This window comes from Carya illinoinensis, chromosome 9 (genome assembly GCF_018687715.1).
Source record: "Carya illinoinensis cultivar Pawnee chromosome 9, C.illinoinensisPawnee_v1, whole genome shotgun sequence".
Taxonomy (NCBI): Eukaryota; Viridiplantae; Streptophyta; class Magnoliopsida; order Fagales; family Juglandaceae; genus Carya; species Carya illinoinensis.
Window position 1 is genome coordinate 34,920,950 of NC_056760.1, and position 72,089 is coordinate 34,993,038.

General features: G+C 35.7%; 4 protein-coding genes across 5 annotated transcripts in view; 2 read left to right on the forward strand and 2 right to left on the reverse strand.

Moving 5' to 3' along the window:
* Positions 1 to 17,933: 17,933 nt before the first annotated feature.
* Positions 17,934 to 18,874, forward strand: LOC122275706 (fasciclin-like arabinogalactan protein 11). The gene has a single exon (XM_043084897.1). It carries the CDS (start codon positions 18,029 to 18,031, stop codon positions 18,776 to 18,778), a length of 750 nt encoding a protein of 249 aa, XP_042940831.1. The 5' UTR covers positions 17,934 to 18,028; the 3' UTR covers positions 18,779 to 18,874.
* A 148-nt stretch (positions 18,875 to 19,022) lies between these two features.
* LOC122275707 (fasciclin-like arabinogalactan protein 11) lies at positions 19,023 to 21,193 on the forward strand. The gene has a single exon (XM_043084898.1). It carries the CDS (start codon positions 20,306 to 20,308, stop codon positions 21,044 to 21,046), a length of 741 nt encoding a protein of 246 aa, XP_042940832.1. The 5' UTR covers positions 19,023 to 20,305; the 3' UTR covers positions 21,047 to 21,193.
* Positions 21,194 to 21,657: 464 nt separating this feature from the next.
* On the reverse strand, positions 21,658 to 30,106 carry LOC122275705 (dnaJ protein P58IPK homolog). The gene is made up of 9 exons (XM_043084896.1): positions 29,885 to 30,106; positions 27,693 to 27,858; positions 24,383 to 24,584; positions 24,030 to 24,190; positions 23,860 to 23,953; positions 23,436 to 23,648; positions 23,139 to 23,219; positions 22,275 to 22,493; positions 21,658 to 22,128 (listed from the first exon to the last, which is right to left on the reverse strand). Exons 1-9 carry the CDS (start codon positions 30,012 to 30,014, stop codon positions 21,934 to 21,936), a joined length of 1,461 nt encoding a protein of 486 aa, XP_042940830.1. The 5' UTR covers positions 30,015 to 30,106; the 3' UTR covers positions 21,658 to 21,933.
* A 40,854-nt stretch (positions 30,107 to 70,960) lies between these two features.
* Positions 70,961 to 72,089, reverse strand: part of LOC122277238 (zinc finger protein JACKDAW-like) — a 3,005-nt gene continuing 1,876 nt past the window's right edge. For both annotated transcript variants that reach the window (XM_043087171.1, XM_043087172.1), the window contains exon 3: positions 70,961 to 72,089. This exon is cut by the window's right edge and continues 515 nt beyond it. In XM_043087171.1, coding sequence (XP_042943105.1) covers positions 71,482 to 72,089 — 608 coding nt within the window. In that variant the 3' untranslated portion in view covers positions 70,961 to 71,481.

Sequence of the window (72,089 nt, forward strand, 5' to 3'; positions counted from 1 at the left end):
AAGTCAAGATATCGCATCTTTTATTGAGGATCAAGAAGAATCCCAACAACCAACAATATATTCATATTATCCAAGTTGCCCCAATATTTGTTAAATTTTTTTTTCATATTTGTGGCCATCAATCCCATTACAGGGTTATGAGTTTGACACTCCAAATCAATCTCATCAGATATTGTAGCTAATTTCGAAAAAAATGAGTTGCAAGTTGCATATAGACCTCCCCAAAAAGCATAAAATTCCATCATGAAATAGTTTAATAAATCTTACAAACAACATTGCCTTCTCATAATCGATATTATTGGGAGGCTCCAACTTTTTTGACGTTTTCCTATTCACTACATGCATCGTCATCACCATCTCCAATACTAGTAAGGAACGCCGAATCTTCTTTTTTCAACCGTTCAAAAGCTTTTCAAAATTTTGAAACTCTCTCTAATATAAGATAGGTGGAGTTCCACCTAGTCAGTACATCTAAGCAAATGCCACTTTTGCTTGTAATTTATCTCAACCGTACACATTTCTTAAACGTACTTCACTTTTGAGATGAGAACTTCACATATTTCACAACACTCTAAATACCCTATTATTGGACTAAAATGCTAAAATATGAATAGAAATCATAAGAATTAATGTGTATTCTTAAATTGAGTTTCTATTTACGTTGGGATACTCCTAAGTAGTTTTTTATGTTTAATTTCAGAGTTTATAAAAGAGCAAGTCACGCCCAATCAAATTCAAAGGAGGAAATTCATGGGTTTTGAGAGCAATTTGGAAGAAAAGAAAAAAAAAATCACAAAATCAAACCACAAGAAGTCCAAGTCCGAAATTCGCTAGGAGATAATTTGAACATACTTTAGGTTTTTGACTGTATCTTTTTACTCACATATTGGATTGACGCAATTCTTGATTTATTAGAAAGTTATCTTAAAAGGATATAACTTTGTCTCTAATAAGAATTTTCAATTCGAACTCTTGAAGGGTGTATGTGGCTACCAAGATAAGTCCTAAAATTTAGGCGATTTTTTTATACGAAAATTAAGAGGACATTAGGATTTCCTTCCTACCATATATAAGCATATCATTAGCACGAAATAGAGAAGGATATGAGGCATAAGAGGCAAATCTGAAGAGAGGAGAAAATCACTTCTATGGACGCCTTTCGCTTTGGTTTTCTCTGAAAACTTTTGTCGTCCATTATGTTTATGAGTAATTAAATTCTCAAGTAGGGTTAGGGATGAATTTACACATTAGATGATATTTCTAATTTATTTTTAATTCATATATTTGATTTTTAATTACTAAAATTCTTTTGTTTTATCATTTTTAATTCATCGTTGTTGTTTTCTTTTTTGAATAATCATAGAATTTATTCTGTTTATGGATTCAGTCATGCTTTTTCTATTGAATGGATTAGTTCTTTGATTATATTTGGATCAATTATTTATCTATATTAATTTAATTTTTTGCTGCAATATTGCTCTCTGAGTATATTGTCGTCGCTGGATTTTCTCAATAGGGATAATAATTTACGTATTTTAAAAGTGGTAAATGATTTTTATAAAGGTTACATTTGGGTTAATTTTGGTTTATAAATCTATACTTTCCGATTGGGAATTTCGAGAATCAAGTTCTCAATTGAGTTATCCAATGAATTAAAAATAATTAAAATGCCAGATTTATGCAAGAGATTCCTAACACTCTACTATTTGTCAAATTTGAGCACTTTTTTTGTTAATTTTTTTGCTTCACTTTAATTTACATTTCAAATTAATTTTTGCTCTCCATTACTTATTTAATATTCTTTTTAGTTTCTTTGTTTGTTTTGCTATTCTTTTAATTTGTCTCCCTGTGGAATCGACACCTCAAAACTGTGCTACAACTACCGTGTTATTTTTTGAGCGTAATCACCTCTCATTTTCGAAATAGACTCATCAAATTCTTTCAACCCCTCACGAATGATTAAGTTTAAGATGTGGGCACAACATCAAACATCATGTTCCAAAATTTTCCTATACTTGATTTTTTTTTCAAATAAGAAACTGCACCATTATTAGAACTTGCATTATCAAGTATGATAGCAAGATATTTTAGTTGCCCCCAATTATATAAACACATCTCAATGGCCTTACCAAGTGTATCCCTCTTGTGATTCTCAACCAAATAAAAAGAAAGAATCATCTTGTGTAGATTCCAATCATCATCAATAAAGTATACAGTCAAACACATATAGTTAAGGTTTTGCACGGATGTCCATGTATCCGTAGTGAGGAAAATTCATTGCCCTTGAAGAGCACTTCTCAACTTATTTTTTTCCCTCGTATACACACTAAAGCAATCATTCGTAACCGTTACACACTTACGACAAACAGTAAGTATAAACTTCTTAAAACCCTCCCCTACAACAATTCAAGAATTATAATCTCTGCTAAGCCTTGTCTGCAAGCCTCAACACTAAAAGTTATGGATACAAGTTCCCCACTACCACTTTCTCCATCCGCCTTCCAAACTAGAGTAGTTTGGGACTTATCCGTCCTAGTAAAAGGACATTTCTTACATTATTTCTCAATGTGATACTTCATGGACTTTGTACTGTTGGTCTTCATATCACATGCATATGAAGCAGTACAATAATTACATTTAGCCCTAGATTTACTTAGATCATCGTTTGGTATTCTTGTAAAGTGATCTCAAACTATTAACCTAGGTCTACCACGGATACTCGATTTAGTACCACTACTTACATTGGGTGGGAGTGGAGTAATGCCTCCAATACCCTATGTAGGTATGGTTGACTTTACATCATTTGTAGTAGAGTCTTGTGGATTCATTTATTGAATATAGTCTATCTATAAAAATAATCAATCAGTGTATGAAGATTTGAGAGCATACTTTTTGTCATCATTTTATGAAAAATAAATAAAAAAATCAGTAAATGAACTTACATGCATGATCATGGATTAGTGTATTGATTTGCATGGTGTATGGAGATTGGAGCGCATACTTTTTTATGCATATTTTTATGCATAGTGTTGATTTGCATCAGTAAAGACCACATGCTATAAAGATTACGATACTAACCTTAAGTCTACAATATTAAATGTTATAAGACCAAAAACTATGTCTATCTCCTTCGAATTATATCACCTAATCAAGATAGAGAAGCACAAAAGAATATTCCAGAGAATCTAAATTATTCAAATAGAGCAATTATAAAAACTTGAGTTATTCCCCCTTTGGATGAATATTTTTATGAGATCTATCACCTCTAAAGGTAAGTACGTAGCTCGATTGTAGGTATTTTTTAAATTGCATATATTATTTTAATTAAATAATTTATATTTAGTAATCAAGCACACAACTAAGATACTATAATACAATTATACAATGATGAAATTAATGTAATTATTCTAGAAAAGATAGATGCTCGTTCGGTGCTACCATTAATTTCTAACCATGCCTCGAATCTTTTGTGATGGAACTTCATTCGCTAATGGACGCTTCTGGCACGTTTTGCCTTCAAATACTCGATGAATTGACAATGATATTTGAGGTCATTTGACTCAATTACTCAGTTTGGACACATGAGTCACATTGCATTGAAAGGGCATGAAATCATGGAACTCGAATCTTAATATTTTTTTATAATGATATTTGATTTTATTTCATCCAATTACAATTATTACTTTGATGCAAGCACTTCGTCATTATTAACTTATTATCGAACAACATTTCATCTTAATATCTAATGTTAAAAAAAAGGGCAAAAAAGAACCAAATAAAGTCTCAAAGAATTAAAGAAATCCTATATATTATATGTTCCCAAATTGAAATTAGCACAACATTTGCAAGCACAAACATTAAAATAAAAAAAAATACAGAGACGTGAACAATATAATTCAACCCTATCATTCTTTATTTCTATATCTTCTAGGTACTTCTAAACCCTCACCATATAGAAAGTAGAGCAAGATTGTTACAAAACTGTGTCTATTTTTTTTTATTTGAAATAGGAAAAAAAAAAAAGAACAGAAATAGGTAAAACTTACAATCCTTCATCCCATTGACATGAGAAAAAGATAGAAAAAACTTACAAGAGAATAAATTAAACATCCCTTTTAGTCTCTGATATAAACTAAATATTAAGTTTGAATTTGGATAAAATCTAAATAGAATTCTAAAGACTCAAAATCTTGAGTTTCAAATCATATTTATTCATTCTAGCAAATAGATTACAATAAATTTTAAAACCAAGTCATCTCAGATTCACGATCACCAATAATTCGAGCCATCTTAGATTCACCAATAATTCAAGCCATTTCAAATTCATCACAAAATCACACAAATAATAGATTCACCAACAAGAAACCCATATTCATGAATCATAAATTCACAAGAAAAAATCGAGATGACCAGATTCACAAAATCACGAAATAAAACTAGAAAAAATACATACCAACAAAAATAGAAGCCCTGCGAACTGCGAAGAAATCGAGGGTGGCCCAACGAGTCTACGATGGAATGGGGTGGGGAAGGCCTTGCGAGGTTGCGATGGTCACATACTCACCTTTTCACTTTTCATGCAATGAGAGAGAGAGTCTGAGAGTTGAGAGGGAATGTGAGGGAATCGAGGAAGGGGTGGGTTGTATAATAGAGAGAATTGTTGAAACGGTGTCGTTTGAATTGAAAACAATCCTAAACAGCACCGTTTCAATACACGGGAAATGAAAAAAATAAAATGCAACTCAGTTATCATTTTCCTTCTCCCTAGATCTAAACGGCGCTGTTTAGGTCTAATTTTGCACTAAACGGCGCCGTTTCTTCCCTTAGTAACTATTTACATTTTCATTTATTTTATGTTTTTAGCACATAAATTAATAAAAAAAATTATTTTAATTAATAAAATCAAAATTAAGTAAACTATTCAATATAATTATTTAATTAACTCATTCAAAAAACATATAATTTTAATTATATTGATGATGTTAATTGTTACTTTGTTACTAACTTAAAGTATATCAATGTATTATGATAGTTCTAACTTCTAAGTTAATGCATAATGAGGAATGAGCTATATATTTACATTTTATATATTTTGTATAGGAAGCAATAAGCATAAATAATTTAGTTATCCATACATGCTTTATATTTACTTGCAACTTAGGTCATAGATATAAGTGTTAGCAATTAGTTAATGTCTTAATGAGGAATTGGCCAATTAGGTCATACATGCTTTATATTACTTGCAACTTAGGTCATACATTTTGTTATGTGTATATGAAGCAAGAAGCATAAATAATTTAATTAAGAGCACATCCATAGGACCATACATGTTTAATATTTACTTGCAACTTAGGTCATATAAGTAGAATTGTAGATGTTATCATGTTACTAATTAGTTAATGGGGAATTGGTATTAGCCATTAGGTTAATTAATTTACAATTTACAAATTGCTTTATATTTACTTACAACTTAGGTAATTTACAAAAAATTAATCTATACTCTTTAATTAGATATAGATGTAGATGTTAGTAATTAGTTAGTAATTAGTTAATGGTGAATTGGTGATATGTTAATTGATAATAATATTATAATACACCTTAGTTAATTAATAGAATATTAATTTGTAATTATATATTTAAAATTTTATATTGTAAATGTTAATAACCAAATAGGTTAGATGAAAATGACATATTAATTATATAAAATAAATATATAAAAAAATTAAAAAAAATTATTTTTGAAATTTTGTCGGTCTAGTCTAATACGGTCCGAGGAAGCCTGGACCGTGGACCGGACCGAGGATCAGACCGAAGATCGAATTTCTCACTAATCTAGGACTGAAACCGAACCCCCTGCTTACTCGGTTTGGTCCGGTCATTTTCTCCGGTCCAAACTGACTCTCTAAAAAATGAGTAGCACTAAAACTATCCCAAGTGCAAGAGGATGTCGTGTAATAATTAAGAATAAATTCCTAGATCGTCTCCTTAGGGAAAGTTACTTAAAAATTAAACTTGTTGAAAAATGTGAAAAACTTCACAAAGAGAAAATAAAATGATAGTATGTGCAATGGATGGAAAAGGGTACTAGTCATGGACTAGATTCATGTCTTTAGATTTTGATTGTCGGATTGGAATGTAAAGGACTAATAGATTAAACTCAGAAATTAATAAAACTAAATTAAGAATTAAACTAAATTAGGAAGTAATTGACAAAACATACACTGAAAATTGAAAAGCCCCAAAATCAATGTTCTAGGGTTCATCATTATATTCAAATCACAAATTATCAAATTAAACCACCGTAATTGTAATCACTATTAAAATGAAAGCTTAGCGGAACGATAAAAATAAATAACATGAATTAAATGAATAACAAATAAATTACTCAAACGTCTAAATCAAAATTCTCCAAAATAATTCAGAAACTCAAAACTGAAATGAAATAGCAAGTAGGGAATTGAAAAGATCAAGCCAATTGAATGGAGATGAAAATTCGAAGCGGTGGAGGAGGCTGAGCTGCAGTGGCAATTGGACCCCTCAAGGAGTTCTTCAATCTGCTGCAGTGTGAGTGAATGATTCAGTGGAAATTGTGTAGCTGCGTGAATGATTGATTGTATGAATCCTCCTCTCCAAATCTGAATGAAAATCAATGGAAAATAATGAATTCTAAGTGTTTCTCTACTCAAAACCGAGTTTTCCCCCAGCCAAGGGTCGACTATAAGATGTAAAAAATCATTTATATACTCTGACGGCGGAATAAACCCTGATCTGTAAAATACAATATTCGCTCGAGCGGAGTGTCGAGCGAACATCGAGCGTTCGACTCTGCCTAACTTTGCTCGAGCGGCCTGTCGAGCGAACATCGAGCGTTCGACTCTGCCTGAATTCGCTCGAGCGGCCAAATGCCTCCGCTCGAGCGATCTCTTTTCCCGCAACTCGCTCGAGCCCACTGTCGAGCGGAAGTCGAGCGTTTGAATCTGCCTGACTGAAGCCGCCGCTCGAGCGATATGTACCATAAACCATATTAATCAACAGTTGATAAAATTAAAGCAGAAATTCATGTTTTTAATCAATTAAAATCACAACTTTGATTTATTCATTTTTCCATATAAAACCAATGATAAAGTAATGAAAGAATTAATATATATTAGTTCCAAAAGTACTAAAAATGCAATAATTCAGCTCAATCACAGACCGACCGCTGTATAGCCCTACCCAAGGGAGAAGGAGCATCTCACCCCCTCTCTCGCCTCCACACATTATCCTCTTCACTACTTAAAAGGCTCATTTGGATGTAAGATACTTTCATCTCATTTTATTTTATCTCATTTTTAGATAATATCTAAACACTACAAACACGAATATATTTCAATTGAAGAAAGATACTATGTCCCATCAATTTGACTACTCATGTATTTTATTTTATTTTTTAATATATTTTTTTATTTAATGGTTAAGGCAGTGACTATAGATATATTGGTTTTTTTAAAATGTTTGAAAAAAAAAGAAAAAAAATTAAAGAAAATAAAAGTGCAATTTGCACAAGGGGGCATAGTAGCACTATCATTTTCAATTCCAACAATTCAACTTTTTTATCTAATTATTACCTAATCATTATAATTTCTTCAAATTATCAAATAAAATATAAAGATAGACATGGAATCGCTCATCTCCCAAATGGAAGCACCATCATGGTAGGATCTTCACCTGCAGACAACACCAAAAGCAGCAAAATCAACATCAGATAAAGTTCTAATTGGAAGGTTTGTAGCTGATAGACCTTTAAACAAATTTGCCATGCACTCTTGTATCAAAGGCTCATGGAAATTCATTCAAAACTTTTTGATTGATGATATGGATGTGAATAAATTCATTTTTACATTTAGAACTTCACAAGATAAAATTAGAGTTCTAAACCAAGGCCCCTGGAACTTCAACTGTCATTTAATGATTTTAAAACAATGGTTCCCTGGTGCTACCATAGAAGAAATCAGTTTAAATCAAGCAACACTCAATGTTCAATTGCATGGTTTACCTTTGGACCATTTCAATATGGAGAATGCAGTGGATATCGGGAAAGTGATAGGTAATCTCATCAAAGTAGAAGTTGACCTGATGACCCGATTTATGGTCTAGCCTTTCAAAAGTTCATATGCATCAAGGTCAAAATAGATGTCACAAAGCCACTAAAAAAAGGCTTTCCATTGCCAAGATTGGGTAACAAGGTAGTTTGGATGTTTTCAAATATAAAAAATTGCAGATTTCTATTATGCTTGTGGTAGGTTTGACACTCCCAAATTTTTTGTGGATTCCCCCAATCATCTCCTACAAAAATTAGGTTTAGCCCATTCCTAAAAGCATAATACAATCCTCCTCCAGGCTTCTCTCAGTCTTTTCAACAAATAGAGGAAGAACTTGGAAAAGATTCATGGCAAGCAGAAAAACAACATGCTAAGAAATGGAAATTGAAGCATGGAAAAACAATGAAGACGCAAGCTACCAAACTGGAAAAAGCCAAGAAAGCTCATCATCAAAGAAGAACCTACAATCCTACAACTGTGAAGAAGAAAACCTTCAGTTCAAAATCACTCTAGAGCTGAGAAACTTCTTTCCATCTTCTTCAAATCACTTAAAAAATGATGCCATCAACAATATTTCAGCAACTGCATTTTCAAATGTACAGTTAAACTACAATAATTAAGCATCATTCATTATCCCACCAACTAGAGTTAAACCATTCACTGTAGTCTCCACCACCAAATCAAAGACTTATTGTCCTTACTATAGCAATATCCCCATTCTGACCTAAGGAGTAAAGATAAGGCCATTACATAAATCTCAATTGATGACAAATCTTTACTTTTTCACACCATCTCCGTCCGAATTGCTATCATCAAGAAAGAATGCTCATTGGAGAACACAGTGGAAGTGAATCTACTCTACCATGCAAGGGTATAAAGAGCAACAACTCAAGCAAAGTCCTGGGCCCCAGTCGACCCAAATAGGGGCATCTTCTCAGTCTCACTACACTTACATAGAAGCCCGTCAACTCTTTATCAGCAACCGAGATCTGCAGTCCAAGAATAAAGTCTACATAACCCTACTTCCATCTTATCCCCAAAACAAAAACCAAATGAAGACCTACCTCAAATCGAAGAAGACAACACCGTTTACTTTAAAGGAAAGTGTTGAACCCAATATTTTAAGTTTTATGTAATTATATATCTACATATAGATTTTGATGATAACAAATGAATACAAGCATAAACGAGTCTCAAGTTCAAGTTGGCTACACAATTAAGCCAAGCACATTAACGAACCAAGCATGAGTAAGAAAGGAAACAAGCTCACAAATAAAACTCTTAGAATAATTTTGTACATCTCTTGAAAAATTCAAAATTAGAATTAAGGCTTAAAATTAATTTTTTCTCATAAAGTATTAAATTGCATTTTCTACATGTGCATGTCATTTTCTGAAAATTAAATTTGAAAATTTTGAAAGATAATTGATTGTCATTCTTCACATGTGCATGACATGATTAAAATTTTGAATTTTAAAAATTTAAAATATGATTGATTGTCATCTCTCACATGTGTATTTTTTGTTTAAATATTTTTAAAAGTGATTAATGTTCTTTTTGACATATACAAAAGGTAGATGATTTTGTTTGAAAATTTTGAAAAGTAAGCAATGATCATTTTGTCATATGCAAAAAATAAAAATATTAGGCTTGAATATTTTAAAAAGTAAATGATGTTATCTTTGACATGTGAATATTTTCAAATTTGAATATGAAATCTCATATGCCTATAAATAGTTCAATTGAGATCTTCAAATTTATAACAACAAGAGCATATAACATACATTCAAAGCTTTTAATCTCTTTTTTCTAAGCATTGAGGCTTAACTCTTATTCATTTTGAGAAAAATATAGTTTACATTGTATCGTTCTTATTTCACTCATTGAATAGTATTGTTTGATAACCTGCCCACTATCAGTTTTTATATCAGTAAAAGGGTGTGTATAGCACTTGTGAGTATAGAAAGTGTTCTATACAGGGAATAGTTGAATCACCACATGTGAGGTGATTGCAAGTGTAAAGGGTGTTCTATACAGATTCTTTGTAGCAGTGTTGCTTAAAGGTATAATAAATTTCTATCTTCACATGAAGAAGGTTGAATAGAGCATTTGAAAATTCTCAAGAGGTAGCTTGAGGCAAGGACATATGTAGTGGGGCCGAACCTCATTAACATACTAAGTTTACTTCTCTCTTACCCTTACTCTTTATATTTATTGTTGCTTCGTATTTTATTCATATTTTATATTGTGTATTTAATTTATAATTATTAATTCTTAAATTCAATCCAATTCTCTCCCCTTCTTGTATTAGTCATCTGGGCAACAGAAAATAATCCATTAAGTCCAAACGAGCTTCAGAACTTCAAAAACATACATCAAAGCCAATTTGTTCAAGCCCAACCTAATGTCATATTACTACAAGAATTCTTTGAGAATGAGACTTCCTCCACAATCAACCTGCAAGTTTTCTTTGCCAGTCCTATTGGAAGCCAATCAAGCTAAAAAGGCCATTCTATACTCTGAGCCATTTCATACCATGATAGAAAATCCCTCAGTTCAAGTTGATAATTTTATACCTCTCCAAGAGACACAAGAGGTAACTACATTGAGCACAAAGAAGATTATAATCATTGAGCTTGATCCTTCACAAATTCCATCTTCATATAAATAGTATAAATGCAATCTCCCCACGAAAAGGCAATAGATTTTGGAAGATCATGATGTACCAAAATACAAATCTCAATGTCTGATCAAAATAGAGAAGGTAGAGTCAAACAGAAAGAAAACTCACACAGGCCAATCGGAAGAAGCAAAAAGGGCACCCACTCTGATAGCCATGCAATCAAGTTCAGGGGGTAAAGAAAAAAGGTCTAAAGGGAAAGAAAAAATGAACCTTTATTCCAAGCCAGCCATTCAATCCCTGAAAAAAAAATCCAAAACAGCTCATGAGCCAAGCTTCAACATGCCTCCAACAAATTCATGAGGACATTGGCATGGAATTGCCGAGGGTTAGCCCAACCCAAGGCAATTAGAAACTTAAGGGCTAATATTAGACTATATAACTCGAATGTCATCTTTCTATCAAAAACCTTGGTGTCGGAAGATCGCACCACTTCTATTGTAAATAGTCTAAGTTTCCAATATTTTGTTCATCATCTTGCCAGTTGTAAAAAAGAGGGTCTTTTGCTGCTGTGATGTCTGGGAGTAGACTTAGAACCTGTAAATATTAATATTAATGCTATTTCAGTTCTTGTTTACTCTGATCCTTTACATCACCCATGGTTGATTACATATGTTTATAGTCTGGCTCAAAAGAACCAAAAAGAAAATTTCTGGACTCATCTCGACTCTACTCATCAAGCTTTCCCAGGACCTTGGGTATGCATGGGTGATTTCAATGACTGAATAGATTAGTCGGAGAAACATGGGGGTAAACCATTCTATCAAAATCTAAATAGAGGTCTTAAAGCACTAATGGGTCAAAACGGGCTCATCAATATTGGTTATTCAAGACCAAAATTTACTTGGACTAACAAAAGCCATGGGGTTGCACTTATTAGAGAAAGGCTAGACCAAGTCATAGCTAATAAAGAATGGAGGTTCCTTTTCCCAAATGCCTCGCTTCAACACTTAACTTCCTCATCCTCGAATCATCATCCTATTCTTCTCAACACCACGGCTACACTTTGAAATGAGCCATCATTCAAGTTTGAGAAATTCTGGACTCGTGAGCCTTTAAGCCATCTTATAATAAAAGAAGTTTGGAGTAAAATTTTCAGGGAAACCCGACTTTCATTCTCTGCAAAAAAATTAGATCAACAAAAGAAGCACTCAAAGTTTGGAACAAAAATTACTTCAAGCGCATCCAAAATAATATCAAGCAGATTGAAAAGAAATTATTGGAAGTCCAAAGTAACCAAATGACATCGAGCAACTAGGAATTAGAAATAACTTTGCAAAACAAGTTTCATAAATTGAGAGAAAATGAGGAGATATTATGGAAGCAGAAATCCCGCATTACCTAGCTCACCTTAATGGATCTAAACACGAAGTTCTACCATTTAACAACCACAATTCGTTGATGGAGAAATGCAATCGACTAGATCAAGCTAGGGCCATGTAACTGGTCAATTAACCCTTTAGTAATTGAATCAATTTTCATTAATCATTTTAAAACTGTTTACTTATCTTCAAAGCCTCAAATTCCAGATCAATTGTGCCAATTGTTCAACAAACAAAATTACTAATGAAGAAAATGATATGCTGAACAAGATTCTGAATGAAATAGAAATACTTAGTACTTTCAGGCAAATTCCAAATAATAAAGCCTCAAGTTCGGATGGTATGATTGCCCTTTTCTTCAAGCATTATTGGATCATTATAAAAGTAGAGGTTATTCGCACAGTACAAAATTATTTCTTGAATGGAAAGCTCCTAAAGCAAATGAACCATACAAACATAGCACTCATCTCAAAGTCTCGGAACCCAAATTCTCCAAGCCATTACCATCCAATAAGTCTCACAAATGTCAGTTACAAGATAATCACAAAAATCATGGTGAACCATCTCAAAGGATTGCTTCCCAAAGTAATTTCTCCTTTACAAATAGCCTTTGTCCAAATGAGAAATGTAAAAGAAAATACAATGATTGCTCGTGAACTCTTCCATCTCCTAAAATAGAAATCTAGGAAAAAAAATGATTGATGGAAAAGGCTTTCGATCGAGTGGAATGAGACTTTCTTTTTCCAATAATGAATACTCTGGGCTTTAATTCAAACTGGATCAAGCTAACAAAAGAATGCATCACAACAACGACATTCTTAATAACTATAAATGGCTCACCAAGAGGTTTCTTCAAAGTAGAAATATAAATCAAACAAGGAGACCCGATATCACCATTCATGTTTATATTAGTCATAGAAGTACTATCAAGACTACTTTTAATAGAAGAAGCACAACACAAGATTGAAGGGATCAAATTAAGTAGAAGCAGCCATCCAGTATCCCATTTGCTCTTTGCTGATGACACAATCATTTTTACAAAAGCCACAAAGCACAATGTACAAGCCATTTTAGAATGTCTGGAAACATATCAAATTTGGTTGAACCAAAAATTAAATCTCTCAAAGTCATCAATCTTTATCACGAGGAATGCAAGCAATCAAGATAAAATTGTCATAATTGATTGGCTCCCATATAAAGCTTCTTCGACCAGAATGAAATACTTGGGGCTTCCAACATCTTTCAATGGAAGGGGGAAAAAAAAACTATGTTGATTTGTTAAACAAAGTGAAGAAAAGATTAGAGGATGGAAGGCGAAACTACTAGCACAAGTAGGGCGGACAATATTGATACGATCAATGGTAAGTACAATTCCTTATTATTACATGAACACATTTCAACTTCCAAAGACCAAAACTTTAAAAAAATTATGGGGCTTTTTGAAAGATAAAACCCACAATTTAACTCTGAAATCATGTAAGTCAATTTATCTGCAAAAAACAATAGGAGGTCTAGGTTTTAGATTGATGGAGAAAATGAATCAAGCCTCTTAGATAAGACTGGTTGGGAATTGAGTAGTCCTAGAAATGGATTATGGCATTCTATTCTATCTTCCAAATACCTCCATAACACCACCTTCCGGTCGACAACTCCAAAATCTTCAGACTCTCCTATATGGAAAGGCATTCTCAATACCAAAGACCTTCTATCCAAAGGTAGGCATTCTTAAATTTTCAATGGTCAATCGGTTAATATTTGGCTTGACCCATAGATCCCAACTCTTAAAGACTTCAAGCCAATACCGATCTTAAATATGGAATCCACCCACCCATCCATAAAAGTATCTGATATTATCCTAAACAATTCGAAATTCTAGGATACCCAAAAAATGCAATTTTTTTTTTATCAAACCAGCATACATAAATTCTCAAAATCTCACTAACTACACGAGGTCAAAACAGCTTACCAAAAATCTATAGGATTCCAAGATTCAATTCAGCAGAATCAAAAGCCCCTCTTCAAGCCATTGCTGAGTTTAAAAATACACGATCGGTATAACCTTTTGTTATGGAAGATACTTTAGAATATTTTACCAACAAGAGGAAAAATTAGTGAAAGAATTCAGCAGCAAGCCTCAATAGAATGTACTCTTTGCAACCAAGAAAAAGAGACGCTATTTCGTTTATTTGTGGAATGTCCCATTGTCAGAATTCTTTGGCAACAAAGTAGTTGGCCGCTAAACATAGCAAGACTGCCTATCTATTCAATCTCAGATTGGATAAAAATGATCATCTTCCTTGTAGGTAAATTCTTAGGATTACAAGGGAATGAGAGTCACCACTTCTAACTCTTCGCAGTCATTTTGCTAGATCTATTATGGAAGAAACGAAATGACATTATACAAAACCAACCTATTTTCTCATATTAAAAAATAGCTATCCATAATATACGCAAGCTACAAGGAAGCATGGGTAGGGAGCACCTTTTACAACACCCCAGTGTTAAATTGGATCTCCCTTCCTCTTGGAACTCAAAAGTGTTTGTTTCAATTCTGAATGCTGTGGTAAGAGATAATTTTTCAGTTGCATTAGTTATTCGAAGAAATCACTTAGGCAAAATTCTGGAAATATTAACTAAGAAGACCAATACATCAACCCTGCTGGTAGCAAAAGCAACAGTTGCGTTGCTAGCAGTCCATATGGCAATTATTTTTGAAAACATACAATAGAAGGCAACGCCCAATCCGTCTTCTCAGCAATTGAGTGTAAAAACTCAACTCTATTCTGGTCGGTCTCCCCAATTCTTAAAGAAATTCGTCTGATTTCAAAAGATCATCATGATTGGACTTTTACCAAATTCCATTGATCTCAAAATTGATGTGTGCACTCTGTGGTGCAATGGGTAGCAATCAACCTAGTGTTTGAAAATGTACCCCTAAATTCAATTCCTCAATTCTTTTTGTATCTGGATAGTGGAAAGGATCCACCTTAAACGTTGTATTCATCCTCTATTAATATATTTCCTAAGCTTGATTAGAAAAAAAAAAAACCTTCACTACCCCCGCCATCGCCAATGCATATTTCTCACATGCCGGTACAATATCGTGAGTCATAGATGAGCCATTAACCATCCTATCATTTCGACTTTAAATATCTTGCTTTATTTATGCTTTCTATGTATGAAGACATAGAGTTACTAGAAGTGAGAATCTCTAACAAAAGTGTTAGAATTATCCGCCTCCCGCCACCCCACCCCTACTTGGGCAACGTGGGCAACCCTGTCTACCCGGCCCCTGCAAGGGAAAAAAGGGCAGCAGCAGGGGGAGGGGCTCGTCCGCACCCTACCCTCGGGCTAGGCCTAAGTCAAGCCAAATCCTATATATATATATATATATATATAATCATTACCAAAATGATGTGCACCATTTTGTTCCACTTCCTCCTCCCCGCATATCACTTCTTCTTCTTCTTCTTATCCTCTGTGCGTCTGTGTGCACTATTTTGAGCTCCTCTTTGCTGTGTGCCATTGCCCTATCTCCCTCTCGCGGTCGTTGGGGCAGCGTGACCCATGTCTATATTTTCTCTTCCCCCATCTCTTTCTCTTTCCTCTCTGGCGGCATGGACCTATGAATGACATTTAGTTTTTTCTTTTCTTTTTTTCTTTCCTCAAATCCTCAAATTTCTGGCTATCTTTGGTCTAATCTAGTTGCTAGTTTTGGTTTTTGATGTGTATTGTTGTGGATTTGATATAGTTTTATAAATTTGTTGTGGATTTAAATTTTTTTATATATTATTTGTTTTCGGTTGGGACAACTTACAGCCGTGAGTGGAGGTGGGAAGGGGCGGACCCTCCAACACACGGATAGGGGGCTTGCTCCTACATCAAAGGGGCAGATTGCATGGGTGTAAACCCCTCCCCCACCCATGCATGGGCAGGGGGCCGGGGCCGGGGGGCGGGATGGGGGAAACCCTGCCCAGTAGGGTGTGAATAGCACTCCTAGTTAGAATGGTTGCTTGGAGTGCCCCAAGTATGACCTTTAATCACAATTGTTTAGGTCACTCATTAGACAACAACAAAACTGACAAAATGACCTTCTTGTTAATAGAAAATGTATTCTAAGCAACTCTAAATATAACAATGAACATTTGAGATACAAATACAATGACATCTAAAATATGAAGAAAAAATTTAAATTAAAGTATAAATAAAGTCCAAATTTATGGACTATCATAGATTTTATTCGTATTTAATAAATTAATATCTTATCCATTTTTTATTAAAAAAATTAAAAAAAAAGTACTTAGACCAATTGGATAAATTGGTATGAAAATGAAAAAGTTTAAATTGAAGGATAACATTAATCCTCTAGAAAATATTTAGATAAAAGAATTATAAAGAATCCTCTAAAACCAAACCAAAGGCAAGACAGGATATTTTGTGTAGGGTTGTAATAAGGAAAACCACTCAATAGTCACTCTTGTTCAACTCAATTATCTTATTAAATGAGTCAATTTATATATGACTATAAAGAATCTTTGAAACCAAACAAACCAAAAGGAAAGAGATGATATTTTGTGTAAGGTTGCTTAATTAAATTGCAAGTTGCAATTCAACTAAATCTCAAAGCCCATTTGTGATTCAAGGGCTTGGTTGGTGTTATTGGGTTATATCACACAGTTTTGGAGATGACTTGTCACCAAAATCCGTACCCTTCTCTCATGTTATTTTGTTTTTTTGGGGAAAAGTACCCCTTTCATTTCAATTAACATGGTTTTTCTATTTTACGATAATTAAAAAAACATGGTTTTTTATTTTCCATCTTAACTATCAACAATAATATATTGCACCCTTTAATTAATTAAAAAAATTAAAAAATAGACAGCCATATCTAATTGTAATGGTTAAAATAGATAAAAAAAATTACTGACAGAATACGATCTTGACTGTTAAATATTTGTATTGTAGGACGTATATTATAATTTTTTTTAGTTTGATAGTTCAATTTCTTAATTGAGATAATTTAGGTGTAAAGTGTAAAATGTCCGCTAGTAAGATGATGGCAAGAATTATTATTTTTTTTTTCTAAATTTTGAAATTTGTGTTTTTGTATAAGTAATTTTGGTTGTAGTTTTTAAAAAGTTAATTATTTTGGTGTTTAAAAGATTTAGAACGTGAAAATAGGAAAATAAGATTTGTGACATTAACAAAAACATCCTAAAGACCACATTCAACTATTGAGAGAAGAAAACTTGGGACTTAATTCCCACTTTTCTTTTTCAATTGATCAAATGCATTAAAGAGGAGTACCATTTTGTTTGCACAAAGTATTAGGTTCAACTTCAACATTTCTTTTTTCCAGAAAAAAGTGCATTTTCTAGAACCCCAAACAAAGGCTAGTAGGCTCCTCCGTCCATTCTTGAAAGGGAACACAAGACAAGATCCCAAAATGCCCATACTGCATTGCCGACTTTCACAAATTGGTCAAAAAAGAGAGGCATTCAATGTTTGATCAGATTTGTTGGTACCATAACATCAGCATCATTTTCAGCCACTTCAACAACTGCCGGCATTTAACTTGAATTGCAAGTTTCTTCTTAAAAAGTTTGCCACACCAAGAAGCAAGTACTTCTGTATCATTTTCAAACAGTATCCCCCACTCACAAATTCAATCAACTGTTCTGCAGTTTTTCCTGTGTCGCCAAGCAAAACTCCCTCCCTCTCTCTCTCTTTCTTACTTAACCACAAAGATGATGACTTGAGGTTCTCTTCTTACCTTAAATTGCACCATTTCACCTAATTCTTTGGACTCGTTTACCATCCCACCTCTTCAGTACATGCATATATATGTACGTGACTCCCTTGTCCCATCCCACCACCCTAGTAGAACTCTTCACCATTATTCCATCTTTGTTTGACCACACACATTACGATTGAGGTCTACTTGAATGATGAAGCAAGTTCAATTCCCTTATCTTCTTTTATTCATCTTCTTCCTCCATTGCACCACAACATCTGCTCAGTCCCAGGCACCAACACCATCAGGCCCTGTCAACATCACCGGAATCCTCGAGAAGGCAGGCCAGTTCAGCACCTTCATTCGGCTTCTGAGAAGCACCCAGGAGGCTGACCAAATCAACACACAGCTTAACAACTCCAACCAAGGCCTCACCATCTTTGCACCAACAGACAATGCTTTCTCCAACCTCAAATCTGGCACGCTAAACTCTCTCACAGATGAACAAAAAGTTCAGCTTGTGCAATTCCATATCCTACCCTCTTTCTTTTCTATATCACAATTCCAAACTGTGAGCAATCCTTTGCGCACACAGGCTGGTAATAGCGACAACGGCCAATTCCCACTGAATGTAACCACATCAGGAAATCAAGTGAATGTAACAACAGGGGTTGTCGATGCAACAGTAGCAAATACTATATATACTAATAGCCAGCTTGCTGTTTATCAGGTGGACCAGGTCCTCCGTCCATTGGCAATTTTTGGGACACCAACTGCCGCACCTGCTCCAGCACCATCTAGCAGTAAGCCTGAAAAGAGAATTTCAGGTTCAGATGCTCCTTCAGGTTCTTCAGATGATGCCTCGGTTAATACTTCGGAGGCAACAGCTCCAAACCACCCAGCAACTGCAGCAATATCCATTGGAGTTGCAGTTAGTGCTGCATTTTGTTTTCTGCTATAATTTTTGTTAGTTAGTTAATGACTGTGAAATCTTGTGGGAACGATTGTTTTTATCATATACGACATGAAATAACTCGATGGTAAATTTTTTTCTTTATTTTCTTTGAATCATGAATCATTTTTTTATATTTTATGAAGATGAGATCAAGATCAGTTAGTGTTATAATTGAGAAACACGTGAGTTGAGGTGTAAGAGTATTTTGGTTAAAAAATTACCAACTTTTAACTTGAAAACTTTCAACTCAACAAAACTTTCCCAGAACTTCTGATTAAATTAATACTAAGCTGCTTGTTTAATTTTGTTAGGACCAGAGCATAATTCTTTTAATTCTCCTAACAAATACTACTAGGCAATAATAAATGTCTTTTATATAAGAGTACTATATAACTTATAAAACCATTTAAAATATGCTACACATGTAACTAGAACGATAAAATTTAAGATGAATAGCAAAATTGCTCTGACATTTTGTAAGGATCCATCATACCAGGCTTTGTAAATCCCAGTGAAGTTGTGCGAGGTCTGAAGGTATCCCTACGGCCAGTCAAATGGTTTGCTACCAGAATTGTATCATTATCACCACTTTGCTTGAAAAATCATTAATTGCAATCATCTTTCTGCTAAAAACAATCTGCATCCATCTTAATAACTCTAAAGTATACACATAATTCAAATAAGAAAGAAATAACTACCAAACCTTCAAGCCAAATCTAAATAGTAAAAGAGTTACCATTATAAATTATGTTCAGTTTTCAAAACAGTCGCTGTTCTAGTATTCAAATTCCAAATCAAGAAACCAGGAGAAACAGAAACTATTAATTTGAAGAGTAGAAGAATCAGATAGAAATGATAATAGAATATTGGATGCAAACCGATACTTGATCCACTCGCCGTAAGAAGTTTGGAGGTATCAAAAGTGGCAACCGGCCAGTGGTGATGGTACGGCAGACCAATGGAGACAGAAGCAGAACTGAGAGGATTTTGTTTGTATGCATGGTGCAAAATACAAATTGAGACCATGAAGTTGGTGATGGTGCTGTGCATTTATTTCAGCATACATGACTTAGCATGGTGCAAGATTGAGCACTATACCAAACGATGAAGGCCCCAGCTTCAAAAAGATGGAAAAAAAGGGATGGTTCAAACTTCTTTTCCATCGGCAAACAAGTAGCACTTTTCACTTTGGGTGCACAACAGGACCTTAAAGAGGGATTGATTTCAAGAGAACGGCATCAAAATATGGCCAAAAGTGCATAATTCTATACACATTGGACACAAAAGTAGGGCAAATTCATTGGTTCCTACATACCATCATCATCAGAGAACATCCCACCCTTTGCCACCTTAAATTGAGGTTCTCTTACCACCTTAAATTGCACCCTTTCACCTGACTCATCTTCCTCCCTCACACACCCAACCTTCAATATATAACCCTGCAGTCTGCATGTGGATTCTCACCAATAACACAACTTGTAACAACAAAACAAGTTTGGCCACACATTACTACATACAATTAAGATCATCTTTATGATGAAGCAGGTTCTCTTCTTCCCGTTTCTTCTTTTCTTGGTCTTCTTTATCCTCCATTGTACCACGACCTCAGCTCAGTCCCCTGCAGAGTCTCCGGCACCCTCGGGCCCCGCAAACATCATCGCAATCCTCAAGAAGGCCGGCCATTTCGCTACTTTCATCCGGCTGCTAAGAAACACAGACATGGGTGAACAACTCAACGGACAGCTTAAGAAATCTAACCTGGGCCGCACCGTCTTTGTACCGACCGACAGCTCATTCTCCAGCCTCAAGTTGGGCACACTGAATGCGCTTACCGATAAACAAGAGCTTCAGTTGGTGCAATTCCATATCCTCCCTGATTTCTACTCAGAATTGCAGCTCCAAACTGCTACAAACCCAGTGCATACTCTGGCCGGTGATAGCAACGCCGGCCATTTCCAACTGAATGTAACGGCCGCGACAGCGGCAGGAAAAGAAGTGAACATAACAACAGGGGCGGTAAGTACAACGGTGGAAAAGACAATATATACAGACGACCATCTTGCTGTTTACCAGGTGGGGGCGGTGCTCCTTCCACTGGAACTTTTTGGGGCAGCTGCTTCACCTACAGCATCTAAGCCTGAGAAGACGAGACCCAGTACTGAAGACACTGCCACTACTTCGGAGTCTTCGGGTGCATTTGGTCCAAACCGGCAAGCAATGACAGCAATATCGTTTGGAGTCGTAGTGGGTTCCTTGTTTTCCTTTTTGCTATGATCTTTCTTTTTCGTCTGGTTTTATGATTGATGACTTTTTTCTTGTGTGTTACTGCTGTTTCTTTATTTTTTGGAATAATCTCTTTCTTATTATAATTAGTTGCCAATGAAGCCAGACTCCAGTGAAGGAAGAAAGTTTTCTCAAGAATCTCAACTCTCCTCTCTCCTGTACTGAGATTTCGATGCCATTTATTAGGATCTTTCTCATTAAATTGGACCCGTGGAACGTTACATCATTATTTAAAAATTATGCAATCACTTTAAAAATAAATAAATAAAAACAAAATTTACATAAAAAAAAATTAATCTTTTAAAACGACAATAATAACATATTTTACGATTGTTTGTAAAATTACTCTTATTGAATATGTCATCTTTTGGTTGGGTATATAAACTACAAGATAAGATTGGATGCTCTTTTCCATGTTAAATGCAACTATTGGTTTCCACAGTGCAAGATCCACCAGACAGGACAACCAGTTTCAATCTAGCTTTTGTCATCTTAAGATAGAATAGGATGAAATTCTTCATCTCAAAAGGTGTAACTGAAGATAAAAATGCATGGCTGGTTAGATTCCAAAAGAACCATTATGTAAAGAAAGATGCAACATATTAAAGTAATTCAGGGGCTCATCAATTTCCTTTAATCAAGAAAAAATACAAATTCCTGACTTGGAGCAAAACTTTTCACTTTCTCAAAGGGATACGATTTCTATGTAACAAGCCTCTCTGGATTGCCCTATGTACTACTTCCCACCACCACGTACGAGTCAACAATTAGTCAGTAACCTTGTTTTGGGGGCTCCTAAATAAAACAACTTGCTCACTTAAAGGGAAAAAAAATAAAACAATTTGCAGTTTCCTAACTTTCTTTGTGAAACACAGAAATTAAAATTGGAACTCGAAACCACCACCACCAGGGAAGCCTCCTCCAAATCCACCCGGGAAGCCTCCCTCGAAAGAAAATGTAAACTGCTGTCCCCCACCACCAAAGTTGAAGCCACCTCCTCCATTGCCCATACCCGTATCTTCAATGTCTTCCCCTCTATCATATCTCGTACGTTTTTCTTCGTTGCTGAGAACCTATAAAGCACCACATAAATGTCAGAAATAGCAACCAAAAATGTTTAGTTTTAGTGAAAGTCTGCAGATGTCACAAAATAAATATGAGATAAAGCCATTTGCAGCAGCAAGGGGGAAGTATAAAATAACAAATTAATGAATCAGACCTCATATGCAGCTGCAATTTCTCGAAACTTGGCCTCTGCTTCTTCTCTGTTCTCAACATTCTTATCTGGGTGCCACTGCAAAGCAAGCTTTTTGTATGCACGCTTGATATCGGATATAGATGCCATCCTTGAAACTCCTAAAATCTTGTACCAGTCCTTGCGTTTGCTCATCTTTAAAGCTTTCTCAGCCCTCATGAATGCTTCCCGTATATTCATATCCTGAACAATTGGAAAATTGTTGCTCTTAAAAATTATTTAGGTTGAAAGGAAATCTATTTATGAAGCTTATGATAAAACTACAAAAGAGAGTAGCTCAAAGGCAACAATTTGATAAAAAAAGAAAAGGAAAAGCCAATGATTAACTGGTTTGACAAAGCCACTGCAAATGTGAAGCAGAAATATTTCCATCTAATTTCACAATTCATAAATAGAATTTGATCCTTATGGTTTTCCTCTGATTTCTTAATAACCCTGCCAACCTCTGAAGTTTTTAACTTGGCAGAAAATGCAAAATCCTCAGCCTTTAAGTCAACAACAAAGGCAAAACCCAGACTTTAGCCAATATTATTCAACCCAAGAAAGAATTTAACAGGCAGAAATGAGTTATCAGCATTTTCTAAATTTCATTCACCTACTTGTATTATAATTAATATTGCTGACCACAAAACCAGGACCCAGAAAATTGGTCTATAGTTACTAGTAATCTTAAATTAGGGAATAATCATTTGCTCAGTCAGTAGTTTTCTAGGCAGCAAATTACTGATTATAGCACCAAATTAGCTGCCTAGCTGCCTGCAATGGTCTTGCAAGAGCATATGGTAGAATCAGGCAACATCTCAGAGGACATTCAATATTATGACTCACCTGAGGTGATTTTTGAGCCGCTGATTTCAGATCTTCAACAGCTCCCTCCCAGTCTTCCGTTAAAAGTTTAGCTTCACCCCTCTGAAAAACCACATACAGATTTAAAGACGAGTCAAAGTCACAACACAAGATATGATAGAGAAAAAATTGGTCATCCTACAGGACAATAAAGCTAATATGATGGAGAATAGATTGGTTTCATCCTACAGAACGATAAAGCTAAAATGTTAAATTAACACACAACAATTATGTGAACAGTTTGAAACAACAAGAAAGAGGATGCAAACACCAGCAAACCTGAACTAACGCATCAATAAGTTCCCCATCAATGCTGAGTGCTTCATTGCAACTGGTTATAGCATCCTTTCCCCTACCAAGTTTGACCAAGACCTCACATAAGCCAAGATGAAGATGTACATTATGAGCAAGATGATTAGGGTCCAATGCAAGGGCTGCTTTGAAATCCTCCACTGCAAGCCTAAGCTTACCCTTTTTTACGTTATCTTCTGCCTGTAATTATTAAAAAAAGAAAAATGGAATAGAAAAAAAGAAAGTTACAACCACAAATGATTAGCATTGCGATGACCCTAGAGAAGGTTGACCAATGAATTAGGGTGTCCATGCCAATCTGGCAATCCCCTCACCAACTAAGCCCCCATCCAAATAGAAAGAGAGGAAGAGAAAGGAAAAAAAGGAATTCCAAGCAATTGTCTGGGCTTACGCTTTTACTCTTCTTGAGAAGATTTTTCAATCCAAAATATGCTTTTTTAAGTTCACTGTGTTCTGGATCTAGACGGAGACCTTTCTGGAAATGCCTGAAGAAAACATATGTACATGTATTTTATATGCTTGATGAAGCCAAATCATAATAATAGCACTCGTTGTCCAAACCTTAATGCAACATCATGATCTGCTAGATAATAGTAGCCATGACCACGTAACAATAAAGCCTCTAGATTGTTTTCATCTTCCTTGAGAATAAATCCACTCTCAGCTATGGCACTGGAATAGTCTCTCTCTGCTAATAGCAACTTCACTTTGAGGAGTTTGGCCTGCAACGGGCAATCTATAAGGATTAATGGCTTCACACAAACTCAACTTATAAAAGACTTGAATCTCTTCTAAACCAGGTCAGGTTAAAGGCTACTTGCGTTAGTAAAAATATGAGTGAGCAACAAAATAAAGGAAACAAAATGAATGAAAGTTATTTAACAACAAAGAAAAGAACTATCAGATGGTGTTACCTTTAAGCACGCTGGAGAAAAAACAAGTACAACTTTATCAATGTATTCCAAAGATTTTGTAAAGCCGCCTGAATCAAAGAGAGCCCTAGCTGTATCTAGAGCACTCTGAGCCTGACGCAATTGAGAAAGCTCCTTTTCTACAGCTGAATTTCCAGGTTTCAGCTCCAGGAATTTCTGGTAGCTCTTCTCAGATTCCTCATATCTACATCAGCCAAAAATAGCCTGAATCATATAATATTCCAATTAGAAATTGAAGGGGGAGAGAGAAGATGGGGGATCCTATATTCCTTTCTAATACTCTTATATCGATGTTGTACCAATGTCTCTTTCCTTTGCATAAATATCGATCTCAACTTTACTGTAGTTGTGTTGATTCTCACTTAGTGCTACAAAACAACTTTGGTGATTAATTCACATAGCCAGCAACAACTTTGTACCAATGAGGATGATAGAAAATAATCAATTGATGTATGGCTCTCATGAAGTAATGGAATTGACCATGATTAGAAAGTGCCTAAAGCAGTAACAATCTCCTTCTATGAAGATTCACCTCACAAGCTTACAGCATGTGTGGCGCAGAACCATACTAAATACGCTCAGGTGTGAGACTGCATTAGCAGCCACGGTACGATGACAGCAATCAATGGATAAAAGAGGACAGGCACAACAGCAAAGATAAGATTCCCCAAGGAAGAAAGAAATTATGCATAGAGCTAAAGAACTGTTTAGAATAAAGTTCATAGACAGTCTAGAATAAAGTGCTGTCATATCAACCACAAGACAATATTACCAAGAGGATGTTACTTAAGTGTTTTGGTTGACAAATGACAGAGATATGTCACAAGATCAAGATATTGAAATGGAACAATTTTCAGAATATTTGGTGTTATAAATACCAAGGTTATGACCAAACAGCTAAGTGTCCTAGCAAGTAGATGAAGGGCAAAGGAAAGATGTCAACTATCACTTTGGATAACAATAGTCAATAGAAGTGATAGATGAAGTGAGTCTTCATCTGATGAAGAACATGAACACTATATGGCACTTTACCATTACAAGTCAGAGGTTGGAGTCTATAGCCGAGTCTGGCTTCTTTGGGAGGTAAGATGATCTCATCTCATCTAAAAAAAACACAAACACTTTTCAATTCTATTTCAAATCCAAATTTTTCATCAAATCATTACCTAATCATTACAACTTTTCAAATATCTAAATAAAATTCAAAAAGCAATACTACTTTTTCAAATTTTAAAACAAAAATAATATTAAAATAATTATATTCTAACAATATTATAACTTTATCATATTTTTATTCCAAAATTTCTCTCTCCTTTCCCAAAATCCAATAAAACATCTTAACTCAAACAATTTCACTACTATTTACAAAATTCTTATCTCATCTCATCCCATCCCAAACGAGCCCCAAGTCTGTTAAATTTCAAAAAACAATTTAACGATCATAATAACAACTTAGAATCTAATCATTCGGGAAATAACCAAGGCATTTAGAATGCATGAGATGAATTGATTATAAAAAGCTTACAACTAGGGCTGGGCGGTGGGGTACCACCACCCACATCCCCATCCCACCCTAGCTGGCATCGACCCAACCGAGCAGGCACAAATGGGGGGTGTGCAGGCATCCACACGCACGCAATTGGGAGCTAAGGATGGGGCCCCGGCTAGGCCCAAGCCCACCCAGGGTTTTTCCCATCCACCCGGCCCAACCCATATAAAAATATATTCACACATTTATATTAAAAATAATAATTTTCTTTAATAAAATGATGTCATTTTGGGGAGTTATCCCCCAAAACACCGTCATTTTATCTTACGTTTTTTTTTTCCTTAAATAAAAGGACTTCATTTCCTATTGGGTTTTGTTTAAAAGCCTCCCTCCCCCCCAAGCACTGATTCTTCCCTCTTTTTCCTCTTTCTTTTTCTCTTTTCCCTCTTGCTCTCTCTTTCCTCTTTGTCGCCATTGTCATCGCAGGTCTCTCAAACCTCCCCTTCTCACTGTTGCGACTTGGCTCCACTTGGCCTAGGTATCTCTCTCTCATTCATCTCTCTCTCTCTCTCTCTCTCTCTCTCTCACACACACACACACACACACAATGAGTCAGCTTAGGACTCACTACATGATAGACAAGTTACACTTGAGCAAAGAATGTTGTAGTTGACCATCAAAATTGTTACAACATGAGAATCTTATTTCATAACCGAGCACAGTCAAATACCAGGTTTCCCATTTGAATGGTGCAACGTAAATCTAGTAATAAGACCGCTTTTTTAGTGTTTTCATGGGAATTGTAATATAAATTTTCTCATACCTAGAACTGACTCCTCTATATTTTTAGAGAACTGGAGAAACTTTAAAAAGAGGATACAGGGGATTTCTTGAAAGGACGAAAATTGGTTAGATCGCACAGAAGGATGAACCTTTGAGTGAGGGTTGAACCTTAACCATTTGATAGATCTCTAGCCATTACCATTACATATCTAGAGAGAATTCTTTAAACTGTGATATAAAAATCAATCGTCTTGAGAACATTTCTTCAACACTGTTGTAAAGTCCAGAGTGCAACATCTGAAGACATTCAGTAGAAAGCATGAAAAGGGAATATGCTTGGATTTATTAACAAAGAAGAAGAAAAAAAATGCTTTGATATGTCGATGCTTATGTCAGCTGATAAAAGAGCAAGAATCGCTAGGTTATGATATCAATTGATGACAAGCATGAACAGTACAGGAGCAGAATCAAGTAAGACAGTAAATCATGCAGGTTCTTCAAGTTTTTTTGTCATTTCGTTTATTAGTGATAACAATTTTGGTTGACTTATGTTCAGTTAGGTTTTCAAGTAAAAAGCCTCATTCACAACTTTATGAGTTTGATGGGTTTTTATATTATTTGTTCTATATGATCATTGGTATTGATTATACTAACTGAGAATATATTATATAGGTTTGCACATGAAAAAGTTAATCACATGAAAAAGTTAATCACATTGAATCATGTATGTTTACCCATTGGTTGATTGAACAAATGAGAAAGAATTGACAGTTTCCAGGAAAGTGTACAAAATCGTTAACGTATATTAGAGAACCCAATCATCTCCCCATTACTTTGGATAGATCCAAAAAGTTGAAATTCTCAGCACTTCCAACTATGTATTAGCATTCATCAGTAATTATAGAAGGTATAGAAAAACTGGTGAATTGCAGGAAAATTATCAGTGGATATGCTATTCCAAATGAAACTAGAAATAGGCAATACTAGAGAAGCTAACAAATATTTCAAAATGGAAAGAACCTGCAAAGCTGACGAAGAACGGATGCACGACGAAAATATGCTTCTGAAAGTGTTGGATCTGCCTCTATAGCAGCATTAAGATCATCAAGTGCCTCACTATAGCGTTTCACTTTTATACTTTGTGAAACCCTCTCTAGTAATTCAGCAGCATTACCAGGTTTGCCATCTGCGCATGCACCCAGACTTAAGATCTCATTAACACAAGACAGTCAAAACTTCCAATTACAAACAAGAAGGGTTAACTCCTTAGATGTTATAATTATACACGCGAACACAACTGCCTTTGTTATTTTTTTAACCTTGTCTTTCTACTTGGATGATAGAACAAGTATATAATGATATGGATACAGATACAAAGCACATATATAATGATATGGATAAAATTCTAATCTGATGGGAAAATTATCATTAGGTAGCAGTGGATAATTTCTCATAAGAATATACACCATCCAACATAATTTGGATATAAGACAACTTCATGTTCTATTTCTTTAGTTCATGATGGCAGGGTAGCACTAGCAGCAGACAACAAAACATCCATGAAATCACTCTTCTTCAGTTGTGCAAAACCGGAGCATTTGGAAATGTTAAGTGCCGTGGCTAGTAGAGAGCAATGTGGTGTCCACGTGGTGCGCAAATGAAGAAGTTAGTTACATGTGGAGTACGTGTGTAGTGTGTGAGACGGTAGGTAGTTCTTGGTCAATTCAAAGATCATGCATGAACTTGTAATGATCTGTGGGAAGATGTGGTAGGATGTGGTTAGAAGTCTTAAGTTAGTGCGTTTGTTCATAAAAACAGGAGAGTTGATTAGTGAGGGGCATGAAGAAAAATATATTGTTGCTTGTGGTGAATCCTACCTGAAGTGGAGATTATCTTGCTAATACAACAGTGTTTTCTCTTTATTAGCCCAACAAGCTTGTACCTAATAACCGTAGCTGTGTTGTGGCCACCAACAAGAAATGCATCGAAATATTGGAGACTGATATAGTTGAGATGTGAGCGGGTATCCATCAATTGGAAATGGATGCTACCCTTTTAATGGGGACGCACGCAATGAATGGATGAGCCCTTGAAGAAGATCACAAAACTACTTGCGATCTCACAAGGGCAAACTTTTTTTTTAACCAGTAAACAAGAATTTATTGATGATATTTATAGGCATAACCCAGGTATAACGATACAAGAGCAAAATGAACAGCCTAGTCCCAACTTCTACAAAAATGGGACTCATCCAAAGGTTCACACAGAAGAGAAGATTCATGGATTACAATGGGCATCATCCTATATTAAAATGGATTTTCCGGACAATACAGGGGATGATTCAACCAAGTGGCTGAAATATTCAACCAAGTCATGCATTTCTTCTCTTTCAAAGGAACTCATATGTGAGAATGATTCGTAGTTATTGGTCAATCCAAAGCACATTCACGAACACGTAATGGCTAGTTGGTATGTTAGTGGGATAGGTAGGATGTGGTTATAAGTCTTAAATTGGCGTATCCGTTTATGTAATTAGGAGAGTTGGCTACTGGGGGGTGTAAAGAAGAAAGAATATTGATGTTTGCTTTGTTATGAGTCTTCCGGAAAAGAATATTATCTTCTGAATACAATTCTGTTTCTTCGTCAGCCAAATACGCTGGGATCTAACAATTGGATATAGAAATGAAGAATCACAAAACTAACACAATTTCTTATTCTTACCAACTATATCAAAATCATTAATCTACATCAACCACTACCAGCATAGAACAAAGTTTTTTACATCAGGCACCATGTAGAGACTAAGGATTTCGGTCCCGCTTTTTTTATGGTTAACATAATGCAATATAGTTAAGAGCCCAAAATGCGCATCTCGGGACGCCTTTTAGCTGTAAATGTTACCACGATTTGCGGTTTGGAGCAAGGGCAGAAACAAGCAGGTATACTTTTAACTGGGCATTGTTCGGTAAAAAATTTACTTCAGAACAGTAGAATAAGAAACAATAACAAAACGAAAAACAAAACAATTTCCTTGGGGTGGGGGGAAGAGCTCCAACCATTGATTTTCCGGTAACCAAAACCAAAAGAACCGCAATTAACGTGAAAATTGTAAATCCAAAAGAAATTGAAACAGCGAAAGTAGATCAAGGAGCATGCTGATTCATAAAGAATACAGGTCCGTGCAAACAGATCGAAGAGCGAGAATTGCAAACCTATGGCAGAAACGAGCGGCTGGAGGAGGAGGAGCTGGCAAGCAAACACAAAATGGAGTATAAATACCGTGTACACCAATCCTCTCCATGCCAACCCATCCATGGCCGTCGAGAATCCCATGAGATTCATAGTGAATGGTTGTTTCAGCAAACGCCAATACTATTGTCTTAATAAACCAACGAACAAAATAGAACAGGTCACGTAATTGTGTTGTCTGTTTTATGTAAGTCTCCGATGTTTATTGGGTAGAAGAGAAGCTTGCGAAGATCAACATCACCTTCCACGTTGATGTAACCAATAATGATCATACACGTGGATCTTATGCCCTATGCTCGCGAGTGCCTGGTGGACATCTGTCAAGTTCTGATCCAATCGGATGCTGCCACCTGGTGAAGAGCATCCGTTTTCTTAAACCCGCCCAATTGCGAACCTGTAATAAAAAATTTTAACAGACCCGGCCTGGCCTAGGCCCAAGAAACTGCCAACCGAATAATTTAGTTTATTTTTCATTTTTTTATTTGAGTTAACAGGCCCGACCCAGGCCCAAGAAACTGCCAACGGAATAACTGCATTAGTTTATTTTTTTAACTGAGCCTTAGGCTGTGTTTGTTTGAAGGAAAATATTTTCATCTCTTGCTCTGTTTGGAAAGGCCAGAAAAGAGAGGTCAAAGGGAAAGATAAATGATTCACGCGTTCTACTTCAGGCAAAAGAAAGATGACATTTTCTATTCAAATAATACACGTGGTCTGATCATAATCTGCCATGTGTTCATACACGTGATCTGATCATAATTTATTTCTTACAAAATATTTAATTATTATTATTATTTTTTTATAAAATTGGATTAAATTAAAAAGTGGCGATATGTACGTTGTAATATTGGCTGTGATTTAGTTATAGAAGAAAAAAATTAACGGATTATTATACTTCTAATAAACTCATACCACAAAGGGTTCTTCTTACTCCGAATTTTTTTATTGAAAAAGTTTAATTAGTGCGAATAATAGTATAATTTAATATTAAATTTTCTATATTTCTAAATTCTATTAATATGAGAAATGAAAATTATAATATATGGAGACTTGAAGTCATATAATTCTATCTTAATTTTCAATGCAATCAAATATTGGAAATTGAGAAATGCTTGGGATCCCGATAATGGTCCCGAGCATTTTTCTCAATTTTTTTTAACTAATTAATTAAATAAATATTTTTTATTAATATTGTAAATGTTATTGTTTTAAATATTTAAGAGTATTTTAAAAATGCATGAAAAAAAATAAAAATAAAAATTTACACTTGGTGGGACTCAAATTTCGATGGCAATAGAGCCACTCTCAAAAATTCTTTTCCGAATCATCATTATCAAGTATGTGTTGATTCTCAAGAAAAGAAATGACTTTTCTTGTGTTTACTGTATGGATGATGCTACAGCTATCGAGAATAAAAATAATTACATATTTATTAAAAAATATTTTCTTAATTATTTAAAAAATACAATTAATAATTTTTATTGGCAAGAGTCTTCAGTAGATACATAATTTCCCTTACTATTTGATGGGCGAGTATTTCGGGCCTCAATCCGTTTCTCCCGGCCCAGTACTTATATTTATATAAAAAAAATTAGATTTTTGCATTGGATCAGCTTATTATGATGGGAGATCAACCAAACTAGGAACATCCTAGGTTGAACAAGGTGCATGAATAAATATTTTATAGTATTTTTTTTTTTTTATTGCTTTATATCTACTCTGTTAGAAAAGAGGGTATCCAAGAATGAATAGTAAACTTTCGACCACTTTTTTATTCTATTTCTACCCTTCTATTTTAATCATTTCCCCTTTTTATCCTTCAGGTTTGCTTTGTTCTATTCGCATGCTTACATTTTTTTACCCTCTGTTTTGTTCGTTTCTCCTTTTGTTCCTTAGTTTGCTTTTTTTTAGAACACAATCTTTTAACATTTCACATTTCACTTTTTTTCAAATTTTTAATATTTTTTTTTAATTTATTTTTTTAATTAATTTAATTCTTTTATTCATTATTTATATATTAAATATTTGATAAAAAATAAAATAATAAAAATTAAAAAAAATGTAGAGAGTAAAGTATTGAGAGGTTATGAAGATTTTTTTTTTTTATTATCATTTTTACTTTTTGGTCCCTATTTCAAGAACATTAATTTCTCAACCACTTTTTGTTTCCATTTTTGCCCTTCTATTTTATTTGTTTCTCTTTTTTATCCCTTGGTTTGGCTTTGTTCTGCTCGTATATTTACAATTTTTTTCCCTCAATTTTGTTTGTTTCCCCTTTTTGTCCCTCAATTTGCTTTTGTTTTATTCGTATTTTTACATTTTTTTTTTCCCTCAATTCGCCGATTGCGATGATATTTGTATTGGGGTTTCTCGATTTCGTCCATTTGTGACTGATTATGGATTCACTTGTGGTCTTTCTCGTTCCTGAGAATCGATTATTTGGTCGTTTGAGGACCGAACCATGTTCTTGCTCATTGGCTCCTACACATTCAGTTGTTCTATAGTGTAGTAGTGTGATGCATTGTCAGGGCGAGGAGATGTATTGGTCGGTTGATGAGAGCCCTGCAAAGGAGATTTGTCGGTATTATTTCTGCTTATCGATTTCAAATATCTTGGCTGTGAGGTCTCGAAGAAAAACTTCTCGTTGCAGTCTCTGTTTCATAGTTCCTACCATGTGTTTTTCGGTTCTTCTCGATCATTTTTGCTGCTGGTATGCCGTTGGTATGGTCTCTCGATTGTTCTGGTCGTAGCGTGTGTTTCTCAGTTCAAATTTTGGTTTTTTTTCTTTTCCTTCAGTTCCATTGTAGATCTAGATCTTCTCTTAGTTATTTGTTCTCATTTTGTTGTCTGTATTATGTTTGGTTTTGGATTTGAAACTTCTGTTGGTTATTTGTTCTCGTTTTGTTGCTTGTTTGGATCTGTTTTGTTGTGGATCTAAATCTTCTATTGGTTATTTATTCTTGTTTGGTAGCCTGTTGTATTTTCATATTTCATTTTGCACGGCTTGATGCAGATGTATTCTTCGTTGTGTTTCTAAAGAATTTTATTTATTTTGTTGCAATTATTGAAAAGAGGATTTGGATCCAAATCGTGAGCTGATTATTTTAATCTGGTTTGGTTGTTTGTTATATTTTCATGTTCCTTTTCACACGGCTCGATTGATCTGGCAATTATTTCCTTTCCTTGATTCTGCTTCTCATGCTCTATTTTGGATTTGGAAAACTATACTCTCATCGAGGGGAGTCTCTGATTTCTTTTGCCGATTGCCTTTTTTTATTTTTTTATGAAGTATTTTTTTGAGTTTGTAATTTTTATTTTTAAAGAAGTTTAATGGATTTTAAAAAAAAAAAAATGATTGAGAAAAAGACTAGAAAAAAAAAGAGGAATTTTTACACTCGGTGACCCCAAAAAAAAAAAAAAATTTACATGGTCGGTGAAGAATTTCGATGACTTCTATCTGCGGGTGTAACGTCGGGTTTCTGGTACAGGTCTCTCTCTTTCCGTCTCACTTAAAAAAAAAATTATAGATTTTGCCTAGGCAAATTTAAAAGAGGATTGGTTTATTGAAATAACAGACTCTATGTCACCTTTTCACAAATAGAGGGCACTCGGCATGACACTGCACAAACAATGGTGGACAATTACAGAGTGATCATGATTTACAACAAAAGGGTACCACAGGTACCACTCAACAGCAGAGCACAGAACAATCAAGTACAAGTTTTAGAAACTAACAATAAACAAATTTGTTATGTGTTGGCCCTGTGAGGAGGCGAGTCCCTGTGTGTTTGTCCTTCACAGAAAAATGAGAAGAGTGAAACTCAAAGTAGCAAGAATTATCGATACAAAATTGAAGAATAGAGACTAAATTCTTAGTTATTGAAGGAACATGTAGCATATTACGGAGTGAAAAAGTGGAGGAAGAAGACAAGGGTTTGAAAGAGGAGTCACCAAAATGTTGGATGGGACATGCAGCAACCTCAAGGATTTGTAGATCCACTTCATCCCACATATGTGTGCAAATTGCACAAGGCTCTATATGGTTTGAAGCAAGCACCACGTGCTTGGTTTTTCCAACTCAGCTCATGGTTACTTGCATACGGTTTTACAGCTTCAAAGGCAGATCCTTCCTTGTTCATATTGCAGCATTGTGATGTTACACTCTATGTTCTAGTCCACGTGGATGACTTAGTTGTCACAGGGTCAAAATCCTCAGCCATTGATCTCCTTCTTCGTGACTTAGGTTATGCCTTTCCAGTCAAAGATTTGGGTCAACTTTCTTTTTTTCTTGGGCTAGAAGTCAACTACACAGCAGCAGGCCTTCTACTCAGTCAACGAAAATACATCAAAAGCGTGCTTATTCGAAGACAAATGATCAATGCAAAACCAGTCTCCTCTCCAATGGCAGCCTCTCTCAAGTTATCAAAAATTGACTCTCCAGATTTTGAGGACCCAACTTTGTACAGAAGCATCATAGAAGGTTTGCAATATCTATCTCTCACAAGGCCAGACATCTCCTTTGTAGTGAATAAAATCTGCCAGTTTATGCACTCTCCAAAAATTTCTCACTGGACTGTTGTTAAACGAGTCCTCAAATATCTCAAAGCCACACTTAGCTATGGCCTACTTTTTAAAAATCAGTCCACCTTCGTACTTCAGTCATACTCGGACTCTAATTGGGGAGGATGTCCTGACGATCGACGATCAACTGGAGGATTATGCATCTACCTTGGAAATCATCTCATCTTTTTGAGCTCAAAGAAACAGCGGACTGTTGCATGTTCAACAACAGAAGCCGAGTACAAGTCACTCGCATCATCAACTACTGAGACAATATGGCTTCAAACAGTTCTTACAGAACTTGGTATTTCTCTATCCAAGGCCCCAATCTTGTGGTGTGACAACATTGGAGCCACATATCTCTCTGTCAACCTGATTTATCACTCCAAAACGAAGCATATGGACATCGACTATCACTTTGTGAGGGATAGAGTTACTGCCCGTGCACTACAAGTCCAATTCTGCAGCTCCAAAGAACAAATTGCAGATGTCCTAACTAAGCCTTTAGTTGCAGATAAATTCACAGCTTTTAGAACGAGTCTCAACATGGTAGATACCCCCTTGGACTCGAGGGGGCATACTGAAATAACAAACTCTATGCCACCTTTTCACAAACAGAATGAGGGCACTCAGCATGACACTACAACAAACAATGGATGACAATTACAGATTGATCATGATTTACAACAAAAGGGTACCACTCAACAGCAGAGCACAGAACAATCGAGTACAAGTTCTAGAAACTAACAGTAGACAAATTTGTTATTTATGTCCACGGTGATTTGTAACCAACTCAATTGTTTTTATTCCTTTACATCATGTATAAATACCAACAGCTGTAGACAAACAAATATATTGAAAAACACAGAGTTTTCAGCAACGTATTCTATTTTCTAACAGGTTTTGCTTTCCTTTTTTCAATTCTTTCTATGATATTAAGTTTGTAGGTCCTTTTTTTTTTTCTTTTTTTTTTTTCTTTTTTGGTAGATTATGGAAGCAGATGCATAGAACTGGATGTTTTCCTTTTTTTTTTTTGTGGTAGATGTATGGATGTCAATGTATAGATGTTTTGCTCAGATTATTTACTTGTACATTGAAAAGGCTGTTTGAAATTCAAAGCAACTGTGTGGGGGTGTGAATGTGAGAGTTGGTCTTGCCTTTAATTGTTCTTGCTTCTTCTTTTTGGATCTGAACTCTTTTCTGAGTTTTTTTTTTTTTTTTTTCATTCTCATGATTCATTTTTTACACACTTTCTTTAATGTGCAAATTGATTCATTTTCTTGGTTGTTTTGGGATTTTGGTGTCACTTCCTCTTTTTGTCTCTATGCTACAAAAATATTTATAGAATTTTTTGCATGGACTTTTATTCCTTTTGTTGCAGTTCTTGTAAAGGGAATTCCTTTCTTATTGTTTAGAGGTTGGTTGTATTTAAGTTGAATATTTCCTTCACTCCCTCCATAATAATTTCCCATTTCTCTTGTCAAGGGCTATCTATGTTTTTGGAAGAATTAATAATTTGTTTTGCAGTAGTTACTGAGAGCAAGATTACTTTTGTTTTTGTTCTAAAATGTTTTCTGTGATCTTAGATTGATTGTTGCTCTTTATTTAAGGGTTTGTGTTTTGCCTGCAGTTTTTTGTTTTTCCTGACGTTTTCTCGGTAAGTGCTCTTCTCATATGCAATCTCTTGACATTTATAGCTTGCTTATTAGATTCAATCATTTCTGATTTGGTGTTATGGTGCCTTACAATAGTTAGGTTCTATTACATTTGTTTGGCTTTGTCAGTAATGAATTACGAATTTTTCCCAATGTTCATTCCCTTTTTTTTTTTTTTTTATCATTCTTAATAGTGAAAATCACATCTCTTTGAAAAAAAAAATGCATTCTAATAATCATTTTTAATAGTGAAAATTAGATTCCTTTAAAAAATTCTTATATTTTGATAAATTAAATTATTATTAAAAAATTCACCAAGGTCTTGTAAAACAGCCAAAAAGAAAGGGATTGGTATAATTCCTTATCGGAAGAATAGAAAGGGCCTTGTCGCATATGGAAAAGAGAGAGATGTGCTCTAAACGAAGCATCTAAGCAAGAAACTTTTGTTTGGAGCCAACAACATGACTCCAAGAAAAAAACAAGTATTATAGGTTGAATTATCGCAGCTAGCCCATGGAGAAATGTATTATCTGTGGATACTCTTAAATCATATAAGAGATCTTTTATCTTTTGATCATCTCAAAACTGTTAATGGTGTAGTAGCACCAACATTTCATGAGGCAACTACCTTACATGGCTGTTAAAAAGAGATGGCAGTTTGAAATACTACTTACAAGATGCATCTTTGTACCAAATGTTGTACAGTTTGAGATAGTTATTTACAATAATTCTTGTTTATTGTAACCCAACAAATCCAAGAGAACTTTGAGAGCGATTTGAACAAGATATTTCAGTGGATTTTCAACAACATAATACAAACTCAACAAATATTAGAACAAAATTTTTGTGAAGTATTTCTTCCAAACTGGAATCCATGGGGGAAAAACATCAACACATTTCATTTGGTGGATAATGAAGTTTCTTTTGATGATGAACTAACTAAATCTAGGGAGTTTAATAATGAATTAGCAATCATAATTCCAGACGAATATCTCTTGACCTCAATAGCTCTTAATAATCAATAACAAAATGTATACGATTCAATCTTGCAAAAGGTATTCTTAAACCAACCTATTGCATTTCTTTTTTTATCAATGGCTCAGGTGACCGAGGAAAAACTTATCTATATAAAGCAATCATCGCTACAATGAAATCAAAATAATTAATGGGTAATGCTACAGCCACTGTTTTTATACCCTGCTTTTGGTTACCGCTTGACGTGTGCATGCCACAGTGGCATTTCTTTCGTTTTCTTTTTTTCATTTGCTTCCCGCGAATGCATCCCTCTAGCCCGTGACCATTTCATTTTCCCCCTGCACCCATTTCATTTTCCCCAAACCAGTGCCCCCGATTGACTGTCCCCAAACCCTGACCGTCACCTCCATCGGACCCATCTTCGACTGGCACAAGAGACCCATTTCCGGTGTCGGTATCTCCTTTAGACCTCAAATCCGGGAAACAAAACCTCTGTATTTTGTCTCCTTCACAATAGATTTCTTCATTTCTGCACCCATTTCTGCACCCTAGATTTCTTGATTTCTTTCTTGTTTATCACTGGTCTAGATTTCTCAATTTCTTATTTTTTTGAAAATTATTTCGGTGGACCACTATTGTTAGGGATGAATATATGCACTTGGTGCTCTGCAAATCAGTTTATTGAACTCTTCTTAACCAAATACAGATTTCTCAACCACAAGAAGTTCAATAATTTTCATGCAAAATATTTACAACACTTGTTTATTTGAATAAAAAAACCATGCATAAAATCATAAAAATATGAAATAGTCAAGAGAGCAACAGAGAGATCAACTTGAGAATCATGGCAGGTGAAGGGAATGCAAGAAACGGGATTTATGGAATCTTGTAAATATGCAAGAAACAGAACAATTACCCTCTAAATTAGAAGACAACAATAATTACCCGAAGGAGGGGGCAAATTTGTCGGGGTTTGTGGAAGACTGTACACGAAGCTCCCTTCAGGTTATGATATTTCAGAACTTGTATCGGATTATTCCTCAATAATAGCCCTTTGATGACTGGATATATTGACCTATCGGAAGTCGGATCTAAAATTCCGGAAAAACTTTTTCCGTTGTCGGTACGTGAGTTCCAGAACTTGCTATTTTCTTTTTGGGATAAAGATTTGGATTTTATAGTCCTGCGTGAGAAAGCAATAAATCATTTTCTTATGTTCTCGGTCGAGCTTTGTTTCTTTGCTTTGATTCCAAGATGAGAGAGAATTCCGTTACATGGCTACAGAATAAAGTGGAGGGGAGACAAAATGCAGAGGGGAGAAGAAGTGAGCTTGTTTGAGGGGAGCTTGACGGCGCTAGAAATGTGCCAGTCGGAGTTGGGTTTTAGGGGTGGGGTGGTTGGAGGTATGACGAAGTACAGGGGTTGGCTATCATGAGATGCAGGTATTATGAGTTTCAAACAAGAAAAGAAAAAAACATAAAAAAAAAAAAAAAAAAAAAAAAAAAAAAGAAGAAAAAAAAAGAATGCACAATGGAATAGCCACGTCAAACGGTAAGCAAAAATGGGAAGATAAAACGGTAGCAGTAGCATTTTCCATAATTAATTGTGCTTGCAACTGTATTATCTGGTGTTGCTGTATCTATTTTGCTCGGAGGTCAGACAACACATTCATGATTCAAGATTCTGCTAAATAATACCAACATCTAACATTAATTGACCCATAAGTATTACACTTACCATGTTATGAGCCTTTAAAAATGTATTTCCTCTTTGTTACATTCCCAATATATTACAGTTTTTATTAGCCAAACCTAACTTTAGAATCAATTTGGTTATTATCTAATGCAAAATTTTGTCATGTTTTGCAAGGCAATTGGTTTGCAAGCTACAATGTTTGATAAAGACATAGACTAGTGTGTTGAGCATATGTCAATGGGCCGCCCCCTTCCTTTGATAGGATGGTGGAGTCATCCCCTTTTATAGATTCTGTTTTTCAACCCTCATTATCCTTACATAAAGGGTCCTAATCTTCTACATCGATACAAATGGGAGCCAACTATCCACAAATACACAGTGCAAGATCCAACCGTGTACATCTATACCAATAGCACCACAATTGCAAGCAGAAAATGTTGACTTGTGCCTTAACATTTGAGATCGTTTTGTTGTCATTTTTGGTATGTTTTTATTTTTCTTAGTTCTTATTTCTTTCACTATGAATTCACATTTATAAAATAGTAACAATGTCACTAAATCTATTTATGCATATAGTAATGGAGATAGAATAAAGAGGTCATTGCACTCAATTCATGACATATGACATCTACCAAAAGGGGAGTAAATTAATATGGAGCTCAATAGTCTTGGTCAACTCATCAAAAAGCAAGACTCAAAGGTGGTAAGATTTGGTGGCCTGATAGCGAGAATTAATAGGCTGGTTCCAATAATTTACAAGGATTGGAAGTCGGTGCCTAAAGCCATAAAAGAGGAAGCGTGAGATCTTATAATGATATAGAATTTGTTTTACACCATTATTATTAATTAAATATGTATATTTTGAAAATTTGTTAGAAAGAAAGACACATTCTTGTGTGATTTTATTTTGATTGTAGGGTAAGTTTAAAATTCCCGATGAAAAATTGCATGCATTTAAAAAATAGCTACTAAAGGACTTGAGAAAGAAATGGAAAGACTACAAGTACAAATTGAAGAAAGAGTACTTCATGAAAAATATACATATGCAGCACAAGTTATGACAAGGGTAATTCCTGATATGGTGGACTTATCGCAACTAGTGGACTTAACCTGTAATGACCCGTTTTTGCGTGTATTTTTACTGAAGGAGTTGTTTTCAACTTAATTATATAATAGTTCTTTTATTTTAAATTATTTTATTTTAAATTGGTTTGAATTTATTTGATGTGGTGTTTAATTTATTTTAGTCATTTTACAGTTTTTAAAATCGTTTTCGGCAGATCAGTTTTTGGTTTCTGGGAGTGAGGATTGGACCTCATTTCTTTCTTTTTTCTTTTTCTTTTTCCCTCTTTCCTTTTCTTTTTCTTCTTTTCTTTCCTTTCTTTCTTTTTCTTCTTCTTTTCTTCCTTGGTTTCTCTCTCCCCGCGCAGCCCTCTTCTCCTTCCCCTTCCCGTCGCCGCCTGTTTACCAGCCCAGTGCGCCGCCGTCTGGCCACCGTGTAGTACACCACCCCCACCAAAGTCTTCCCCTCCCACCAGTGATCATCCCCACCAATTTTCAGAACCATCCGACCAGCCGTTAGCCGCCACGCATAGTTGGAAGTCACGGCACCAGTCCTGTTTTTCCTCCTTGTCACCGGTTGCTTTCTCAGCCCAGAACTGCTGCTCACCGGTGGTGTGGCCTACACCACCCACCCAGTTTTCTTCCCCTTCCACCGGTGAACATCCCCACCAAGTTTCACCTCCATCTGAGCCACCGTTAGCCGCAACGAGCTCCTCCAAGCCACACGGATTTTCACCGATTCCGGTGCCCTCGCACCATCTCTGGCCACCACCTCTTCACAGCTTCTTCCCCTACCTCTTGCTGACCTAACCCACCCATTTTCGGCCTCGATCCGTTGCCGGAGTAGCTCCCACGAGCTCAACTCCGATTTGGCCTTTTTCCGCTTCCTCCGCCGTTTCCACCGCCACCCATGGCTAAAACTCACTTCCTTTATCTTCATAAACGTCTTAAGACCCTTCCCTATCAATTTCGGGTCTTAGTTTGTCCCCGTTCAAAAGTGGGTAATTTATCACCCACGGCTACAGTGTAAATTACACTGTTACGTTATTTTTCCTCCGCGAGCTTTCAAAAAATACCGTATAGCGCTGTAAGTAGTTTTCAAACTCTACTTTTAGATTTAAATGTATTTTGCTCTTACAATAAATATTTGTTGTTGGTTGGTTGATTCCGGACTGAGTCCGAGAAGTACGGGGGTCGGATGGATTGAGGACAGAGTTGCTTGATTTGTTGATTTATGGTTGGTTGGTTGTTTTGTGCATTGAGATTGCATTTACACGGTGCATGCATGTGCATTTTACTTAAATTGAGAAAATCATGTTTTGTTGACGTAAATGGAATTTCGGATGCGTGTGTCTCACGAGCCCAAGCCAGAATGGGTTATTATCTCGGTGGAGCTCCTCTGGTCACTCGGGAGTGGATAATACTGAGTGACATCCCCTGAGTTGTTGCAGGGCGACGACCGGATCGCACGATACGGTAACGCTGTCGTGTCGACTCCGTAGTCCCTAAAGTGGCGGGGACTAGAGGATGGCCTGGCCAGGGACGCGCTGGGCACGAGTTCTGGGCATCTCTCGTTTAGGTGTCACACGCGTAGACGTGACCTGCGGTGTGGCACAGAGCCAGAGTGTGCGGATGATCCCTAGGCGAGATCATGGTGCATGCATAATTGGATCGTTTTTATGGTTTTGGTTATGAGCCATTTTCTGGAAAAATATCAAGATTTGGTTTGAGACTTTGTGATCCATTTTCTGGAAAAATGATGGTTTGGGCCATTATCTGAGATAATGGCGAGGTTTGGTTTTAAACGATGTGCTTTTGGGCCAAATGGGTTTTTGGCGTGCGTGGAAAAAATATGGTTTTACGGGACATGTGTATTGGCTTTTCTTTCATGCATATTGTTTGAGTTTTATATGTTTTTATCTAGTGGTGTTTGGATTTCACTTACCTGCGGCACTATTTTTGGTTCCGTAGATTATGGTGCAGAGTTCGAGAAGGAGGAGGAGGCTGAGTCCGAGAATGCGGCTCCGCCGGAGTTCTGAGTTGGAGTCATGCTTTATAGTTGGCTTTGAACTATATTTGCGTTTTGTAATATTTTATTATGTATGTTTTGAACAGCTTTGTATTAAACTAAGAAAAATTCTGATACTTAGTTATATGACTTTGCTATCTGCTGCGTGTTTCTTCTTGCACATTTGTTGCTTTTACACACACTTGGCACCCGTTGATAGGGTGGTGACCCGTGATATCACTATCCGGACGTCTTGATTTTCCCATGTCTGTGCGTGGAGATTTGGGGGCGTCACAGGTGGTATCAGAGCGGTTTGGCTCTGGGTAAAACCACATGTCCCGTAGGTAGTACCAGAATGTTTTTAAAGTTGTGTTTTAAAATTTATTTGAAATAAAGTTGCTATTTGACATGTTTTATTTGTTTGATGCTTGTTGCTTGTTTTATTTATTTAGTTATGTTATTGCATGCTGGTTTCTTTTTGTTTCTTGTTATGTGGTGTTGGTTTTTAGTTTTTGGTTTTATGTTATTGGTTTTTATTTGTTTTCTTAAAGGGGGTCAAAGGTTGTGTTATGGCAGGAAGATGGTGAGACCAAGGAAATCTACTCAAGGGCCTCGGGATGATACACCGATGGATGATTCCATAGCCCAAGCAATAAGGCAGATGACTGAGTTCATTCAACAGAATTTTAGGCCACAACAAGGAGGTCCTTGGCCACAACAAGAAAGGGTTTGGCCGCAACAAGGAGGGCTTTGGCCACAATAATGAGGTCCTTGGCCACAACAAGGAGGGTCTTGGCCACAACAGGGAGAGCCTTGGCTATATCCAGGAGGGCCTAGTGGCATGGTGCAAGCTGGGTGCACCTATGAACGCTTTCTGGCACATAGATCTCCACACTTCACTGGAGAAGAGGATCCACTTCAAGCTGGAAAGTGGGTCAGAGATTTGGAAAGAACTTTTAAGGTATGTGGTTGCACTGAGGCGCAACAAGTATTCTATGCCATTTATATATTGCAAGGCACCGCTTCTGAGTGGTGAGATACCAAGAGAGTAATGCTGGAATCAGAATTGGGGTCTTTCACCGCTATAACCTGACAGCGCTTCAAGAAAGAGTTTAATGATCACCTCTTTCCCGCTTCTGTAAGGTGGCAAAAAGTAAGAGAGTTCTCAAACTTGGTCCAAGGGAGCATGACCGTGGAACAGTACGCCCAAAGATTTATAGAACTTGGGCGATTCGCTCCCCACCTCATCGCCTCAGAAGAAATGCAAGCCGAGCGTTTCCAGGAGGGTCTACGTCCTGATATACTCCATATGGTGGTCAGCCACCGGATATCCACTTTTCAGGATTTAGTGGATGTGACCACTCTTGTGGAGCGAGAGAATAATCTGAGTATGGGCTCCCCTCCAGGACATAAGAGGTGGAGTTTTTCTGGTGAAGGAAGTAGTTCGGGGTTCGCCTCATAAATTTGTTCAGCGGACCAGAACTCGGGTGTTCGTATGGGAGGACGAGTGCCGGTTTGTAGAGTTTGTAATAGAGCCCATATGGGTAAGTGCCCTTCTGGTGGGACTCGATGCTATAATTGTGGCCAGCAGGGTCACTTTCCTCGTGAGTGTCCTAGACCAGTTCAAGGAAGCCGTGGAGGTAGACGCGGTAGAAGAACAAATCCAAGGCAAACAGTGCAAACCCGAGTTTATGTTGTCACACTCGAAGATGTGGATGATGAGGCACCAGCGACCCATGATGCTGGAGTAATTACAATTATGGATCTAATTTAATTTAATGTTGGATTTGATTTTTGGTATGCTTTGGTTTCTTCTTTGTTTTGGATTTCATGGGTTAATGTGTTTGGTTTAGGGAGAGTCTCTTTGTTTGACTCGGGCACATCACAGTCATTTGTATCTTTCACTTTTGCTCGGATGTGTAATTTGGTCACAGAACTTTTGTCGAAGTCATTGGTAGTGGCTCTACCCAATGTTGAAATGGTATTGTGTTCCAAAGTTGCTTTGGGTTGCCCATTAAATTTTGAAGGAAGGTTTTTGGATGCTGATTTAGTTGTGTTTAAGCTGTTGGGTTTTGATATCATTCTTAGGATGGATTGGCTATACCGATATTCTGCTAGTATTAATTGCAGACGTCGAGTAATTAGCTTTCAGCTTCCAGATGGTGATTGTCTGGAATTTGCGGGGAGTAAGCTAAAAGAAAAGCCGGTAATTATATCGGCAATTCAAGCAAGAAGAGAGATTGCATGGGGAGTAGATGTTTCTTAGTCCGGATGGTGTCTACGCCGTCTGAGAAGAAGTCTTTGGTAGACATTCCCGTTGTGAAAGAATTCCTCGACGTGTTTGTGGATGACTTGTCTGGACTACCCCATGTTCGTGAAATGGAGTTTGTTATAGACTTGGAACCTGGAGCGGCTCATGTACATAAAGCTCCTTACCGCATGGCACTGGCTGAATTAAAAGAGTTGAAGACTCAGTTGCAAGAGCTGGTAGATAAGGGGTTTATTCAACCAAGTACTTCGTCGTGGGGTGCGTCAGTGCTGTTTGTTAAAAAAAAAATGGAACCCTCCGTATGTACATTGATTATCGGGAATTAAATAAGGTGACCATCAAGAATAAATATCATCTCCCGCGCATAGATGATTTAATTGATCAACTTCAAGGAGCAGTTGTGTTTTCAAAAATTGATCTGAGGTCAGGATACTACCAGTTGAGGATAAGAGACAAGGATGTGCCCAAAACTACTTTCAGGTCGAGATATGGGCATTATGAATTTAAGGTGATGCCGTTTGGGTTAGCCAATGCCCCTGCTGCTTTCATGGATTTAATGAATCGGGTATTTCGACCTTATCTAGATTCCTTTGTGGTAGTATTCATTGATGATATTCTGATTTATTTCCAAGATGTTGAAGAGCATGTTTATCATCTTCGTCTAGTTCTTGGGAAATTAAGAGAACACCAGTTGTATGCCAAGCTCAGCAAGTGTGAATTCTGGTTGGAGGAAGTCAGATTTCTTGGGCATGTGATTTCCCGAGACGGAGTGGCTGTTGATCCTAGTAAGGTGGAAGCCATTTTTTCATGGCAACATCCGACGACCGTGCGTGAGATCCGGAGTTTCTTGGGACTTGCCAGATATTATCGAAGATTTGTGGAGGGATTTGCTCGCCTATCCGGACCTCTCACAGCGTTGACTAGAAAGAATGTAGAATTTGTTTGGTCAGATAAGTGTGAGAAAAGCTTCTAAGAATTGAAGAACAGGTTGATGACTGCACCAGTGTTGGCACTTTTAGAACCGCATAAGCCATTCGTAGTCTTCAGCGATGCGTCTAAATATGGATTGGGTTGTATCCTTATACAGGAGGGACGGGTTGTTGCTTATGCATCCCGTTAGCTAAAGGATCATGAGAAGAATTATCCGACGCACGACTTAGAATTAGCTGCGATTGTTTTTGCTCTTAAGATCTGGCGACACTTTTTGTATGGGGAAACTTGTGAAGTATACACCGATCACAAGAGCTTGAAGCACTTGTTTTTCTAGAAAAATCTAAACATGAGGCAAAGGCGATGGCTAGAGCTAATCAGTGACTACCAGTGTGAGATCAAGTACCATCCGGGAAAGGCAAATATAGTTGCTAATGCTTTGAGTCGAAAATCACACTTGGAAGATGAAGCTGAGTCGTCAAAATTGGATTCTTTACTTTGTGGGATGAGAAGGCTCCTTATTGAAAATTCACAGCAAGAAGAGGTATTATTTTCAATTCTTAATATTTGAGTGTCTGATTTTGAAGAATTGAAGATTTTCAAAGGAATGATCCGAAACTGTTGGATATCAGAAAAAGAGTCAGAAAATCTCGAGGGTCGTTGCATTACAGTATGGATAAAGATGAGATTCTTCGGTTTAAAGATCGTAGAGTGGTCCCTAAAGATTCATAATTTAAGGAGCGGATCATGGCAGAAGCTCATGCGGCCCCTTATTCAGTTCATCCCGGCAATACGAAGATATACCGGGACTTGAAGAAAAATTATTGGTAGGATGGAATGAAGAAGGATACTGCCTTGTATGTTGAGAAATGTCACACATACCGTCAAGTCAAAGTCAAGCATCAAAGACCCGCAGGTATGCTCCAACCTCTCCCTATTCCGAAGTAGAAGTGGGATGACATCACGATGGATTTTGTAGTGGGTTTGTCGAGAACTCTTAGTGGGAAGAATTTTGTTTGGGTGATTGCTGACCGGTTAACGAAGAGTGCTCATTTTTTACCTGTCAATAACACTGATTCCTTGGGTAAGTTGACACGGTTGTACGTGAAAGAGATAGTGCGGTTGCACGGCATACCGAAGAGTATTGTGTCGGATCGGGACCCAAGGTTCACGTCTCAGTTTTGAAAAAGTTTGCAGGCAGCATTGGGTACTAAATTAAAGTTCAGTACTGCATATCACCCGCAGACGGACGGCCAATCAGAGCGTACCATTCAGATCCTTGAAGACATGTTGCGAGCATATGTCATGGAATTTCAAGGGAATTGGAAAAATCACTTGTCGTTCATAGAGTTTGCATATAATAACAGCTTTCATGCGACTATTTAGATGGCTCCTTATGAAACTCTTTATGAGAAGAAGTGCAGATCGTCTTTGTGTTGCGATGAAGTCGGGGAGAATAAGATAATTGGGCTCGAAATAATTCAAGAGATGCAAAGCCAAGTTCGGATTATCAGGGATAAAATGGCGGCAGTTCAGAATCGTCAGAAAAGCTACGTTGATACCAGAAGGAGAGAGTTATCTTTTGAAAAAGGTGATTGAGTTTATCTCAAAGTCTCTCCCATGAAAGGAGTTAAGCGTTTTGGTAAGAAGAGGAAACTGGATCCGAGGTATGTCGGCTCCTTTTAGATTTTGGAGAAAGTAGGGTCTGTCGCTTATAGAATTGCTTTGTCAGAATATTTTGGGAATATCCATAATGTCTTCCATGTATCATCCTTGAAGAAGAGTTTTGGACAACAAAAGCCGCGCTTTGTCGACCCAGAAAGTATTCAGTTGCAACCAGACCTTACTTATGAGGTTGTTCCGTCGCAGATCATGGATTGGAAAGAGCAATAGTTGAGGTCCAAGACGATACCTTTGGTTAAGGTGGCATGGGGAGATCCGTTAGCTCAAGATTTCTCTTGGGAGCGAGTAGCAGACATGAGAGAGCAGTATCCCTACTTGTTTGAGTAAATGACGGTACGTTTCTTAAACTTGGTCTTAGTGGTTATATGTGGCTTATTTCAAGTTGGTGTTCGATCTTGCAAATTTCGAGGACGAAATTTGTTTTTAAGGGGAGGTGGATGTGATGACCCGTTTTTGCGTGTATTTTCACTGAATGAGTTGTTTTTAATTTAATTATATAATAGTTCTTTTATTTTAAATTATTGTATTTTAAATTGGTTTTAATTTATTTGATGTGGTGTTTAATTTATTTTAGTCGTTTTACGGTTTTTAAAATCGTTTTCGGCGAATCAATTTTTGGTTTCTGGGAGTGAGAATTGGATCTCATTTCTTCTCTTTTCTCTTTTTCTTTTTCCATTTTTCCTTTTCTTTTTCTTCTTTTCTTTCCTTTCTTTCTTTTCCTTATTCTTTTCTTCCCCGGTTTCTCTCTCCCCGCGCAGCCCTCTTCTCCTTCCCCTTCCCTTTGCCGCCTGTTTACCAGCGTGTAGTACACCACCCCCACCAAAGTCTTCCCCTCCTACCAATGATCATCTCCACCAATTTTCAGAACCATCTGACCAGTCATTAGCCGCCACGCACGGCTGGAAGTCACGGCACCAGCCCTGTTTTTCCTCTTTGTCGCAGGTTGCTTTCTCAGCCCAGAACCGCCACTCGCCGGCAGCGTGGCCTACACCACCCACCCATTTTTCTTCCCCTTCCACCGGTGAACATCCTCGCCAAGTTTCACCTCCATCCGAGCCACCGTTAGCCTCCACGAGCTCCTCCAAGCCACACAGATTTTCATCGATTCTGACGCCGTCGCACCACCTCCAGCCACCACATCTTCACAGCTTCTTCCCCTACTGCTTGCCGACCTAACCCACCCATTTCCGGCCTCGATCCATTTCCAGAGCAGCTCCCACGAGCTCAACTCCAATTTGGCCTTTTTCCGCTTTTTCCACCGTTTCCACCACCACCCATGGCCAAAACTCACTTCTTTTAGCTTCATAAACATCTCAAGACCCTTCCCTATCAATTTCAGGTCTTATTTTGTCCCCGTTCGAAAGTGGGTAATTTATTACCCACGGCCACAGTGTAAATTACACTGTTACGTTGCTTTTTCTCCGCCATTTGCAACGCCGTGAGCTTTCAAAAAATACCGTATAGCGCTGTAAGTATTTTTCAAACTCTACTTTTAGATTTAAATGTATTTTTCTCTCACAATAAATATTTGCTGTTGGTTGGTTGATTCCGGACTGAGTCCGAAGAGTTCAGGGGTCTGATGGATTGAGGACGGAGTCGCTTGATTTGTTGATTTATGGTTGGTTGGTTGTTTTGTGCATTGAGATTGCATTTACATGGTGCATGCACGTGCATTTTACTTAAATTGAGAAAATCATGTTTTGTTGGCGTAAATGGAATTTCGGGTGCGTGTGTCTCACGAGCCCAAGTCAGGATGGGTTATTATCTCGGTGGAGCTCCTCTGGTCACTCGGGAGTGGGTAATACTGAGTGACATCCCCGCGACAACCGAATCGCACGATACGGTAACGCTGTCGTGTCGACTCCGTGGTCCCTAGAGTGGCGGGGACAAGAGGATGGCCTGGCCAGGGACGCGCTGGGCGCGAGTTCTGGACATCTCTCCTTTAGGTGTCACACGCGTAGACGTTACCTGCGGTGTGGCACAGAGCCAGAGTGTGCGGATGATCCCTAAGGGAGATCATGATGCATGCATAATTGGATTGTTTTTATGGTTTTGGTTACGGGCCATTTTCTGAGAAAATGACGAGATTTGGTTTGAGGCTTTGTGATCCATTTTCTGGAAAAATGGTAGTTTAAGCCATTATCTGGGATAATGGCGAGACTTGGTTTTAAACGATATGCTTTTAGGCCAAATAGGTTTTTGGCGTACGTGGAAAAAATATGGTTTTACGGGACATGTGTATTGGCTTTTCTTTCATGCATATTGTTTGAGTTTTATATGTTTTCATCTAGTGGTGTTTGGATTTTACTTACCTGCGGCACCATTTTTGGTTCCGTAGATTGTGGTGCAGAGTTCGAGGAGGAGGAGGAGGCTGAGCCCGAGAATGCGGCTCCGCCGGAGTTCTGAGTTGGAGTCATGCTTTATAGTTGGCTTTAAACTATATTTGTGTTTTGTAATATTTTATTATGTATGTTTTGAATAGTTTTGTATTAAACTAAGAAAAATTCTGGTACTTAGTTATATGACTTTGCTATCTGCTGCGTGTTTCTTCTTGCACATTTGTTGCTTTTACACACACTTGGCACCCGTTGATAGGTGGTGACCTGTGATGTCATCATCCGGACGTCTCGATTTTTCCGTGTTCGTGCGTGGGGATTTGGAGACGTCACATAACCAATCTTTGGTTCAATCTAGAATATATGGTAACAACACATTTCTATTAGAGGTTTAAAAAGTCAACCAACTATTATTGTAATCATAATGCTCATAATCTTTGTGATTTTTTAGTCAAAATGTAAGAAAAATAAAGTGTCGTAAGAAGCAAGTGGTTGTTCACAGTGGAGGATTCAAAAGTAATGCAAGATATGTCTATGATGCAGTATTTATTTAATTAATATTAATTAATTGTTGAATATTGTTTAGTTCTTTTATATATATATATATATATATGTGTGTGTGTGTGTGTTAACTCATAAGCTACACTCAACCAAAATCAACTGGGACCTTGCCAAGTCAAGCCCAAATATTGTTTGTCACAATCTATAAGAGAAAAGATAGCACCTACTTCAATGATGAGACGAGGAAGAAAGTTGTATGCTTATATTCAAATTTATTACTTTCTTATTTTAATGGATTTATAAGATAAATTATAAGCTGAGATGGAGGATCTTTTAACTTGGGACACAACCCCCATAGAAATGAGATGTGGAGGAACCATGGCTTAGGTATTAGATGGTGTTTATTCTAAAGTTATGGGCTTAGAAGAGCTTGGACGTGTGTACAGTTTGGGGTTTGGGCCAATCCCTACAAGGCAAACTTGTTAACATTCAATACGAACTTCTAAGCAAAAAGATGTTATATCCAAGAAAAAGTTTGATAAAATGTGGAATGAATTAATTGAATTGCGGAACTTAGTAAACACATTCATGCATGCACAGGTGAACGCTTGCACATATTTAGTTGATATCAATCAACCTTGTTTTGGACTTTTTGGACTCTCATTTGACTTTATATGCCGGCTTTAAGAAAAAATCAAATAGAGGAAAATGATAAAGTGGATGAAGAAAAGGAAGATGAAGAAGAAGAGGAAGAGAAGGACGAGGATGAAAATGAAGACAATGATTGAGGGGATTGTAAGTGAAAAATCTAAACAAATAGTAATATTTTAATGTAATAGTATTTGCAACTTTCCTTAATTGACATATTATTTATGGTCATGCCATATATTGACGCATCGGATTTTCTTTTTATTCTTCCTTAAGGTTGTATTATGATCTTGGTTTTATTTACTGAGCAGCGGAGGTGGTTGCAATGGCATATTATGATTGTTTTTTCCATTTTTTTAGGGCAAGAACTTAAGTTTTTTTTTTTCATATAATTTAAATAATTTTTTTTTATCTTTTTTAAATATTTCCTCAACTAAAAATAAATTTATAATATTCTTACATCTTACATATTTCCTCAACTACAAATAAATTTATAATATTCTTACATCATTGTGTTTTTATATACAATGTCATATAATTCCGTCTTACACACACATAATAAAAATATATAAGCCAAATGAAAACTAAAAATAATTTCAAAATATGAAAAAATGGGATCATATTACGAAAACAAAATATTTTGTAAAAGAGTATGAAAGAATAAAAGGTCATGTTTTGGATCACGATGAACAATATAAAGAATTTGCTTAGATGTTGAAAATCAAAATAAAAGGAAATAATGAGGGAGTAAATGAGAGAATTTGAAGTCGCACAATGGTCATCGACTTCTCTAGCACCACCACAATAAATATTTTTCTCATTATAAATCCACAACTTTTTCATATTTCGGATGCCCAACAGAATACCTTAACATCCTGTTTTCACCGAGTCAAAATATAGTCACAACTCGATTTGTGTGGTTGGGATGTATACATAAAAAGATCCAAAAAAAAAAAAAAAATGGAAATAAACGAATAAGAACAAGGAATTGAAAATGAAGGGAAGAAAATAAGCAGCTCCATTTTGGGATGAGCACTGTCTTCAGACGTGTTCAGAATTTTGACATTTTCTATAAATGCGTCAGCAATGTCGGCATCAATATCAGTACTGGACAAAGTCACTGTCGCTTCAGTGGTCACAATAGCTGCTAATAAGAGAGGCTAGCATTGAATTTTTGCCCTACTCAAGCATGTCTATTATATCAGGAAGAGTCATGCTACACAACCCCCAATCCCCCAATACTCCACTCATTTTTTAATTTTTATTATTTTATTTATTATTTATTATTTAATATATAAATAATAAATAAAATAATTAAATTAATTTAAAAAAAATAAATTCAAAAAAAAATATTAAAAAAATATTAAAAAATAAAAAAGAGGTGGGATGTTGGAGGGTTGGGGGTTGAGAAGATTTATTCTATCAGGAATCCAAATTCTTGGAGGAAGACTAGAAGAGATTCGAAGAACAGAAAATGTCTCCACCTTATGTGAGGAATTGTTGCACAACATAGAAATGGTTCTCGACCCACTACAACTATAGCAAATGCACCTATGAGCCCATTATGAAATTAGGGGTTTGAAAGACCCCAAGATTCATAACGTTGAAGGGCCGAATTCTTTGAGTAAAGAAACTAAAATTTGTATATTGATAATATTCTATTTACAATTTGCAATCTATTTTGAAAAATTTTATACATAAGTGTATGTGGTTTCGGGGTAAAAAAACTTCTGCCATTGCAATTTGCTAGGCTAAATGTAGGACTGACAATATGTAACACAACCTGTAAACCTAACAAGAATGCAATACAGCAGGTTTGAATTAAATGTTAACGAATTTGGATCAAAACAGGTTGACTCATTATGTGGTTTCGGGGCAAAAAAACTTCTGCCATTGCAATTTGCTAGGCTAAATGTAAGACTGGCAATATGTAACACAATCCGTAAACCTAACAAGAACGCAATACAGCAAGTTTGAATTAAATGTTAACGGATTTGGATCAAAACAGGTTGACTCATTATGATTTATAAATGGGTCATTACAATTACACGAAACCAACCCGTTATGACCTATTTAGATTTTTATTCACAATCATAATTTTACTATTGTTGGATTTTAATATTAGTATTTTTTAATATGCTTATATTTTTATTATTGGGATGGTAATTCTAAACTTGTACTCATATTTGTTAATATCGAGATTGTAATATTGATTTTATTATAAGTTAAAATATAAAAAATATTGATATTTTTATTTAGTGGGTAGTCTAATTGTTTTTTTTTTTTTAGATATTGTGGCTATTATTAAATACATATTTTAATTTTTATCTAGAAATATGTTAATTAAGTTAAATGAATTATGCAGATTAGTTCAATTCATTTACATAAACAAGTTGAAATGAGTAATGCCGTGTTGATCCATTTCTTATTAATTATTAAACAGGTCAAAACGAATGACATGACACGATCCGTTATTTAAATGTGTTGTATTAGTATTTGAAAATCTGACATGTTTAACTTAACGGGTTGAATTTGGTTGAATCATGTAATCGTATGTCTATGACTTGACACGACACAAATATAACCAACAATATGAATTGCCACCCGTAATTGAATGCAGGGACAGAGTTTCTTCTATGCTAGTGAAATGGCAGAACAAGACAACTTACTAGTGGTGTCTCGTTTAGCGAAATGTCGCTATTTTATGCAATGTGATGATTACGTATTAGTAGTGGCATTTAGATCAATACCATTAATTTAGGCAATATGGCGGTGTTTAGATAAATACTGTTAATTTGTACAAAAACTCCAATAATGAATTTTTCAAGTCCCAACGTTTGGGCAAAGACCGGAATGTGTAAATAGCAACCACCCAAGTCTGGCGTTTGGTTGCGCGCGTAAATAAACGCCGTTAATTGATAAGTGGTGTTTATTTAACTGTGGCGGGGGCTTACTAGTTGCCTAGCTCCTTGTGGTGTGTTTCAATTATTTTTTATCATCATTGGGTCAAGAAATTTCTTATATACTATTATCTATGACGTTTATGTAGGGAGTTTTTTAATTAGCGTTTGGAGGAAAAGAAAGGAATTAAGGAACTAGCTGGAAATTGAGTTGAAGGCACTACAAGAGAAGTGAGCTTTTGTGACCAAACTTTTGTGACCAAAACCGTAGGAAATAGTCATTTTGGTCATTAAATTTTGGTCACAAAAGCCCGCTTCTCTTGTAGTGAGGTGAAGATCAAACACTATAAAAAAACTACTTATTTGTCATAAGTTATTTCTTATAAAAATGACTATTTTCTACTCAAATATATTCACAAATTAATAATTATTTTCAAAATAAATAACTTGTAATAAATGCTCCTTTTATTTATTTCTACATTGACAAATGGAATATGCTACCAGGTCCGGTGTTTCTAAATGCTCAGTAGCAGAAAATGGCAATATATATATATAGAGAGAGAGAGAGAGAGAGAGAGAGAGAGAGGAGCTTTGGGTACTATTGAATCATCTTTTTCCGATAAAGAAGAATTAATGAACAGTATGCCAAGATCAGCCCACGCGTAAACTTCAAATATATATTTCGGCACGAAAAAGACCAAATGATCACTACGTACCCTCTGATCAATGCTACATCTAAGTAGAAGCTTAATTTGGGCAATTAATTTTCCGCTTATAATTAATAATTTACATTAATTCAATTAATATATATGTTTTGTTGGGTTTGTACTAAAACGAGTTCATGGCATGGACATTAAAGTTAACTCGGTAACGAGTTCGTGATCGACTCATGTTCAATTAAATTGACCACTCACTATTCCCTTAGGTTCGAACTGTACTCAATTAGAATATTATAATCAATCATGAATTTTTCAAAATTAAAGCTTCTAGAAGAATCAAAGAGGCTCGAGAATTATGCAATGTAGCTGATGAAATTCAAGTGCTGATCAAGAGCATTGTTGAGTTTCGAAAGGCTATGAGGTAAAGAGATAAGATTTTACAACAATTATTATATTTTGGAAAAATATGGTCGTAAGCAATTTTGCACACCAATACTTGCACACATCTAACTTGATTGGTTAAAAAATCAAATTTTAATAAAAATAATGTCAATTTGAATTTTGAATATGAATGCAGCAACATTAGTACGTAGATTAGTATACAAATTTGCTTGTATATAACAAAAATCTTATATTTTTTGATGAAATTATATGACATGTAGAGGTTCTAGGTTGATGGCAATTGCAGCTTATAAGTATTTATCTCCTTAGGTTATCCAAATTTATCAACAGTAAAGAATCAAAGTATTTCATACTTTCAAAGAGTCCTAGTTTATTTTTACTTATAGATTAGGTTATATATAAAGTTGAGCTGGTAGAATATGAACAATTTAATTAAAAACAATATTTGTGAAAATGATGCAAGAAATCAATCATACAATATAAAGATTTATGTGATTCAGCAATGTATCTACGTCCACATATCTGCAGAGAATCTTATTATCTTGATGAGTGGCAAAATACATTTTCGGGCAAAATGCACTATTTCAGAGAGTCATATTGTTCATAATAAACATATATATATATGGTGGAAATCTTAATTTCACAATTTATGAGTTATTCGCTTGAGCGAGATGTTGAGCAAGTCTCGAACCCTAATTTCATAATTTCTAGGTTATTCACTTGAGTGAGGTGTCAAGCGAGCCTCGAGTGAACTCCTTATTTGATGTTTGCTCAATTGACATGTTGAGAATGTGTTGAACAAACTCTCTATCTGATCTTCACTCAAGCGACTTGCAGTACAAATGTCGAGTGAGCTTCGTATCTAGCATTTCTCAAGACACAGGGTCAAATTTTTTTAACAGCCCAAGCCTGCACTCCATAGCCTAAGCCTCATTAAAACTCTACTAAAAAACTGTAACGAATCCTTGTCAAGTCGGTTTATCAAATTAGACCGTCACAAGAATAAATCAGACTCCACAAACCCAACAAAGGATTTTTTTTTTTTTTTTAAAGAGTTTGAGCCATATGTCCAATAGTAGTCATTCCTCAATTTTATTAATAAACCCTCACTTATGACGGAGGAATACCGTGGTAATAAGATAATACTTGGGGGTTACAAGATAAGAAGAAAAACCAAAAACCCAAGTGTTCGAAAAGACCTTATTCACTCATCCTAAGGACACCAACAAATACAAATGAGTAAAACCAAACCTTAATCTGTCATGCAACAAACCCAACAAAGGATTGATAGTCTTCAAGTGAATAAAAATTAATCGAGTTTGATATATAGAGATGATCACTTTCAGCTTCTAGCTAGGGACGTCGTAGTTTCTCTTTATGTGTTTATTGTGTTCTAGATCAGTTCGGTTTCTCTCTTGTTTGTGTTTCTTCACTACAACAAATATGGCTTTTAGTGACAGATTATAAATAGTGACGGTTTCCAAACTGTGACTAAAATGTATTTACTGTGACGGTTTGTGAGAACTATCACTAAATATTGGGCAAGAATTTTAAAACGTTTGGACGTTTCACATAATACGTTCGCACGTCACAATAACGTTCGGATGTTATGTATATTGAAGTGCGAACGTAAAAATTTTAGTGCAAACATTTGAACGTTTTAATTAATTACGTGCGAACGTTAATATATTAGCGCCTATGTTCGAACATTAAAGTGATAAGGTTTGAACGTTATATGTTAATTTGCATAAATTAACCATAATATATATTTTTTTAATAGTAAAGTTTAGTAACGTTATATTAAAAAAAAATTAAGAGTAGAAATTAAGCTACACAATACATACATTAAATATTTATGTCCATTACATATGTCAAAAATAAAAAATAAAATATGATAAAATTTTACAAATCACTTTCAGAACTGCTGGTTTACAAAAGATCGAAACTCCTCAGTCAATGTCTCAACCTTATTGTTTAGCACACATACATGATGTGCAAGATGTGTGACAGCCTGATCTATATGCGTAATCTGTCTATCGATCTGTCGGTCTATATGCGCCTTCATATCTGTCATCATTACATCAATCCAAGCAAGTCGCACATCCCCAGCAGATGTAACTCCCGGCTGCTAACTAGTACTCGCCGACGGGCGAGCAACATCGGCCCCAGACTCAGTCGGGGGAACAAGATCTGGCGTAGGACCAGACTGACGCCGAGCTGAGCCTCTCCCCTGTCCAATGCTCCGACGGTGTGTGGTTATGTCGATGGGGCTCATCTGGTTTATCATCATCTCCTCCGCCTGGAGTGGCACTCCCCGGGCTAGTAATAAGCGACTGATGATGACTCCGTACGGGAGATTATCCGTGGTAACAATGCTGGTCTCGTAATGGATCCGCTCAAATATAACAAGGGGCAAGTCAATGGGCTCACCACGTGCCAAGCAAATCAGGAACTGTGCACGAGCCCGACTGAATGTGCTCTTATGTGCCACCGGGTCTACATTGTTGCAACAAAAATGTGCAACGTCATGCGAAAGAAAGGCAGCAGCTGATCCTGGCTGAAGGAGTTCGGCCTATCGAGTTTCGTGCGGTCCGTGCCAGTGAGGATGTAGAAATCCTGGTCCCGCTCATCATCACCAACCTCAGCAGCAATAGCATCACCCTCAAGTCGATCTTCTTCATGACTGGGCATCAACTCAACAGGGCCTGAAGATGAAGCAGAAGCGGCTGGTTCTGCCTTGAATATGCTTGGGGAAAATGCAGCTGCTGTGTCACCAGCCTGAGTAGCTGTCGACTCAGGTAGTATACGCGGAATCTGGAGTAAGTCAGTGATAACATCTGCCGAGAACTGAAACTGTACACCGCGTACATTAAGAGTATGGGATGATGCATCGTTAGGCATGGTGGTCATCCCAATTAAAACTCTCGAACCATTGAGGGGTAAATCTTTCCCCTCAATGTGCATATGGGGCCCCAGCCTCTTGTGACGAAGACGTCTCTCAGCGTCTTCTGCTCCTAGTTGAGCTCATCAAACTCATTAATGAGGATTTCTCGTTCCCCCATAACAGTTCGTGCCCCCAGTCGAGTAATGTCCGGATTGCCTCCATCCCTCCCTTGCTTTCTTGTCGTCATATACTAAGCCATATCCTGAAAATTAAAAAAATATATATAAGTTATAATATTTAAAAAAAATGATTAGAATCACAGATACATACGTATTCTGACATATATGGATTATATAGAAAATTAAAATATCATCCTTATAAATTTACATAATTTTGGCAGTAAAATTTTTAAATAATTTCACTTTTTCAATATCTAAAATAATAATAATAAAAAGAAACAATATAAAAATATTTTAATATGAAACGTTCGAACGTTATTGAAAGTACGTTCGCACGTTAAAATTAAAACTGTCACGTGCGAATTTACAAAGATGATACGTTCAGACGTTTTATCGAACGTATCATTCAAACGTTTGAAAAAAACGTACGAATGAGTTCATTACGTCTGAACGTATGATATAAACGTTCAGACGTAATGAATTTGAACCGTCATACATTTGGACGTTCTTACTAGCCGAAGAAAACCAACGGTTTACGTTCCAACGTTTTATCCAACGTTCTGTTAAAGCGTTGGATAAAAACGTTCGCACGTTATAGTTTAACGTACGAATGTAAAGAATACTAAAGGTCACACGTTCGGAGGTTGTGTTGTGACGTCCGAATGTTACGACACGGAATCACTGAGTCGACTCAGCCATTACCGAAAGCTTCGAAGCGCATGTTTCGAAACCACAAACAACCAAAATAAGCATCTAATAACAGTGGGGAATGTTTCTACGGTCCTATTTTATCAATTTACGGCGAATGGTGACCGGAAATGCCAGGAACAATAACCAGCCTACGGTGGGTTTCAAAAATTCGAAACCCACCGATTAAAATGGTACTAAATAGAAGAGGGAGATGGCACATTACCTTTTAGTGACGGTTGCGGTGGCGTATGACGACAGTTGCGGCAGCGTGCGTGGCAGAGAGGAAGAGAGAGTGGGAGTTTTAGTGCGAGAAATGGCCTGGAAACCATTGGGCCTGGCTTTATATACAGTTAACATTCGAACGTTCATTAATTAACGTTCGAATGTTTCATCTACATGCGAACGTTATGTATTATACGTTTGAACTGAGAATCATACGTGCGAACATATAACTTATACGTTCGGACGTTATATTAACATGCGAACGTTTTTTACATTATATATTATATTATATATATTATATAATATATATAATATAATATATATTATATTATCTATATATTACTATAATAATATATATACGTATGTTATTCTATATTATATTATATATACTATATATTATATATTATACTATATATTACACTATATTATCTTATAACAATATTACTTTAATATAGTTATTAGATATACTATAATATGTACTATTATACTAGTATAATATACAATTTGTCCTATATAATATATTATAATATATTTGTTATAACTATAATATATAATATACTTATTATATTATAGTTATAATATAATATATATTTTATATTATTAGTTAATATAAAGTTATAATATATATAGTACGTTCTTATATAATACTTTTGTTATATATATTATAATTGGTACAAATTATATATTAATTAATATTGTATAATTTATAATTTAATATATAAATATATTATGAGGAATATACTAAATTCTAATATGTAAATAATAATATTTATGTTCGAACCTTCGTGTGTAATGTTCGGACGTTATAATAAATTCGGAAGAAAATTTCCCGCTTAAACCAAATTTGAACAGTACGTTCTAACGTTTATCTTAACGTTCGAATGTTATAGTCGAATACATAGGCTAGAAATCATACGTTCGAACGTACTGTATAATTGCTGGGCGGGATAATTATACGTTCGAACGTTACTGCGTAAACGTTTGCACGGAAAATTAAACGTTCGGACGTTCATTAATGAACGTCCGAACGTTAATTGCATAACAAGCAGAATATAAAACTTTCACGCACGGGAAAGCAGATTCATTTCTGCTTTCCTCTGTGCGTGTTAGAGTGAGAGACAGAGAGAGTTTTAGAGAGAGGGAGCTGAGAGGATGAAACAGACGGAGAGACAGAGAGAGTTTTAGAGAGAGGGAGAGAAGAAGTGGAGGGTTATAGTGAGAGAGAGTTTACAAAGGTATAGTTTTAAGCATTAAGGTAAAAAAAATTTCTCATTTTTTATTTGTAATTTACATGATAATTATCAATGTTTTTTTTTATATATATTTAACTAACTAGTATTGTGTATTTTTTGAAGGATCATTTGTTGTGAATTGTTGAAAATTTGTGATTTTTGAAGAGGAAATTCTTTAAAGCACAAGGTATATATACTAAACTCTATTGTTACATTTTATTGGGATTTAATTTGTGATATGGATTGTGTTGTTTGGATGAATTAAAATGAAAAATTATTGTTATTGGATATGTTTATTCTTAATGTGATAATGTTTTAGTATAGTGTATGTTTTTGAATAATAATTATTTGTAAATTTATGTGTCTATTTTAGTAATATGTTGTGATTAAAGAATATATATAACAATTTCGATAAAAATAAATAGTATTTGTGTAAAAATAAAAATAAATAGTATATAATTATAATAACGATAATTATAAATTATAATATTACGATTAAAACTATTATCTATATAATTAGTTAAATAACTAATATAATAAATTAGATATATTACTAAGTGTCAATTATAAGGCATAACTATATAGTATATATAAAAATTAGTATTACTAAAATTATAATATAAATAAGTATTTATATTATATATTAACAATTATTAATATATAATTATTATAAAATAATAATTCCTAAAAATCTAATAGCTCAATAATAATAAATATTTTATCTAATAATATATAGTATAGTGTTATTAGTATCAATCCCTAATAATAATTATCATGTAATGTATAGTATTAAAGAAGGATTAATAAGAAATAGATAAGTAATTATAATAATAATAATTATAATAATAATTACTTATTTAATAATAAAAATTATTATAATAATTATAATAATTTTGGCAATAATAGTAATAATTATATAATAACTGATAACAATTAAGTGTTATCAATATATAGTATAACTAGTAATTATAATCTAATTTACTATATATTATATTAAATAGGAAATAATATAAATCTACAAATAATATATATAAGTCTACAAATAATTTCTAAGTGTTATCAATCATTAATAATATAAATATTATTAGTACATCGGGATAATTCAAACAATGTGCGCTAATTTATTTGTAGACTTTTTTGTTAGATATTGTATAACATTGCATAAATAACCTTAGACCCATTTGGAAATTAGTGTACATTTAGGTGTACATTAATTCCTGAATTGTCCAGTGTGGACAGTTTGAGATTATATTATCTGTATTGCACATAAACGTTATTCCTACTTTGAACATTTAGTATGAAGTTTCGGTGTCTTCCTCATTTGTTCTTCGGGTATACTGTTCCTAGGGTCATAATCCCTATATGTGAACATGTATACTTGGAGAACTATGGGGAAGTGCTGCCGAAATTTTTACTAACGTTCAAAGTAGTAGAGTGACGGGACTTGTGTAATATGGAGAATATAATCTCGAATGAGATAGGACCAACTACCTTGAGAAAAAGTACTTTGAACATGATGTATCATGACATGCATGTGTATTTAACTCTTACACGTGTTACTAAAAAATTAGATGTTTTTAGAAATGGATAAAATTTGGATGCGTCTACGCGATAAACTTGGAAAAGATTACATACCCTATGCGCGTGGAGTAAGGGCCTTCATTGATTTTGCAAAGGCCTCTGCTGATAGTCGTGGTTACATTAAGTGTCCATGTCGAGATTGTAAAAATTTATGTGTGATAGGATTGGATGAAGTTGAAAGTCATATATTTGTGAACGGTATGGATTTGGGGTATACTTTATGGGTACTGCATGGTGAGCCGTATGCAGAATCAGTGGATGACTTATTCAGTCAGCGGGAAAATTTGCGGCACGTGGATGATGATTATGAGTGAGATGAGATGGAGGAGATGTTGAGTGACATTGGAGCTGGGATGTTTATGGATGAGGTTGACGACAATGGCTCAAGTGGGCGACGGAATGATTCAGATGATTTTTCAGAAATGTGGAAAGATGCAAAGCGCGAGCTTTATCCAAGCTATACAAAACATTCTAAAATGTCGTTTATTGTGCGGTTGTTTCACATAAAGTCATTGTGTGGAATGTCAACCAAAGCAATTAACATGGTATTAGACTTATTTAACGAAGTGCTTCCCGAAGGATCTGCATTGCCAAAGAACTTTTATGAAACAGAACAGTTGAGCGAAACAGTTGAGAAAGGGATTAGGGTTTGAGTATAAGTCCATACATGCGTGCAAGAATGATTGTGTTTTATTTTGGAATGAGAACGAAGAAAAACAAGCATGTCCTGTATGCGGAGAGTCGAGGTAGAAGGATAAGAAAAGCGTGCCGATTAAAGTATTGCGATATTTCTCATTGAAACCCCAGTTGCAAAAATTATACATGTGTAAGAAAATAGCTCACGATATGAAGTGGCACAAAGAGAAAAGAGTTCAAAATGATGGATTTATGAGGCACCCTGCTGACTCACTTGCGTGGCAATCTTTCGATAATCAGTTTCCAGAGTTTGGGATAGAAGCAAGGAACGTGCGCCTCAGACTCACAATTGATGGATTCAACCCTTTTGGAAATATGAGTACAAGTTATAGTACTTGGCCTATAGTGTTGATTCCGTACAATCTTCCACCATGGAGGTGCATGAAGGCGCCCAACTTTTTGTTAACTTTGCTTATCCCCGGCCCGAGATCACTTGGGAATGACATTGACGTATATTTGCAGCCGTTGATTGAAGAGTTGAAAGAGTTATAGGAAGCAGGCGTCAAAACTTATGATGCATCCACATCAACAAGTTTTCAGATGCATGCTGCAGTAATGTGGACGATAAATGACTTTCCGGCATATGAGAATCTTTCCGGCTGGAGTACTAAAGGAAAGTTAGCGTGTCCGACGTGTAATAAAGAAACTACTAGTGAGTGGTTAAAATATTATCAAAAGTTGTGTTTCATGGGTCATCGACGCTATTTACCAACAAATCATGCATGGAGAACAGAATCCGCTAAGTTTGATGGACGAGTAGAAGATAGAATTGCGCCAAATGAGTTGTCTGGGGAAGAGATCCTGGAACAATTGGTACATGTGGCAACGAACAATTTTGGTGAAGGTCGGGGAAAGAACAAGAGAAAACGAGGCATAGCAGAATTGAATTAGACAAAGCGTAGTATTTTTTTTGAGTTGCCGTATTGGTCGTCCTGCATGTTGCGACATAGTTTGGATGTAATGCATATTGAGAAGAATATTTGTGATAATATACTGGGTACATTGATGAGCATCAATAAAAAGACGAAAGATACGATTAAGACAAGGAAAGATCTTAAGAGAATGAGAATTAAACATAATTTGCATTTACAAGTGGAAGGTGAGAGGGTGGTTATGCCGCATGCATGTTTTACAATGACAAGGGAGGAGAGGATGAACTTCTACAAATGGTTGCAAGGTGTGAAGTTGCCAGATGGTTATGCTTCAAATATCAGTAGATGCGTAAGCCATGATGACTGGAAAATTGGCAGATTGAAAAGTCATGACTGTCATGTATTTTTGCAGAAGTTATTACCGGTGGGAATTCGTGGGAAGCTAACATCTGCTGTACGTGTTGCCATAACTGAACTGTGTATGTTTTTTAAGGATTTGTGTGCACGGGTAGTGAATCGAGATATGCTGCAGAAACTGGAAGAAGACATTGCTACTATACTATGTAAATTTGAGCAAATCTTTCCACCGTCATTTTTTGATGTCATGGTCCATTTAGCAATACATTTACCCCGAGAGATCATGTTGGGTGGACCGGTACAGTTCCGTTGGATGTATCCAGTTGAAAGATATTTAGATCGACTGAAGCGCACTGTTGGGAATAAAGCCAGAGCTGAGGGTTCAATAGCAGAGGCCTATATACACGATGAATGGTTAACATTTTGCTCTTTATATCTTCGCGGTGTTGAGACACGATTTATTCGTCAAGAACGAAATGCTGATCTTGCTGCTCCGCCTCCTAGTGAGCTATCAGTGTTTTCTCAGAATGTACGACCTTTGGGTGCACAAACGGGTTACGATTTACTTGATACAGAGTTGGGTAAAGTTCGGTGGTACATGCTAAATAATTGTCAGGAGATTGATCACTATCTCAGGTATGTCGTTGTACACTGTTTAAATAATTCTAAAGATAATGAGGTTAACTTTAACTATTGTTATGTAAAATAATATGATAAATTATACTATACAGTGAGCACATGGACAAACTTAAGATGGAAGGCGTCGAGGATATAGTGGCAAGACACGAGTCAGAATTTTCTGGATGGCTTGAACAACATGTATGAACTAAACTCTATAATATATGTTACATGATGAAAGTTTTAACTCTAGCTAACATTTAATAAATGACATTATTTAAATTGTTAGATATTGGAACAACGTGCTCGTGATCCTAGATCAGTCTCTTTTGAATTGTATGCATTGGCCCGTGGTCCATCAAATAGAACACTTCGATACACTGCATGCACAGTTTGAGGTTATAGATTCCATACTCTGGACCGTGAACGTAATAGAAAAACTCAAAACTGTGGTGTCTTGGTCGAGGGGAGTCATGGAACAGATGATATTGATTATTATGTTGTCATTCGTGATATTATCGGATTGAAATATCTGGGTGGGTTTATAACATATGTCTTTAAATGTGATTAGTGGGATCTAGGCGGTGGTCGGGATTCGATTTATAGGGATAATCATTTTATGAGTATCAATACTGCATCTAAATGGTACGAAGATGATCCATTCGTACTGGCTTGTCAAGCTACTCAAATCTATTACTTGATTGATCCAATGAAAAGTGCTGATGAAGATAGTGGAGAGATAACTTGGCGAGTTGTACAAAAATTTGTCCCTCGAAATATATATGAAGTAGAAACGAGTGCAGATTACGATAATAGTGGAGATGAAGATGACACTCCAAATGTAGAGGCCTACCAGGAAGATGGAGGAGGGGGTATTAACTTATTTGTTGACCTCGGTGCACTCGAGTTGCTCCCCTTATGTAGAGATGATGTCCCACTCATCCATCTCGATCCGTCTTCATTAAATTATCATTCAATTGAAGAAAGTGAGAAAAGTACAGAAGAAGAGTCAGAAGAAGAAGATGAACAAGAATCTGGGGGGAAAGTGGATAAGGATGACGAAGAAGAGCTTGATGATGATGACGAAGATGTTATACAGAGAGATTCTAAAACAAACATGGAAAATACATCCGAAGATGAAGACTAAAAGTACTAAAAAGTTTATTCATATACAGCCATTATAGAATTTTATAATAAATATAAATTTATTCTAATAATATTTTTTTGTTATATATAATCATTTCCAAGTATGCCACCAAAAAGACAAAGGAGAAATGTGCCTCCTCCACAGAGTCCAAGTCCTGAACCCATTGAGGACTCCCCACTTGAGGAGTCCGTTCCCGAAGATGAAGTTAACATTACAGAAAATAATGCACAGTCGACACCTACCGGTAAGGAATGTTTACGTTAATATTATATATAATCAAGAGGTTTGTTTCAATAAATAATATATATAACCTTCAAAATTATACTATCATCTATTAGTTAATGCATCTGCTCGTCGCGGTCGTGGCTATACACGCGGCATCTCACTTGAGAAAAATCGAAGGCATGGTAAACTGAAAATCACAATTCTTGATAATTCCACTGGAGGAGTGAATGATAGTACAGCAGCGCTTTCCTCTTATATTGGCACAGTAATTCGAGTTTACGCTCCATTTTATGTGCGCTCCTGGAGAGATGTGCCGAATGAGATTAAGGAACACATTCGGAGTCGTGTGCTGGTGAGTTTACTTATTATATCATTTTTTTCACCTACATTAGTTTATCATATTTTTAACGTAATTAATTTATAATTAGGATGAATTTGACCTCAACTTTGGTCGTAGCGAGGATTTGAGAACTATGAATGAGTTAATGGCTACACTATTCCGACGTCACAAGGGACGATGTCACGACCATTTCAAGAAATTTGAAACGTTTGAAGAGGCTGCACAGTGCCCTTTCCAGCAGATGAAATTAGACGACTGGATAAAGTGTTGTGATCTTTTTGCCTCTCCAAAATATCAGGTATTCTAGATTTATTTTCTATAATTATTTACATTTATATTTGTCGTTTATATTATATGTATGTACATATATTACAATTAACGGTGGGAATTATTTTTGTAGCACTTAAGTTCTACAAATGCAAATAATAGATCTGCTCTGACTATTCACCATCGTGCTGGTTCAAGATCATTCTATCGTCTTGCTAAAAAAATGGTAATTAATAAACGCAATAATTCATATTTTTTCTTATTATTCTTTTATATAAGTACTAACACTGTCTTTTTCAAATTGCTAATGTCGTTTTCTTAGAAACGTGATGATCCTGAAAACTTTTCCCTCGTTCATGTCTATGCTGCTGATCACACTAATGAGTATAGTGAGTGGATGGATCCTGCAGCTGCAATTAATTATGTAAGCGGTGTTCCTTTTGTTAAATAAATTATGTAACATGTGATTAAATTATTTTTTATTTGTATTTCTTTTAATATGTTACTTATTGTGTGTTTTGATCTTTCAAACTGCAGGGAAAAATGATGGAGATGCAATCAGCTTCTGGGGAATCCTCTCCTAGTGACTTGAACATTTTTACACAGGTGCTTGGGCCCAATTCTAGTATGGCAAGAGGTTTGGGATGATCTTTCAAGCATTTCGGTTTATCTTCCTCAACCTCATCGACATCACAAATTAATAATCTTACCAAATATTTAGAATATGCATGACGCGAGAATGAGTATATGAGGTCTAGACAGCAAGAGTTGGAGTCCCTCTTAGAGCGACAGTCTCATTTAGAGACGCGTTTGCAGGACCAACAAAGAGACCAGGAGGAAAAAATCTGTAGTGAGGTCCAAGAGCAAGTGCAGCGGGAGATGATGCTGCAAATGGAGCGTGTTATGTCATTGCAACAGAATCGTGCTGGGTGAGAAAAGAAAAAGAAATGAATTTTATTTGTGTATTACGTTTTTAACATCTAATTTGAAAACAGTTTCAAACAATGATGGTTGTGAAATATGTACTGTAATATGAAACAATTGGTTTGTTTATTAAGTCGATGAGTTTAACATTTCTGATATGTACGTTCGAATGTAAATAAAATCCATTTCAACAGTATTACACGTTCGAAAATACGTTCGAACGTAACCATACAAAATAGTAACAAAACGTTCGAACGCTTAAACCCAAGTTAAAAAAACGTTCGAATGTCAAAAAAGTTTAACGTTCCAAACATTCGAACGTACACTTTACGTTCGAACTCTACTATCTTAACATTCGAATTAACGTCCGAACATTATGATACAAACGTTCGGACATTATTTCATTTTCATTGGATTCGAGATTCGAACGTAACGTTCGCACGTATAAACGTTCGAACGTTTACATTATACGTCCGAACTATAATCAACAAATGTTACCTTTTCTCGTTCGGATGTCAGCTCGTCTTTTTTATGTTTGAACGTAATATTTTATGTTCGAACGTAATTTTCTGTGACAGATTCTAACCGTCACAGAAAATGATACGTTCGAACATTATTTCAAACGGCACATCCTCAACCGTCACTAAAAATATTTTTAGTGACACTTGTACAGTAAACTGTCACTAAATGTAATTCGTGACGCACATTACGTGACAGTGATGGTGACGGTCAGAAACTGTCACCAAATGTATTTCGTGACCTTTTTTCCATTTCTTGTAACAGTTTCATCTGTCACTAAAACCTATTTTTGTTGTAGTACTTGTCGACACCATAGTCATGATATACATAATATAAAAGTCTTACTTTAATTTCGACTTGATAGCAGATTACAGAAACAATATTCTTGAAGATCTATTTCTACAGTTTCTACAAAGAAGTCGATCCATGTTGTACCTTATAAACTCTGATAGCTCATATTCTGATCAGTTAGGAATTTATTTGTCAATTCATCATCACAGATAAGCTTTGCACGCAAAGTTTATTTTGAGATATTTGATTTTAGTTGTTACCATATAGTTCGGTAGTGAAAGAGTTATTATATGTTCTGGGATAAAAATGGATTCTCCAGCAGAAGAACTATAAGACAAATTAAAGAGAAATCATATCATACACTCATTTTAAAAAAATGAATAAATATGAGACCTATATAAAAAGAATTAATATTTTAACAATAAACCTAATTTTTTTTCAAAAGAGTTTTGATATAAACAATTATTTTTACGTATTTTTTACACATTTCACTTATTTGATTGACTAAAATAATTATTTTATATTAAAAAATGAAATAATTAATCACATTAATTGAGTATATAAAAATATTTACACATAAAATTTGTATTTTAAAATAAATATGTAATATTTGTATAATTTATAATTATATTTAGTATTATTAAAAATGGCGTCGAATGTACGAGGAGCTTTGATGAAAAAGAAATGGTTGATAGAGTCTAATAAAGATGTGCAAGTTTAATATATATATATATATATATATATATATATATTTTAAAAAAAACTGAGATTTATTATTGAAAATATCTGACGTGAAAAGGTTTTCATTTAGGCTTTAGACTTTACTTCTACTAATATAAATACACCACAAACTATGAGGTGGATTATATTGATGATAAGACAGATGTTTAAATCAATAGTATAGCACGTTAATAGAAAAAACTTATAAATAATTTTCTTTTGTTTTACACTTTCGTACTTACAAAAGTGTAAAAAAAATATTAATTTCTCAGACCTTGCAAGCTTTTCTCCTCCCACTTTTCACGATGAATGGCACAGAGGCCGCTAGGCTAGGCGAAGCGAATCTGTACGGTTATAAGAAGTCATCTTATATATAGACCGTAGTCTGGACTCTGCAACCCAAGTCATAGAATGGTTACAATATATCAACAATTCAAACTTCAAAGCTAAATATAACTTTAGGGTACTCCGACCCAGTTCTCAAAAAAGCCGGTCGTGCCAAGTACCAATAAAAAGGTGAAACTCATTACAATAAAGTTTCAGTTCTTTTTAAGCTCTTAAAATACTCTCTTTCATGGGCACTCTTCCATTAATCCATCTTCCCGCCTGTATAATACCAAAGCTGACTAACAGAAGGCTATTGGGACTCAAGATTCTTTTATATATATTACTGTGCTTAATTACGGAAGGGACAGCTAGCAGGCTAGGTTCACCTAGAATGCAAGGTCTTTATCCAAAGAATAAGGTATCCCTTGACACTCATGTCGAACAAACCCTAGCTAGCTATATGTATATATCTGTTTTCCTGGAATTTCTTTTCATGGTAGATCGAAAACTAGTTATGGAAACATACATATTTGAAACATAAACGGCGTTCTTGCAGTTTCTAAGGATCGCATTGGAAACCTAAACATTCTGTCTAGTTTCGATCTTGTTACCTTATCTTCTGTTTCTAGTTAATTTTTCTCTCTATTTTTTTTCTGAATGTGTTTCTACTTTTTCAAGCAAATAACAAAACAGATGATTGAGAAACTTTTATAGCGGCTGCAACCGAAGTCAAGAAGTCAAACCAACTTTTAAGGGGTATCCTAAGAAACTTTTCAAAGAAAAAAAAGTTATTGATTCGGACAATAGATATAATTTTATAATTTTTTAAATTATTATTTGAATCAAACAGTTCACAGTTACTGTTTTTGGATGATATTTTTCTCCAATTTACTATATATTATATTTTTTATATAGTTTAGAGCATGAATGATACTCTTAATAAATATAATGTCTTGTTATTAAAAACATGATTATATAACATAATTTTAATGTTATAGATATAAAATTTTTATGATTTGTATATTAGGGCTGTACACCAAACTAAAAAACCCGCCTTCATAGATGGAAACTAGTCGTCGGATGTCAAAACTGGCCGAAACTAATGAATAACCGGTCTACGGCTAGTTAAATATATAGGAACCAACGTTGGTTGATTTGGTACATAGTTCGACCCTGGAAAAAACCGCTGAACTGGCCGACATCAACTATAACTTTTTTCCCCCTCCTATAGAGAAATGACACCATTTCACTTTAATGAGTAAAACGACATTGTTTAAGACCCTAGACTGAGAAAAAAAATTAATCGAACTGCACCGTTTGGTGTCGTCCCAAAATGGGATTAAAACAAGTTACGAACTCCTTCATTTCTTCTTCCCCATCTTCTTTTTCCTCAATCATTAGGGTTTCTTCTCCTCTGCCAGACCTTCTTTGCACACATATGGTAGAGTTGCAGACGACTTTCCTCCGTAGCAGACGATGCCGACGGCAAACCTAAAACAGTGTCAACGCAAGTTGAGACCGATGGAATCAGTTTTCTCTCCCCAGTCAACCGGTTTTGGTTGGTTCTAAGCATCATTCTCCAATGTCGGTGGGATTTCAGTTTGGCATTGAAATCGATGCCAACACATCGATTTTCAACCCTAATGCATATAGAGTGAGAATTGTCTTCTCATGTGACTTATCTCATTCTGTTGTCCAAGATTTGATAACAATCAACTATCACAAGATACCGCACTAATTGAAAATGAAGAATGCTACAACCACAAAGAAATTATACTAAAGTAATTCTACAAATTAAATTAACATAGTTTCATGTAATTCGTTAGATTTATTTTACAATAAAAATAATTTTATATTCTGACGAATAATATTAAGTCACATCAATTTTTAAGATTATAACTTTTGTGTAATTTTTTTGTAATTCAAATATTTCTCATAAGAAATTATATCCCTTTATTCCTCCATGGCAACAATCATGCATAGAAGGTATGAGGATGTGGAGTCAACTTAGCATAGCTAGTATTCTTATGACCAACCATCCTATTTTGTATATAGTCATCCATATTTTTAAAGTGAAGTGTTAAGTTTACAAAACGAATTCTTGTTATGAAACTTATATGACTAAATATCATTCGTTATATCCATTTTAACTTGCGATAATAAATCACTGTACGTCAATTTGTGAGTTTTGTTTTTATGAAATTTACAGGAAAACCAAACAAGAAAGGGTACTGCAATTCAAGTATATTTGATAGAGAAGTGATGCCCATACAATCTATTCACTATTTATTTATTTATTTATCACTCTTAATAATATAATATTTGTTTAATATTTAAATCCATCAAATCAAAACAAAAGTCAAATTAAAATTAAAAAAATATATTATTTTAATCTAAAATTATAAATAAATTATCAAATAGTTGGTAGTCTATCATTTTTCTATTTGAGATATCCAAAAACATCTTCTTACCTTAACTTCCAATGTCCATAATCAACCGCAAAAGCTTTGCCATTCTACACACAGCACCTAGATTCTGCCAGCTGGTACTGCACTAAGCTTGGTCAAATCCAAAAGGCTTACGAAACGTATGAAGCCTAAGTTGCCTAACCTCTTGGGCTCTATATACTAGAGTAATTAATACGATAAGCCAGAGACAACGGTGCCACTAATCCTTGAACAAATTGCAGATCACTAGCTTTTGTAAGTAAATAGTAAATAGAGAAAGTTCATCTAAAGTCTAAACCCACCAAAGTTGACGAGGCTGCGGCAGGATTACTTTGACGGACGGTCAACTAGATAAAGTAGTTTTCTTTTTTCCGTGCAGTCTTCTCTTTTTCTCTCTCTTTTTCAAGAAAAAAAAATGAGGGAAGAGAGAAAGTTACATACAGTGTAGAAAAACAACCACGAACAATAGCAAAAACGAAGAAAACCCAAGACTCAGAGTTCTCTCTCCGTTCAGTCATTTCAGACATGCACTGCATAGGGCCCCTATCTCCAATTCTGACCATTCAAAAGCAACTTTTTCTCACATGCACACACACATTCGCTGAGGACTGCGTCTTCTGTCTCTCTGAGTTTGAATTTAGTGCTTTCCACCCGAGTCTAAGTCCGTCCCCACCTATTTTTATTTCCAGCGTCAGGTTTTTCGATACAACAACATGTCCTCCTCCTTGACTGATAAGTGAATTCAGCGGTTGCCAGTGAATTGGCCCAGACCCATAGCTGAGCCCAATGAAGCAAACTTTGCTAGCTCCTGTGCTAAGAAGGGCCGTTGAGATTCCCTCCCTGCTCTCATGCCGAGAAAGTCTCTAGTTAGACTGTTTTGATCAATACCTTTTGAGCCTCGATGATTCTTTAATGGAATTGCCCCATTTTGTATTCCACTACTGGTACTTTGCATCATGAGATGTTCAAAACTGTTTGATGGACTTGTTAACGATATCGAATTTGAACTACTGCCCAGTATTCCATCAGCCATTGGCACAGTGCCAGTTTCTGTAAAATTCTCCGGCTGCTTTGCATTTTGAACGACCTGGTGCAGCTCATTTCTGTTTTGGTTGAGAGTATTGAAGCTCGTTGTGCTGGAAGAAGAGGAGGTCATAACGCCAAAGCTGCTGCAAAAGAGTGATGGGTTGCTTCTTGTAGAACCCATCTGCGCTGCCTTCTGCAAAAGTGCAGTGGCGGACAAGGGGCAAGCAGGCTTTGATTGTTTGTTTAGGCTATCTGAGTAAAGTGGGGATAGGGTTTCCATCAAATTTCCTTTGTTCCCTCCCTCCTCTTTAATTTCTTGAGGTG

What these genes read in the sequence shown, in the direction of transcription:
- LOC122275706 (XM_043084897.1), top strand. Translation starts at nt 18,029, where the DNA reads ATGATGAAGCAAGTTCAATTCCCTTATCTTCTTTTATTCATCTTCTTC.
- LOC122275707 (XM_043084898.1), top strand. Translation starts at nt 20,306, where the DNA reads ATGATGAAGCAGGTTCTCTTCTTCCCGTTTCTTCTTTTCTTGGTCTTC.
- LOC122275705 (XM_043084896.1), bottom strand. Translation starts at nt 30,014, where the DNA reads ATGAATCTCATGGGATTCTCGACGGCCATGGATGGGTTGGCATGGAGA. An exon ending in GCCGCTCGTTTCTGCCATAG is followed by an intron (nt 27,859 to 29,884) that starts GTTTGCAATTCT and finishes GTGCATGCGCAG; the next exon opens with ATGGCAAACCTGGTAATGCT. An exon ending in CGGCTCAAAAATCACCTCAG is followed by an intron (nt 22,494 to 23,138) that starts GTGAGTCATAAT and finishes CCAATTGTTCAG; the next exon opens with GATATGAATATACGGGAAGC.